The sequence below is a fragment of the Saccopteryx bilineata genome, chromosome 4, assembly GCF_036850765.1.
Source record: "Saccopteryx bilineata isolate mSacBil1 chromosome 4, mSacBil1_pri_phased_curated, whole genome shotgun sequence".
Classification (NCBI taxonomy): Eukaryota; Metazoa; Chordata; class Mammalia; order Chiroptera; family Emballonuridae; genus Saccopteryx; species Saccopteryx bilineata.
Window position 1 is genome coordinate 174573683 of NC_089493.1, and position 67306 is coordinate 174640988.

Genomic DNA, 67306 nt, shown 5'->3' on the forward strand with positions numbered 1-67306 from the left:
CCACGGCAATAACGCGAGTTCTGCAATAGTCAGCCATTGGCGGTGGGTTTTGCCTTCAATTTGTAAAAAATACACAAACCAATATCTGTGAAGTTCAATAAAGCCAAGTGCAATAAAACAATGTATTCTTGTATCTTGGAAAGAATTCAAAAAACTGAGTGACACAATGAGAAACGGACCTTCAAGCCCCACATAATTTTGGGAACAAGGCTTCTGGACTCACACATGGATTAAAATAGAAAAAAAAAATAGGGAAAATATTGATAGTGATTCCTGCATCAATCTAGGAATGACATTTATCAATGTATACATGAACATGCATTTTAAAAAATCCATCTCCATAAATAAAATTTAACTCTCTACATTTAAGTTGTTAACACAAAATTTGTAGTGCACTTATGTGGCTTTGCTCAATTAGGTCTAATAACTGCAACAGCAACACTAGCCAGAAGGAACACCACTTCAAGATTTACTGTCCCAAGGACTTAAAATTGGAATTGAAATGCCTATTTTTGTTTCAAAGAACCATATTAGCACAAAAATGAATGACATCTATGATGAATTCTTATGGGGGGCAGTGAACTGGAAACAGTTCATGGAGAAAAAGGAATGATGTAAAACTTCTGACCAGAATGTGTCTGTATGTTGTTTTCAAAGGGTGATGGTGAGCAGAGCGTTCCCCGAAGGGCATGGGCTCCAGTTTGTCATAAGTGCCAGCAGTCCAAGAAAATCACACCTGACCCTTTGGGATATAATTGAAGATAGAAATTTCAAAATTGAATTCCAGTGGTGCTCAGAAAAGAGGAGTCAGTGTACAGCACCCTGTAATGCCCCTAACACATCCTTTGCAACTGAAGCTGTGATTTTAAAAATCCAATGTCAACTGAAAAGTACGTAAGGGCATACAGCCTTTTTCAAAGGTCTTGTAGGGAACATGTGAGTGAAGACAAAATCTAAGCAGCAGAGGACAGTCAGGAGATGGACTTTTCAGGGAAGTCAAGGGTGGCTCCCAGGTGTCCAGCTTGCGAGTCCCCATTCATAGAGAGAGAATTATAGGAGGACGAGCAGGTCTAGGGAGGCAAAATTAGCAGGTTCATTTGTAGATGGGGTGAGTCAACCCTGATACTTAACTAGCTATTGCAATGCATGGATCTTGGCAATTAGGTTGCACGAAAGCCATAGGTAGGAGTTTATCACACAATATACGTGGCATATCACCAAGGCACAAATGGGACCAAAGTAACAGGCCATTTGAAGTATGAGGTCTGGAGCCTGCTATTAAATCCAAGTAAGTTTCTAAGACATCTTCCATGGTCTTTTGGAAAGCAGAAGGGATGGCAGGTTCTTAAGCAACAGACAAGCATAAGAAAGCACTAGTTCTTGGGTTTTTCTTAAAAAAAAAAAAAAAAGATTTTATTTATTCATTTTAGAGAGCAGAGAGAAGCAGATAGGAGCAGGAAGCACCAACTCCCTTATGTGCCTCAACCAGGAAAGCCCAGGGTTTCAAACCTGCAACCTCAACGTTCCAGGTTTGAACCTCAGCGATGTTTTATCTACTGCACCACCACGGGTCAGGCACACTTCAGTCTTATTATTTAACTTAAACAACATTTCCCTCCATTGATTTGAGAGAGAGACAGAGAGAGAGAGAAAGAGAGAGAGAGAGAGAGAGAGAGAGAGAGAGAGAGAGAGAGAGATGGAGAGGAAGGGTGGAAGGGAGAGAGAGAAAAGCATCAACTCATTGTTCCACATTCATTAGTTGCTTCTCATATGTGCCCTGACAGGTGATCAAGTCTGTGACCCTGGTGCGCAGGAAGGACACTCCATCCACTGAGACACCCAGGCAGGGCAGCACTTCAATTTTAAAGTCAGCTTGAAGGGTCAGCACAGTTTGGAAGAAGAGAAAGAATTAAAGATGTCAGATTAGACCTGCAACACAATGGCCTAACCTGCGGTGGCACAGCGGATCAAGTGTTGACCTGGAACGCTGAGGTCACAGGCTTGAAACCCTGAACTTGCCTGGTCAAGGCACATATGGGAGTTGGTGCTTCCTGCTCTTTCCCCCTTGTCTCTCCTCTAAGATGAATAAATTAAAAAATCTAAAGAAACCCCCAAAACACCTGTAACACACTGACCTTTTGAAAACATTCTTAAACATGACACATCCCCCCCACCCCACACACACACACACACGCCCAGGATCACATACTGATAAAACTCCTTTCACAGGTAGGGAGAGAATTACAATTCTATCTTCAAGAAGTTGAATCTGAAGAGCTTTTGCTGATCTCTTTTGGGAGTAGTATTGATTATTGGTGGAGCCACTTAAAAGCTTTGAATCTAAAATCAGCATGTAAGCAAAAAGAAATATATTTTTGCATAGGTCCAAGATAGATGTGGCCTGGCAACAGATCCTGAGAGAAAATGCAGGATTTTAATTGACCACAAACCCCATGACTCAATAGCATACTGGTGTGGAAAGAAAGCTAATACTCTAATAGTCTGTATTAATATTCACCAGTGGTTTTACTGGCCACCTTTTTGTACTAGACTCTATAAACGCAAGGGAAAAAGTTATGGCTTCTGCGCTAAAATAAGCCCCTCATCCAGCAGGGGAGATAGTCTTTTCTTCCTAATTCCTATGCCAAAATGGAGCTGTAGCCCCCCCACCATCAAACAGCTGTTGGTCTTTTATGGGAAAGTTGCAAGACTAAACCCTCATCAGATAGGCAGATTATTTCTTGCTGTGTTTATACATTTCCTAGCAACCAAAGGGAATGCACGGCTTGTTTTTCTGTGTGACAAGCCCTGACTGGAAGGAAGGCAAGGAGCCTGTGCCACCAGGGTTTAGCAACTCCAGGCTCTGCCTTCCTGCAAGATCTAGCCGGCATACCTGGGAGTTCCAACAGCAGGTGTCCGGTACACCCAGCTTTCTCTACAACAGCACTTGCAAACAATCTGTGACCACAAAAATCAGAGCTGCCTAAATACTTGTCCTTTCTCTTGCACTGGTAAGCCTTCCTTGCAGACAGCTTTTAGGTCTGACTAGGTCTGGCCAATGGTAAAAAAAAAAAAAAAAAAAAAAAAGAGGTACTCTGTCACCCCTGCTGAGGCTGTTCATTACTGGTGTGCCTCAACTATCTGTCTAGGGAGAAATAAAATTTCACCTATTCCAGAGTTCATCTATTTCAGCAATTAGCATGAAGAAGGTCGACTAATACAACTTCCTCCTTGACTTCTTCCTATGACGTTCCCGATGCCCTCCTCTGTGACTACTCCCTATTCTTCAGCAAGTCATCACTCTTGTCCTCGTATGGTCCTGTGTTCAACCCTCTTCATACCCAGATCTAAATCAAGTCTGGAAGAACTCAGTCCTAGAGTTTCAACTATCGCCCTTGTGGTGACAATTCCCCAAGCTATAAATCTCTTGCCTGGGGCACTTGACTCGTGCCTTAAAAGTTATTCAAAATGTGATGCTTCAGAGGATTCATGGATAACTGGTTTTTATAGAAATTGAAGTCTTAAGATATACAAATGACTTTTTTCCCCTAAATTAACATTTTTTTAAAGCTTGCAACTTAAAGGGATTCTAACAGTTAATCATTTAAGAAGTAATGTTAGCCTTGGCTAGATAGCTCGGTTGGTTAGCACCATCCCCAAGTATAGGTTGTGGGACTGATCCCTGGTCAGGGCACACATAGGAACAGTTCTACACGGCTCACAAAAATTAGGAGGTATTTCATAATGAATATGAAGCGATAAAATACCCTCTAATTTTTGTGAGCAGTGTATATTCATCTCTTCCTCACTCTTTAAAAAAAATAAACATTTTTTAAAAAAGCAATGTAATGCAAGTCCTGAGTTACAAATGGACAGAGAAACTCAATGGGCTTTGTAGCTGTCAGTGGTATCAAATTATGGTGGGCATTCCCACTTGCCACTGCAGCTCATTTCAAGCTAACACGTCACCAGATGTGCAGTTTTGCCTTCCATGGTCTGGGGCAAACCTTTCTACCTACATGGTGTTTCTATCCATTCCAGGCTCACAACCATGAGCAGGGTGACAACCTAGTGATTAGTTCAATTTTATAGAGGAAAACAGAAACCATAGGTCTTACACTTAGCTTCCTTCCCAATTCATTTTTGCATGTTTCTCACACTTCAGTGTGCATAAGATTTACTTGAGGGGTTTTTATTAAAAAATAAATTTGTATTGATTTTTAGAGAGAGGGAGAGAAACACTGACTTCTTCCACTTATTTATGCATTCATTGCTTGATTCTTGTACATGTCCTGACTGGAGGTTGAACCTGGAACCTTGGTGTCTGGGTGATGTTAACCAACTGAGCTATGTGGCCAGGGCCAGGCATCTTCTTAAAATAGGCTGGGGTCTCCATCTCGAGTTGATGCTGTAAGTCAAAGCAGGGCATGAGAATCTGCATTTCTACCAAGTCCCCAGCTGCTGCTGGTCCTGGAACTACACTCAGCAGAACCACCGCCCTATGCCTAGAGCAGGTTAGTGACAGAAGGGCGCCAGCTGGGTTGTCCCAGCCCTGCCACTATTCAGCTGTGACCTTGAACAGAGTATTTCAAAAGGCAGACCAAAGCTTCAAGATTCAATGATCTTTACTTTCCATGCATTGCTATTTTCTTACCTACCCATCCTAGCCTACCACTCCACACACAGTATTCGGGAACACGGAAGCGCAGGGTTGAGTACCTCCAGATTTTGCAAGCAGCAAAAGCCCCTTATCAAGGCTCTTCTCCTGGTGACAATGCACTCGAGTAAAATTAATGTCCGGGATTTTCCTTCCTGATGTCCAGTTATAAATATAGCACATTTTCCTCTAAAGATAGAAATCGAAGATAGACAAGTGGCATTTAAAAAGACCTTAGAGTATATTTAGCCCATAGGTGCTTTTTTTTTTTTTTAACAGGGACAGAGTGAGTGAGTCACAGAGAGGGATAGATAGGGACAGACAGGAATGGAGAGAGATAAGAAGCATCAATCATCAGTTTCTTGTAGTGACACCTTAGTTGTTCAATGATTGCTTTCTCCTATGTGCCTTGACCACGGGCCTTCAGCAGACCCGAGTGACCCCTTGCTCGAGCCAGTGACCTCAGGTCCAAGCTGGTGAGCTTTTTGCTCAAGCCAGATAAGCCCATGCTCAAGCTGGCAACCTCGGGGCCTTGAACCTGGGTCCTCCGCTCTATCCACTGCGCCATCGCCTGGTCAGGTCATAGGCGCATCTTATCATTCTTGAAATCCAACAAAGACTTGCTTTAATATGTAATTGAACCCAAGAAGTCCTCACCAACTTATGAGGTTTTTATTAAAGCAACTAGTAGTATCACGCACAGGACACTGTAGAGCTGGACTTCGTGCAGAGGAATGAGGAAGATCTGTTGTTGGGACAGCCGTCTGCTCCAATAACCATTCCCCTTCCCAGCACATTTCCCAAAAGCCGAGCTTATGCTTGTTTGGACTTTCTCACACCTCAGCATCCTCCTTGCCCCTACCATTTATCTCATCATTCTGACCTTCTGGCTTGTAGACCAGATAAACTGTCTTTGGACAGACAAGGTAGATGGGACTTTCCCCCTTATTCTGTATTTGTTTGACTCACATATTACTCAGAACAATCTCATCATCTGCTTGCCCTGAACCTCCAGCACTCACCATCTGTGTCACTCATCTTGGTTCTGTGCTACAGAAGGTATCTCAGCGGGGTTATTCCTGCGGGTGTGTTTTGCTACACCATTTCTCCAAGATTAGTTTCTTCAAGGCGAGACTTCTTTGCCTGGTAAAACCTTACTCATCCTTCAAGATGCAATGCCAAGATTAGTTTTTCTGGTCTCCATCTGCCTCACTAGTACTGCATCCATTCTGGTAATGTCCCATATTGCATCTAGTCTCCTAGGAATGGTTACTCCCAGGGAGTAGCACAGTTCTTGGCACTTGAGACCCAGTAAGTGCTCCTTAATTGCTGATCCATTTGTGAGTAAAATTAAACCCTATTACTGTTTGTGCAGAATTTGCACTTTGGTACTTGGGCTTTTTTTTTTTTTTTTTTTTTTTTAAGACTTGTATTTATTTATTTATTTTTTTTACTTTATTTATTCATTTTTAGAGAGGAGAGAGAGACAGAGAGGGAGAGAGAGACAGAGAGAGAGAGAAGGGGGGAGGAGTTGGAAGCATCAACTCTCATATGTGCCTTGACCTGGCAAGCCCAGGATTTCGAACCAGCAACCTCAGCATTTCCAGGTCGACGCTTTATCCACTGCGCCACCACAGGCCAGGCGGTACTTGGGCTTTAAAAAATGCGTTATCAGCCCTGGCAGGTTGGCTCAGTGGTAGAGCGTCGGCCTGGCGTGCAGAAGTCCCGGGTTCGATTCTCGGCCAGGGCACACAGGAGAAGCGCCCATCTGCTTATCCATCCCTCCCCCTCTCCTTCCTCTGTCTCTCTCTTCCCCTCCCGCAGCCAAAGCTCCATTGGAGCAAAGTTGGCCCGGGTGCTGAGGATGGCTCTATGGCCTCTGCCTCAGGCGCTAGAATGGCCCTGGTTGCAACAGAGCACCGCCCCAGATGGGCATGCCGGGTGGATCCCAGTCGGGGGCATGCGGGAATCTGACTGCCTTCCTGTTTCCAACGTCAAGGGAAAAAAAAATGCGTATCAGCCTGATCTGTGGTGGTGCAGTGGATCAAGCGTCAACCTAGAATGTTGAGGTCACAGATTCAAAACCCTGGGCTTGCCTGGTCAAGGCACATGAGGGAGCTGATGCTTCCTGCTCCTCCCCCTATTCTCTCTCTCTTCTCTAAAATGAATAAATAAAATGTTTTTAAAAATGCACAATTCAAGATAAAGCAGCAACTTATACATTCTTCACTGTTTGGCAAGGGAGTAAAGGATGTTAAAAACTATCCAAAGTATTTACTTTCACGTTTTTTGTGGACACAATTTAGAGACTAATTTGTATTTTCTAAATCTGGACGAAAACATTCCTCTTAATGGAGTTCCATTTTAGTATATGTGCTATGCAAACCAGTTTTGCAATTAAAAAATATTTACTTAGCAACTGTTCAGAGCAGTTTCTAAAATTACCCACCTCCCCTTTTTCCAATCGCAAATATCTAATGCAGCACATTATCACCAGAGTTGTGCCACGGCCCGCATCCCAGAAACCGTCTCCAGGGGTTATTCAAACTATTTCACTCTTCTGAATCAGTAACATTGTCGACTTAATATGGTAATGCTAAGGCAGGCTACATTTTCCTTACATGGTCTACTCCATAAATGACACTATCAGGCCAACAAATGACTTCAAGTCCTGGGGTGGAGAGAAACCCTTTTCTCAGTACATATACTAGTTTACTAGAAAAATCTATATAACACTAGTTACAAGAAAATGTCCCAAAAGTGGAAATAAAAATAACTTACTCAAATTTATCTAGTAGCATGCAAACGTTCTACTCCTGAATATTGTAATGTACCTTAATTTCATCCAATACTAACAACTTTCATCAAGTTTTAAGCTGATTTTTAAAAAACGTCTTATTTTTAATTTTTATTGATTTTAGTAGCAAAACTTTTTATTTTTTGCTATTAATACACAGATGAGGTAGTTGGTGATACCTAAGATTGGCTGACACATGCAATAGATAAAAGAATTGCTCAGACTTATGGGGCCACTACAAGTTTGGTTTTTTAAACTGTGAACAGTACTTTTTAGCCAGGGTTCAAGTCCTGGTTGTGTTTACACATCTGTACATCTTTATGGGCTAGCTTTCACCAAATGATCTCCAAAAGGCCCTCCAAAACAAGCTCTAGCATTTAGTCTTAAACATGGACCCTAACAGCCAATCAGCTGAGTGGGTGACACTCATAAAACCCTCCCATCACATCATCTTATTTGATACTCACCTAAAATACACACACAATATATTTTAAGAGGGCAAGTGTTCACATTTAAGAAACTGAGAAAACCTAAGTATCTCCTCCAAGCCGGCGCTCATTATCCTCGAATGTAAAGTGGAGTCAAGACTTCCCTTGTGGCAGCCGACGCATGTAAAGCACTCCAGGGCCTGGCAATATAGCACTCACTAGGAGATGAATACGATCAACCTTTGGATTTAAATGGTGACCAAATAAAAGGACATCACAGTTTAACTATGAAAACTGAAGGAAATAAGGTTCAAGTCCTGGCTCTAAAAATTTACCAACAGGTCTCACCTTAAGTAGACCCACACTTTTCTATTACTGAATGGGAATAAGCTAACCATTTCTAGTAATTATGAGGATTAGATGTCCTTAATTCTGTTAAGACAGTCTATAAAACTTAGTATTACAATCTTTAACATGGGGATGACCACACCAACTTTCCAACTATAAATGAGGATCAAAAAATATTTTCAGCCTGACCAGGCGGTGGCGCAGTGGATAGAGCATCGGACTGGGATGTGGAGGACCCAGGTTCGAGATCCCGAGGTCACCAGCTTGAGCACGGGCTTATCTGGTTTGAGCAAAAGCTCACTAGCTTGGACCCAAGGTCGCTGGCTCGTGCAAGGGGTTACTCAGTCTGCTGAAGACCTGTGGTCAAGGCACATATGAGAAAGCAATCAATGAACTAAGGTGTCACAATGTGCAACGAAAAAGTAATGATTGATGCTTCTCATCTCTGTTCCTGTCTGTCTGTCCCTGTCTATCTCTCTGTCTCTGAAAAAAAAAAAATTTCAGTGCTCAGGCTCAGTATTTTTAAGTCCCTCAGGAAGTCCTGGGTATACTTTTAAATCAATGTCTTAAAATGTCTTGCTCATCAACGTTGTACTTGCTTTTAGCAAAATAATTTTCTAAAGCATTATACTTACCTTTATTAGCTGACATTCCAAGAGCTTTCCCTTCTTCCCACTTTTTAGACCACTTATCAGCATTGTGGATTCATTCTCCTTCAGTGAGTTACATTGCTACCACTATTCTGAAAATGTATTTGAAACAGATCTGGCTAATAAGAACACTTTAAGAGGCTCCCGAGCCATTTTGACATGTACTCATCATTTTTTGAGATTTCCTTTCTTCCTGGCACAATAGTGTGTTTCCAGGTTCACCCTGTACTTTCTCTGTCCCGGCCTTAACATCAGACATTTCCCTAAGGAGCATGGTTCTTTTTGGTAATTAGAAATCAAGATCTGGGTACGAGGTGTACTCATTGTTGCTGCAGTTACTACAAGTTCTAGTAACCCAGTGAACATAGTTGGGAAATAAATAAAACATTACATGCACAATATTGAAGTCATGAAAGACAAAATACACTATAGACCCCAAAACTGAACACATACATGATCCTTGCTTTGGATCCTGGACAGTTTGGGGAAAAAATGTTATGAAAGACACTGGGCCAATCAATTAAACTGAAAAGACTGGACTACAAATCTGCACCAATGTTCTGATTTTGGTAACTGTACTTACTATCCACACTAAACATAAGGTGGAAAGGAGCAAGATCTGTCATCTATTCTCAAATGGTTAAAAAGTTATGTTTACAGAGCAAATGGGGCAAAATGTTAATCAACATAAAGGGGAATTGTACTATTCTTGTAATATTTGTTTTTATTATCAAAACAGTCACAAAAAGAAAAAGCTTAAAAGCAACTTGAAAACCAAAGGACAAGTTATTTCGAAGGGTCGACTCAGGTCACTGAGATGAATTCTTGCTTGTCTTGCTGAAGTCTGACCCATGATTATATTCATTCTTTAGTAGATAAATGAGCAATTTATTATTTTATCAAAGAGACTAAAGCTCTTAGCTTAACTGAGAATACAGTTAAAACAATCTATATTAATATTTAAAATGGCATCTAAAGAAATGTAGAAATATAGAATTTTGCTATTGGCAAAGAGTTTTTGAGGGTAAAAGTTGTTCCATACAGCTGCCCGATATCATCTAACAGGAAGTGATCTCTTAAAACTACCCCCTCCAATGAATACATGAAACCAGAGAACTGAGATTTGGAACTGAAACAAACACAAATCCCTTTCGAGTCCAACTGATTCTCTTCACCTTTAGCAAATAAGACGCTTCTGTATTTTTCATGGTTTTGACAGAGTAAGACATAATCTGCAGATTCCACCCTGTCCTCTTTCCACTACCAATGGACAAATTGGCCAGTCCTCTCCTCCAGCATTTGTCCGTATTCAAATGCACCATGTTTTCTTCTACAATGGCTTAAATGGGTTCCCTGCCTCTAACCTATTCCTTAATACATTATGACCCATCCAAAGGGCACTTCCAAATGGCTCTGCAGCTTTTAGTCTCTACCTGCCACTCTCAGTCCTGCCCTTACTTCAGATCTTTCATCTGTTGCACTCCATCTCTCTGCTCCCACATCAGTCTAGATTTCTAACCCATTCTTCCTAAAAGCTTTAAAACAACTTCAAGGCTGAGCTAGCTGTCCCTGCTAGCTGCTCCCGGAGATCCCAAATGATTCTTTAGCAATCAGTACACTGCGTATAAACCCGCTCTCTTTTGCCCGCTCTCTTTTGCACCATAGACTGCTAAGATGGGATGGTCTTGGTCACTTTGGAATTAACTCCCTGTAGCTGGCACAGCTCCTGACAGTCTAAAGTCAATCTGGAAGGTACACCGTGATGCCCAAGCAGCTCAGTTCATTTCTTCAAGCTCTTCTACATTATTTACCTATGGAAAATTTACCAGCTCGGAATGATAAATGGCTAGGCAAAACAGAAAATCCTCAATTTGCTACCATTACAGTCATCAATACTACAAACATTTCTTCGTAATCCTGATTGTACATACATAGTAGACAACAGGAGTGTCTCAAAAAGAATCTCTTTAAGGAATCTGGTTAGACAAAGGTAAAAGGTAGATAAAACTAATTCATCTCACCAGGCTGAAAAGGAGCAGAGAACAAAGAAAAGAATTGAAGTGCCAACTTGCTGAATGTGCAGTACCACAGAATCTGAGCCCCTGTGGTCCACAGCTTCAACCAAAACACAATCCATCTGACCAACACTTGAAACAAGTCTTAGGCAGTTAATTGCTCTGATACTGCTCAACAGCGTCATTACTTTCGCATATGTTCTCAAAATTGGTCTAACAAGACATTTCATTTTACTATAATTACATACGGGTTGTTGATTAAATATAGAATGCGGAGACTAACTAGATAAATGTATACTGGATTCACCATCATCTCAGGCCTTTTTGGATGAAACGTTGGCTAAAAAGGCTGCCACTAAGTTTGTCATTATTAAATATTCCAAGGAGAAAGTGGGGAAAAAATTTTTTTTGGAGGGAAAAATCCCCAAAATGTTGTAATAGTAGTAATTCCATTAAAGAAAGTAGTCACTCATTCTCACTTTAAAGGCGACAGGAGTTCAGAGATACATAAAGTTCTTTTATCCGTTTTAACAATTTACCTCACTAACATCCTGGATCCACGGTTATCACTGTTTAAAAAACAGATGGGGCCTGACCTGTGGTGGCACAGTGAATAAAGCGTTGACCTGGAACACTGAGGACGCCGGTTCGAAACCCTGGGCTTGCCTGGTCAAGGAACATATGGGAATTGATGATTCCTGCTCCTCCCTCCTCTCTCTCACTCTCTTCCTCTCTCCCCCCCGAAAAATTAATAAAGTACTTAAAAAAAGTTATATTTCATCTTTAAAAAAACACACAAAACAGATGGGAGGGTGAACATACAATACAATGTACAGATCATGTGTTGTAGAATTGTGCCCTTGAAACCTGCATAATTTTGTTAACCAGTATCACCCCCAATAAATTCAACAAAAAGGAAAAAACTAAAAATTAACAGAACATCTAAAATATTCCTGCATGTTGGCTCGAAGTTAACTCAGACTACTGCTGGATTTGCAGGACCTTCTTAGAATTCCCACTCAACTCAAGTTACAAGACCTTATTCTTGATAGATAGTTCAGCAAACATTAGGGAAAACTAGCTCCTTGGCTTTGGTTCTAAAATCCTTCTGTTTTCTTTTATTATAATATAATTAAGCTTATAACTATTTATACTCTGCTTAGAGCATTTAATAGTAGTACTGTAAGGACTGGTAGAAACAGAAAAACCTCTATTTGTTGATGAAAAATGATCAGAGCAACCCCCCACAATTCCATCTGTAGGCCTCAGGAGCATGAACACAACTGTATGGGAGGAGATAACCAGCCTCTCCCTTCATATATATTCTTTTTTATTTTCTTGTTATACCTTCCCAAAACAGAGACATTCAACAGCCATCTCCCAACATTAAAAAAACTGCACCCCCCCCCCCATGGGCGAACAAAGTAAATAGTAGTAACCTAGAGTTCAGCTCAGTCAGCCACTGTGGAGCCTTAAGTGGTGAGGTCTTCCAATTTCAGAGTGATGTCTTCAACTTGTATCATTTTAGTGAAAAAACATAACTTAATTTTGGTGAAATGAGATTCATCTCCCAACAGGATTAGTAAACAGCATTCACTGAATTTCACATTCTTCTTTTGTGAACTGTGAAGAAAATGAATGGTAGCTAGAAGAACAGTGGGATCCCAGCTCCAGCTGCAGGTGGAATGACGATACACCGGGGCAGAAACACCTATATTTTGATTTACAAAGCTAACAGCAGTTATAAATCTGCAACTTAATTACAGACCAACTACACCACAACCTTTTCAAATGGCAAAAATACAAAAAAGTTAAGTGTTACAAAAATATTTCAGAAAAAGTGCATAGTCTAAGTGCATAGTAAATAAAAGCACTGAAAAATATCTTGCTAAAGGGAGTTCAGCTTGGAAAAGTTCTTACCAAAGCTAAACATTTTTATTTTACACAAACTATACTCAAAAATAGCTTTATGAGACTGATTTCTGGCTAAAAGTATCAAAGGGTTTATTAGTCAAGAAACAGATACCTTAACTGACAGGTGGGTGGAAAGGAAACAAAGCTGCCTGCCTCAGAAGTCCACACTCATCAGTTTCTGCAGTATCACGGTGCTAATATATCCTTTATGGCAGAACGTAGAAACCACAATTAATTATTGCTAAAGTAGTTTCCAAATGAGAAAGAAAAAAAAAAGAAAAATTAAGCTTGACACAATCTGACCAAACTAGTGTCAATTTACAGTTTAAGATTATTTTACAAAATACCTACACTTTTACACAATAGGCTCCTGGCAGCATGTTTAGATGGAAGTTCTTTGAAATTTATCCTTACATGCTATCAGTAAATAAGTTACCCTATTTTAAAAATTATGGTCAGTAAATCTTTCTTTTTCTTGGGTCAGAAAAAGAAAACAGTGGTTAAGATTGAGAGAGGAAGAGCAGAAAACAACAGAAATGGGTGGGCTAGGGAGGGTCAGCAGTACATGAACTTCATGTGGTATGATGTTCTCCAAGGTTAAGAGTCAATTTGCTCAAAGCCAATTAATAGAAATAATTTAACGGAAAACCTCCTTCTGTGGTTAAACCCTTTAACACTTTCATTCTTACTCAAAATCAGTCTGGCTGTTATAGTCTGAGGCTGCAGGAGTTACAATACCAAGTCCTAGCCGCGGCAGTACTGAGTATTTGTGCCTGCAAGTTATTAAAAAAAGAAAAAAAAACAGAACAATGCCTTTCTCCTCCAGACCAAAAAAAAAAATCTTTTTAAATTAAAAAAAGTTTTGAGGAAAATTATAACACCAAACCTAAAATGATTTGCAAAGGAGTATTATGTAACAAATGGCTTGAAGTAGTCTATTAAAAAATTGGGGAGATTTTGATTCCATAGTGAGTCAGCAAGGCATTTTGTTGTTATTTCAAAAAAATCTCATTTCCTTACAGAAAGTTTTTAGTTTTTAATGAACTTGTAAACAAAAAAGCTCCCATTTCAAAATAAAAACAAAATCCCAGATCATATAGATGTTGACAGTGATTACATTTATCTAAGCAACATACATACATGTTCAGTTTTAAGATGTTAACTAAATTTCTGTGACAAATATTTTTTTTAATATCAAGAACATTATAGTTAATGCAGAGTCCTAAGGATAATCTAGTAGTCACTAAGTTTTTCTTAAACTCTTCACTTTAGATGCTGTTATTTCTAGCACAGGTAAGCAGGCAGTCTCTCATATGCTCAAACACTGGAATCTTTGGTTGCTACCATATCAGCTGGCTTGCAGACAAGAAGCCAACCATTTTAAGAATGTTTTAAGTGAACAACTTGCAAACCCCAGGGATGGATAAACCCTAAGAATGCACAATTGTGAGCATTGACAACTGTCACAACTGTGGCTGAAGACTGTTCATGCCGTTCTTCTGAAATGAGATCTCAAAGCAGTATAGTTCAAAGTAAAAGATTTTTTAACAAAAAATTGGCATATGCACAATTTCTCCACCAATTTGTGTGTCAACCATTCAGTGAACTTTTCCACTTGAAAAAATGCAATAGAAAACTGGACACCATGTTTCACTATCTCAGTTAATATTCACAATTACAGCGGCTACAACTCGGGACACGGCATCACCAACGCTGCCCAGAGCCAGTTTATACTGAAATTAAGTTCTTTACACCAAGTAAATGGTTGTCCACAACCACTGGCTAGTGTACATATGAACTAAAATTTTTAGATTTGGAGAGAAACAAATGCTGCTCCGGTCATCTGCACTGCTTCTTCTGTTCCTTGATTCATGCTTAGAAACCTGTCCAAAAAATAAAACAGAAAAGATGGTTAAAATTCCAAGTTAAGAAAAATTTTAAGCTATACCCAAAATAAGAAAATTGGGTAGAGTTGGGCCAATAACTACTTTAGATTGTGACTCGTGTGATTTTCATTTGTTTGAAAATCACTAGCTCAATTTTTTAAAACAGAAAAACAAGAAACTTTTCTGCTCGGAGTATTTCTAGGTAGGAGTGTGCACAGTGAACACAGGCCTCCCAGTCAGCACTCAATTCTCTATCTACAGAAATAGTGGTTAATTCCAATAAGCCTGTTTTGTTTACTTCAGTATTTCTAGTACCTAGAATATTGTATATTGTGTTCAACTATTTGTCAAATGGATGAAAAATAGATTGGTCTAACTATTACAAATAAGGAACTTAAATTTTTTTTTTTCTAAGCAAGAGAGAGATAGAGAAGCAGAGAGACAGGAAGGGAGATGAGAAGTATCAGCTTATAGTTGTGTCACTTTAGTTGTTCACTGATTGCTTCTCATACGTGCCTTGACAGGGGGACTCAAGCCAAGCCAGCGACCTTGGGGTTTCAAACCTGGGACCTCAGTATCCCAGGTTGATGTTCTATCCACTGTATCACCACTGTGGTCAGGCAGTTAAGTGTTTTAAAAAATGTATTCATGGCATACTTATCTGAGTTATGTCACTGAACAAAAAAACTGATTAAGTATAATTTTTATACAGAAACCTTTAAAAATTCTTTACCTCCACCAGTTACATTTAAAAGGTTAGGTGTTATCACTGATTTGAACATGTAAATGAGTTGCTTTTTTGGCTTTATTTACTTCTCAAGCTTTTCCACCCTGCAAACACTCCGCTCCCTCAGCCACAATTAGACTCAGCAAAGGTACGTTTGAATACAGGAATTCAGGTCAATGTACCTATGGCTGAGGTCAGAAAGGAAATATGCTCATCTCCCAGAAATAGCATGAAAGCTCCATCAATGCCTTTTTTCCTTTGAGGCATCCATGCCCCTTTCAAACTCTTACAGTCACCCTAGTGGTAGCGTATTCTATCCTACTCTGATCTCTCACTTTCTTAGCCCAAAGCATGTTTTTGTCAATCTGTTTCATGGTAAATCTTCTCTCACTTGTTAACTAGCCATTTTTCATCTGAGGGCAGAGGTCATCTTCATTCATTTAATAAACACATTGTGCTAAGGCTCAAGAACAAGATGTTAGTCCTGTATACTTCCTTGTCTCTCCTTAGTGCCCATCACAAGCCTAGGTACAGAAAAGGCCTTTGTTACCTGTCCCAAGCACTGCTCATGAAGCAAATTCCAAAAATAAAAGAATAAAACTTTCTGAAAATGTACTTCACTACAAGGCATACTATCTGTATGACAAATATCATTAAATAGAATAAGCAGTAAGCCTTAAAAGAACAGCTGTCAAATCAAACCTGAATTCGATTTTTAAAATCTGACCATATTCTATAATCTAATCCCAATTTTAAAAGTTATTTGCAAGCAAATTAAAACTATGGGTTACCTAAATAGGAATGACCTCTACCCTGATGAGCATCTGGTTGTAAGTACTGCAATTATTGTTAAATATGATTTTAAAAAAAGTTTTCACAACTACTAAAATTGTTAGGTTTTCTTTATCATAGCTTGTTTACAGAATTATATTAAATAATTACTATGATGAATATCCAAGCAGCTTTAAATGGAAACTTGGCACTAACAGTCTAAAAAGGAAATTTAAGTTACAATGAAGTCAAAATATTAAAAACTCTTGTGTCTTTTAAACAGGGATAAAAATTATATCTAGGTAAGGACTTCATCTATTCATCTTTTAATCTGATTTGAAGAATTGCTGGGTCAGTTAATGATCACAATTGTTTATGGTTTGGTCAAAGGCTAGCCTATCGATATTCCTTGTGGAATGCAGCAGTTGAATCCAGATTGAACTCTTCAGACCAGCCAGTGGCAGGTAGGTAGGTAGGTAGGACACGCTGATCAATGTTTCTCCAGTGAATTGTCCTAAGATATTACTGAAGATTTTCAGTAAAAAAATCTCTATAGGAGAATCCAGGAGTACTCAACATTCAGTCTTCCAGTACTAATAAGCATTCTTGTACATTAGTGCTCGGTTTTTACTTTGCAGTTCAGGTGGTGTCTCCTGGCTTTTAAAAGTCCAAAACCACAGTTTCATTGCAACAGCGAAAATAAAAAGTGGATCCCTTTGTTCCTGAAAAGAAGAGAAAAAAAAAAGTTAAAACAGGGTAAGGGGATTAATGTGACAGATTCAGAAGTTAATAGCTATATTTAAGTTTCTTTTCAAATCTGCAAAAGGAAAGAAATGTTTATTTTTATATAACTAACCAGGAGATTCTATCCCTTAATGTGAAAAGTATGGATCTGCTCCTATTTGTGAATTAAATTCAGAAGTCTGACTTTTTTTTTTTATAGAATCACAAACTAGTTCACAGGGGTATTTGTGTAATAATAGTTTATGATGGGCTTTTGAAATATAAAATCCTTTCACGGTATAAAACATTTTAAAAAGTAACTTTAAATAAATATTCATATTCATCACTAATGCAATGCTATTTATATTAGTTAATTTTTTCTATAACACGCTTGTGTAGTTTTTTGGTCACAGAATCAGAATCAAGATGACAGAATTTTGAAGCAGATCGGCAATACAAAAGTTGAAGTAAAAAACCTATAATAACTCTTCCTTCTCCACAGAAAGAATTAGAAAAAGAAATAGATTTTATTTTTACCACTACAAATAAGATAAATGGTAACTTAGGTATAGCAGGTACACATCATTCCTAACTGCATTAAGAAACAGACTGATGATCTGATCTCGTCTTCCCTATCATGGAATTAATTCTGCTACAGATTTCTGAGGTTGCTGAATTTTGAAATACCTGTTACAACTGATTTCTTCCCCAACCGGTAGATGGTCTGCATTATACAGCACTGAGTCACGGCGACACTGTACTCTTCTGGACTGTTGTACCATCCAGACAATCTGACAAGGTGCCAAGTCTGACAGGTCCCACAAGCCTTGAAGATGAGGGCTTAAAATCACAAATCAATTCCTGCACACACATCTTCATTTCCTCTTGGGTAATTTAGTTCTTTTCTCTCCAGCTTCATTGTCCAGTGAAAAAAGCTGACAAAAATTTCAGCAAGCAGATGCAGCTCCTTGGCCTTCTTTGAACTGAGAGCATTCAGAGCAGAGCAGTTGCTCCAGATATTTCAAGGTCTTCCCCTGTGATTTGGGTTACACGTTGCTAAGTGACCAGCCACGTTCCTAGCAGCAATTGATGAAGTCAGAAAATGTTAAGCTAGACATAACTGGTAGGTGAAGCCCAGTAAATACTGGAAGGTAATTCAAGGAAGACCATGGTAATGGCAGGATGTGATACAAAACTATTTCTAATCTCTTGAACACTAACAATGTAACATTCAGGTACTTATGACAATACTATGCTTAATATTGATGGCTGGAGTAGCGAACAGTTAAATGGGTTAAAATGATGAGAATAGCAGACTTATGTGAGGATCAACCTTTGGTTTTACAACCTTCCGAAATTCTCCCATCTCTGTCCTTAAGTAAAAAAATGATGAATTTAATTGGATTGTGAATGTTCTAAAACTATTTCCTTTTCCTTTACTTATTAAATGTCTTGAAAATTTCTTTTCTGATAATCACATATAGTTGAAAAGGAAGTGAAACAAATTTGGAAGTGTATCAATGTGACTTTATTTTTCTCTTTTAACACGCTTAAAAACAGTAATTACAACCATGTGGCACCTGAGCACTGAAAACTGGGACAGAGCACAGTGGGCATTAGGAGAAACACCTTGTTTCTTACTTTTATTCTCTTGATAGGCTTTGAAACAGAACACTTCAAAAGATCTTTCCTTTAGAAAAGTAATTTATATTACATATAAAAAGATGTCTTAGCTGAATTAAGTCAGACTTTAAAGAGTCTATGGACATTTTTAGTGAATTGCAAAAATAACTTATTATATAGCCTTCCATGAATAGAAACATTAGATACAGACTTTTCAAAAATAAAAATAATCACATATAATATACTAGTGAATGCCACTTAAGAAAAATTTCCAGGAACAAATAAAATAAATATTCCTGACATAGTTATCTAGTGGCTGAAGATTCATTTAAGAAACTGAATTCTTTGATGTAAAAAAACTCTGAAAATGTAACTCTGTGCATAACAAATGGCATGTTATTTAAAAAGCACCACCTAAAATTTTGATTAGAAAAGGTAATGTGTTTTTCAACACCACTGAAAGAATTCCTGGGAATCTATAAATCATTGAGCTGCACAAGCTATTTCTTCAATAAAAAACTGTATCTTTTAAACACCCTTATGAGAGATTGGAATCAGGACTAAGCAATCCAGATTGGCCTCCAGAGTTCACAGATTTCTTAATGGATGACTGAGAAAATGAGGTTGGAGTGAAGGTTAGGGGAATGGGTTTCCCATGCTCATTTCATGCCACCCTCAAACCCAGTAAAAGTTATCACTGCTTTATATGGAAGGGGTTTCGTGTAAAACTAAATTCTATATTCAAAATAAATGTTTTCGAGAAGTCAAAAATCAAAAAGAATTTTGTTGTCTGTATTCTGTGTGGAGTGGGATATTTTAGGAACAAGCAATACTTTGCATGGAGTCAAATTATACTGCCTGGATATATATGCGTCTCTGAAAGTAGTCAATAATATGTGATATATTTTAGAAAAAGTCCAAGTTTTCAAAAATTTATAAGTCTATTTTAATGTAATAATTAGTATAGCTTCTGTGTCAAATAATACTATTAGAGTTTCATAAGATTTTAAGTTGCTTTTATGAAAAATAGCTACAATACAAAGTAAGGATTTAATTTAAGTTTATTTCTTGTGTCCCGTCCCCCCCCCCAAGGAAACATACTAATTCAGTGGCTCCAACTTCTCATCTTTGAGACCTGGATAGGGCAGGGCAGGACAAAAATTCTTCTTGTTTATTGAGTAAGAAACATAGTAAACTACAACAAAACTAGCTCAAAATAAGGTAAAATTCTTTCTGAAGGCTGCTGAATGCCTGAAGTGAAATGTTCTAGGTCAGCTGAGACTTCTAATTTTAGTTCTAGAAACTGAAAAAAAAAAAAAAAAAGAATCATTCTGCAACTCATGACGATCCTATTATCCCAGCTAGCTTTAGGCAAAAACTGGTTTCATTTTGTGAGGAAAAGGAACTTTACTATAGGTGTCAGGTTTAACAACTCCTCAGTGTAGAGACTTTATGTTGTCTTACCTAAATGGCAGAGCCATTTCTTCTACTTTTTGGCATTATGATTAGTAATACAATGATTAAAACACTCAAAGGGGGCAGTTAAGTCCCAACTGAGAAGCACAGGCAGAGCAGTAGGCAAGCATTAGTGTTTGCTATCCTGAGCTGAAACCTGATCATCTAAGAACCCTCACTACATTAGACCTTCAAGTCTGAATCCTTCCCTAATACAGAAACATGGAAGCATCTCAACTTCACTCCTAATAGATGAGCTGCTGGGATGAGGATGACATCAGTTAATTATACTTCTTGTAAAGTATCCTCAAATTAGAGCCTATTTCAATATTACAAAGTAGTGTAAACACCACTAAAAATATGGATCAAAGAAGACCAAGTTCAGACTAGAGCAGTCATTCAGAAATTCAATCATTACAGACCAAACACCAAACTTTACTTGCCCACCACTTCTAGAAAGTAGGCAGGTATTAGGAGGTAAGCCCCAGAAAGGAGAAAAGAAAAACAAAAAACATGAAACACAAGAGTCGAACTGTATAGCAACAGCGCTGTGCCGGACAGGTCTCCTCCTGCAGCACCAAGAGCACCAGAGAAAGACAGAAGAAACAGACTAGCAGTTCAATGGCATTTGCCCCAGATTCTTTTCTATTGCAAGGCCTAACTCCAAAATTCAATTCCACACTGGACTCCTAGATGCTGCATATTAGCAAGATTTAAAAAAATAAAGCCAAAAAATATCATTCTGAAATTAAGAACACATGTTAAATATCAACTAAGAGATTTCTTTTTGACTAGGGAAGACGTGCCAAACTTTTCAGTTATTTGAGCATTAAGGACATGAACTAGATGCTCTACAACTGAGAAGATCGACACTTTGGGGGCAATGCCAGACTCACCTCTTGAAATCAGATCATGTTCACAATCTTTCATTTTAAATGCTAAAGCATTAACATGCAGAAAATATTCTCAACACTGTTAGTCTGAAAGTCAAGACATCATGGCTAACCAGTTTCATTATTAAAAATCAACAAGTGTTAGGTCTAGGATTTTGGATTGATTGATTATACCATATTCCCAACACCAAATGTTTATTTTGGAAAGAGTTAATGAATGAGTAAAAAAGATGCAGTTGTTAAAAATGACCCAAAATCCCAAGAGAAATGATATAATATACACACATATATGTATATACAAATACATATACATATATATATGAACAAGGACATTTGGGTTTAAAGTTAGTAGTCAAATTTTCCAAGGACGTCTTTTTTTTAAAACACAGAGCCAAATTTTTATGTATTTTAACACCACCTCCTCGATCTAACACTGTTAGAAATGAATGAATTACCCAATTTTGTGTTCAATTTTTTTCCCTGTAACGTCACTTGGTTCTTGGCTACTAACCTTTCATGTTACTCTTGGTTTTGTCAGTTTGCTTGCCTGTGGGGGTTTGGGCCTGCTGACCCTGCCCACTTGAAGAGGCTGCCTGTTGCGCTGCTTTCTGCTTTAACATTGTCCAATCAAACGTGTAGTCATATTGGTGGTTCAGAGTCCTGGAAAATACACAATTGTATGTTATTCCTTCAATTAGACTCTAGTTTAATACACTATCAAACTTACAAGACAATGAGGGTCCTTTTAAAGGAAATCAGTATTTTCTCTTAGCTGTGATAGCTTCTAAATGTTTTCTTTGCCTATTGATTTTTTAACTATTTGGTAAATTAACTCTCACTTTTTACATGTTATGATTGAAGAGAAAATGTCACCATTTTGGTCTGTAGTATTTGATAAGAATAAATCTCCCCCCATACAAAAGGTACCTTTAAACTTTTTTAAAAGGGGCAAGAGGGTGAGAATGAAAGGCAGTATGAACAAAAAATACTGTGATTTCTCTTGTGGGGATAATCATAATAAAAAATATTCCTAAAATAAATCAGAGTAGGAATGGGAATATAATTTTGTAAGGAAGACATCTAAGCTGGTGGCTTGGGAAGACTTTTCTGGAGCTAGAGGTTTGCCCCCCAATTCTTAATTCTTTCTCAACTAAGATTTTGAACCCCTGTACACTATCCTCCCACCCCCTCTTCAAGACAAATTCTGGGTCACACCTAGGGAACCCCCGAGTTTGGGCCTGCCTAAACACTATCAAAGACTACATGACTGATACTTTGCTTTTCATTTTGGTATTTAATAAGGTTCTGCACCACAGTTAGAGACTTAACAAGGGTCACTGATGTTACTTAGGTCTAATGTGAAATACAACCACTGTGAAAAAATTATTATTATTATTTTTTTTAATTTTATTTATTCATTTTTAGAGAGGAGAGAGAGAGAGACAAAGAGGGAGAGAGAGGAGAGAGAGACAGAGAAAGAGAAGGGGCAGGAGCTGGAAACATCAACTCCCATATGTGCCTTGACCAGGCAAGCCCAGGGTTTCGAACCGGCGACCTCAGCATTTCCAGGTCGACGCTTTATCCACTGCGCCACCACAGGTCAGGCCCACTGTGAAAAAATTAGATTCTTTGAGCTTGATTCAATGGTTTCTCCATCCCAAACTAAAATAATTCCAAGTACAGTTATACTACAAATGGAAAAAAGCCAAACAAAACTTTTATTCATATTGGATAGCCCACTTTAATCTGCCACTTGTCAGAACAGAAGTGTTTGGTGAATTTAACTAATGACCCCCACTGGAGTTTACAGTCTTTTTATTTCTTTATTTACTTATTTTAGAAAGAGAGAGGGAGGAAAGGAGACAGGGAGAGGGAGACAAGGGGGGAGAAGGGGAGAGAGGGAGAGAGGAAGAAGGAGGGAGGGGGAGAGAGAGAGAGAGAGAGAGAGAGAGAGAGAGAGAGAGAGAGCGCGCACGCGCTATAGATTTGTTGTTCCATTTAACTGTGTATTCACTGGTTGGTTCATGTATGTGCCCTGACTGGGGATCAAACCCACAACTTTTGCAAATCTGGATGATGCTCTAACCAACTGAGATTCCTGGCCAGGACTGCAGTTTATACCCTTAAAATACCTTAAAAACTGACCTGAAAAGAATGCGGAATAGCTGCCTCAGATACATGTAATCCGGGGCTTCCTCAAAGCGCAGCCCACGACAATAGTTTAAGTACATGGCAAATTCTGCAGGAAACCCCTAAGTTCAAGAGTTAAAACACAAAGTAAAAAACACAACAAAACAAAACCCGAAAGACTTATTTCAAGACAGAAAAACAAATGTATTTAAATACAAGAAAAATTTAAATACAACAGGGTGTTTACTACTCCATCAGGAGATCTGAAATAATTGACTTGGTATCTTCATAAAATTTAACAAAATTTCACCTTCTTGACTACCTTGTTATTACAGTATCATTCAATACTGGTAGAGAAAATATGTATTTTCTGCTACATTATGTTCTCAAATAATAATATATTCTGCTTTTTTCTCTTAACAATATATTGCAAAGACCATTCTATTACTTCCAGCCTCTTCATAAACTTCTGAGTGGCTGCATAATTGCTGACCTAATGAATACACAATAATTAACCTGTCCCTTATAACTAGACATTTAGGAGAGCATAAATACTAATAATCATATGTGTGGGCATAAACATTTACCAAGTTCAGTTTCTTAGGAAAGATTCTCAATAATGTTTACAAACATTTCTAAGGCTGCAGATATTAGTCATCAAAAGTATTTTGCCATCAGGAATGTAAATGTGCAGAGCATTAAGATAAAATCCCTACATCTCCACTCCGTTAGTAAATGTGAATGTGAAGGGAGGTGAGTTAAAGTCTCTTCATACAACCTTATGATTTTGATGAATTTGTCACATCCAGGAGATCAAGGTAGGATAGAATGGATTTATTTGCAACACTTATATTGACTGTACTGATGTAAACAGTTTTTAATTTTTACAAAGTACTCTTACGTGATTTTATTTTTCAGGTAAACATCTGAAACTGAAGCCATAAATATTTTGTACATCTTTTTTTAACTCTTAACCAAACTTAAAAATTTTTAATATGAATTCATGGTCTGTGTTAATGGCAAACAGCAATGACCGAATGAAATTGCTCTTACATGTATTACAAGTGGTGTTCAACAACCACAACTGAAAGTCAAGTAGAATATTTCATGTGTTGCCACCGTATGAAAACAGGCAAAACCTTAACCAGAGAACTACCAATATCATAAGCATTATAGATGTGAAATAAGAAGTTCAACTGGACCATGAGCTTAAAAACATTTTCATTATTTTTAGTAATAACTTAACACTGTGTTTACTGCACCCTGAATCAATTAGATATGACTAATCCGCCTGTCCAGGCGGTGGCACAGTGGATAGAGCATCAGACTGGGATGCAGAGGACCCAGGTTCGAGACTCCGAGGTCGCCAGCTTGAGCGTGGGCTTATCTGGTTTGAGCAGGGCTCACCAGCTTGGACCTAAGGTCGCTGGCTCGAGCAAGGAGTTACGCGGTCTGCTGCAGCCCCACGGTCAAGGCACATATGAGAAAGCAATCAATAAACAACTAAGGTGTCTCAACAAAAAACTAATGATTGATGCTTCTCGTCTCTCTCCATTCCTGTCTGTCTGTCCCTATCTATTCCTCTCTCCGACTCTGTCCCTGTAAAAAACAACAAAAAAACAAACAAAACACTAATCCAAAAAATAGAGGTATAGTTCACAATTTCTACATCAAAATTAAGACATAGTCCACAAGCAGAGACTGTACTAAATCCTTTCTCTTCCTGTAAAAATGGCTGACTTTTCCAATAACCCAAATGAATCTGTTGCATAGAAATGTAGTCTATAGAAAGTATGTTTTGCTTGTTGAGTATACAGACTTTAAAATTATTTAGGTGAATTATAAGAACGTTTTACTCATTAACATAAAATGTATTTCATAATTTGAAACAAATCCCAAGCAATCTCAGAAGAGATCAGACCCCACTCGATCTAGGAAAGCAGATTTGTGGGTGGGGAAACACAAAGATATCACCATTTACCTCCTTCCAGAATATTATTGCAATTCAGGCTGATTTCTACTCTCTATCACCCAACTATAATAATTACATACTATTTTCTTATTATTTCAGGTAGGTAATTCAGTTGTTCCAAAAACAACCAATGGTCTTTTTGTGAAAAACAATGGTTTTCCATCATGACACAAACTCATGAAGTGCTTCTCTGTGAAGTTTGAGATTTCAGAGAAATAAGCCTGATTCAAACTGTCATTTACAATATGATATATTGTCAGATGCCGGCTAGTTCATGGTATTTTAAATTGTTCTGATCTGCCTGCCTTTGTTTCCCTGCTCCTTGTGTAACAACAGCTGATAGCCTTTCTTTTCTGGCACCAATTTAAGAATGAAGAGAATATTCTTAAATCTAATTTTTCTCATAAATTACATGAATTTCTACTAGAAAGGTTTACCTGTTCTTTTATTTTTTATTTTATTATCATCATTTTTTTTTTTAAGAGACAGTCAGGCCCTGGGTTCAATTCCCAGCCAGGGCACACAGGATAAGCGCCTATCTGTTTCTCCACCCCTCCCCCTCTCCTTCCTCTCTGTCTCTCTCTTCCCCTCCCGCAGTGAGGCTCCATTGGAGCACAGATGGCCCGGGCACTGGGGATGGCTCCTTGGCCTCTGCCCCAGGCGCTAGAGTGGCTCAGGTTGCAACAGAGCGACGCCCAGAGGGGCAGAGCTTCGCCCCTGGTGGGCGTGCTGGGTGGATCCTGGTCGGGTGCATGCAGGAGTCTGTCTGACTGTCTCTCCCCGTTTCCAGCTTCAGAAAAATACAAAAGAGACAGAGTCAGAGAGAGGGATAAATAGGGACAGACAGGAACAGAGAGAGATGAGAAGCATCCATCATTACTTTTTCGTTGCGACACCTTAGTTGTTCACAGATTGCTTTCTCATATGTGCCTTGACCTACAGCAGACAGAGTCACCCCCTGCTCAAGCCAGTGACCTTGGATCCAAGCTGGTGAGCTTTGCTCAAACCAGATGAGCCTGTGCTCAAGCTGGTGACCTCGGGATCTTGAACCTGAGTCATCCGCATCCCAGTCCGACGCTCTATCCACTGTGCTACCAGCTAGTCAGGCCTGTTCTTTATTTTTCCTGTATTTTTTAACAGGTGACAGAGCGCAAACAAATCAGAAGCAATAAAACAAACACATAATGGCAAATGGCTAGCTCTTAAAAGGATGTTTAAGTTCCAGGCCAGCAAGTAAAATGTTTCTTTTTATACCTGAATATTGTATGTTTAAAAAAAAAATTTTCATCATGCATACCTACCTTACACAAAACTTCAACAGGAGTGGACATCTTCTTTTCACTAATCTTTTCATATTTTTGTTTCTTTGTTGCAGCCTATGGACAAAAGAAATCAAACCACATAGATATACTCAGTACTACTGAGAACGGTATTAGTTTAACATACTAGACGTAAATATAAATTTAAGATTCAAGAGATTATAATTTAGAATTAAAAACAAACAAAAAAACACAAAAAAGTACAATAGATCTAAATTTCCCTCCTTAAATTGTTCACTTTTTGTATGAATTTCTACTTTGAAAACATTTTAGCCATCAGGAAAGTAAGAGCCTAAAAAAAACCACGAAAGAAGTTATGTGATTTAAGTAAAACACGAATAGAGTAAAATTTGAAATCTTTCTTTTTAAAATTATTTTTAAATCTTTTTATTTTTATTGAGTTTACAGAGGGAGAAGAGGATAGAGAGAGAAACATCAATCTGTTGTTCCACTTATTTATGCATTCACTGGTTGATTCTTGTACATGCCCTGATGGGGGCTCAAACCTGCAGCCTTGGTGTATGGGACAATGCTCAAGACCAACTGAGCTAACTGGCCAGGACTGAAATTTTTCCTGACCCATAGTCAACACAAAGGCAAAGGTATAAGCAGATCAATTTAAAAAAAAATGCCCATCATTTAGTGACATTAATAACTGTTGTTAAGTCAAAATATTCTTACAATGAAAAATATACATCATGAATAAAGCTACCCACACACCACACACAAACATGTAACAATTTCTTAGATCATAGATGCTCAAAAAACCCAGGTAACATTTTCCTTTAAAGGACAAATAAAATGAACAAAATTGTTATTTAATTCTAGGGCATTAGAGATTTATCATTAACACACAAACACTCATAAAAGAAATGTAAGGATAATTACAAAATAAAGAATATGTACTTCAACATAATGACTACACATCAAACTTCTATCCAGACAAAGCTGCTGGTTACCAATGAGTACCTGCTTACTCTCTTCCAAAATATTGTTCTGCAGGTATGACTGTAATTCCACTAGTTGATTTTTACTGAAATGGATTAGATTTTGTTTTCCCAATAAAAAGTAAAATTAAAGTTAATTCACTTTAACTTTAGAACACCTCATATTTGAAAGGGAGCTTAAAGATCATCTCCATCATGTATTCTTAAATAAATTCTTTTATTCTTAAAATGAAACAAAAAACTGGTAATTTGAGTCTGGTTTACCTTTAGTCCTTGCCATGGCAGACTGGTTCTATTAAAATACATCAAAACATATCCTAATGATTCCATGTCATCTCGGCGACTAGAAAAGAAAATATAAATTTATGAGCTGAAATTACTATGAAAAACATGTGAAAGAAAGCCAGATACATAAAATTTTCTCAAGTGAAGAGAGAGCAACTTGGTGTCTTGTGCAAGAAGTTACCTAATTAGTTAAGGAAATAAAGTTCATAATGGGTTACCTCTAAATAAAACCCTATCAGATTTAAAATTATAAAACCTAACACTGTCTTGCAACTTAAGTTTAAAGAGCAAAAAGGGCTAAACACAACTTTCCAAATAAAGTTAATAAAGACTGAAGAACCAAAGAGTAGGACCTGTAACTTATGTAGAAGCTCATAAAAAATAACTTCAGGGATGCTAAAATAAATTAACATTTTAAACCTAATTAAACATGTATATATGTACACACACACTTACCGCTGACCCTTGAATGACACAGGTTTAAAATGCAGGGCTTCACTTATAAGTGGACTTTTCTCAACTGTGTCAGAGCAATTCCAACCTGAGTCATTCAAGGGTCAACTGTACACATACATATACAGCCATATATTTAAGTACTGGTAATATTTATACCTTGACCTACAAAGTGTGAAATTATAGTTTAACCCAGGGTATTCAGATATATGCGGATATGTTCTAAGCTTAAAATCTTTTATGAGGTTCTTTTAACCTAGAAACATATTCTCTGTTACTTCTATGCTTGTCTTAAAGAGCAAATTATGATTTATACAGGATGAAGGGAACATGAAAACCTGGAACTCAAGCCAAGAAACAGAGCACAGAGATTACAAAGGTTTACTTCAAACCAGATGTTATTAATTTACAGAGGAGGGGAAGTATTTAACAGGAGATGATCCACCAACTCCTCCGGTTCATTAGTACTCAGATAACATTTTCCTTGTAACAATAACCAACATATTCTTCCCTAAAACTCAATTTGCATCACTAAAATATAAAAAGCCCAAGATCAGCATTAAGAAAATAAGTACTGTCTTCAGCTGCAAAAATAAACATCATAATAAAATTGCATTTATGCATCTAACTTTTCATCATGCAATATTTTACTCCCCAAGAGAGGTCCTTCAACAAAGAAAACAAAAGGCATCTTTAATTGGGTTCTCTGCAGCAAGTAAAAGGATTAATAAGCATTCTTCAAATCCTCAGCCAAGAGACAAATTTAGATATTATATAAAACTAATTGAAACATTTAAAAAAAACTCACTAATAGCTTTCGCTATGGATCCGATGAACAAATTCAATTGTTTAACTCACCTCTGTTCAATACCAAGATGTGCATTGATGCTGGCGTATCGAGCGGTGCCAGTGAGATTTTTATCTTCTCTGTATGGTATGTGTTGCCTTGTCCTGTTGTCTCTGTACTTTTTGGCCAAACCAAAATCAATAAGGAATAACTTTAAAAGAAAATAAGAAGACATTAGGTTTCCAACCTTGTTCAATTAAATTCCTTCTTAGTCATTAAATGGCATCTATTTTCTTTGTTCAAATATATCAAAAGAAAGTTTCATAAGTAAAACAGATAATGAACAAATATTACACTCCAATAAGCTTTTACTAGTCCTCATCAATAAGTTAAAAACAAAACAAAACAAAATAAAACACAGGTCAAGTGGTTGATCCTGTCAATTGAACAATTTCACAGGGCAAGTTCACTACACATCCAGGAGCCTGTCTTTACAGGAGTACAGAAATGTACAGAGACATGCTTGATAGCAGAGTTGACAAGCGTGCTGTGTGCCATAAGGAAACTCGATATCCTGTTACTACTGGTAAACAAGACAACCCTCCAAGTTTGATACTGACAACAAAACCAAGGTTTTTATTTAAAAAAAAAAAAAAGCATTTTTTAAACAGGCAAAAAGTACTCAATATAATGATGGCTTACAATTAGCAGTTTAAATAACTGAAAACCAAACTAACATTTTAGAATAAAATGTGTAGTGCTTTCTCATATATGATACACAAAGAATAAGGTATTTATAATGCAGTTAATTTTTAAAAGTATTCAGGTTTACTCCTCACGATTAAAACCTTTAAAGAAAAAAACAAACTATCTTTACCAAAATAAATCCAAAATATGTTCATTTACATACCTTGTAAATCAAAATAAACAATATTTACTTAAAGTTTAGTCCTTATCATAAAATCACATTAAGATTATTCAGCAAAGCAAGTCTGTGTGCTCCTACACTAACATAGCCCTAGACTGACTATTCTATTGTTCTTTTCTAGTGGGTCTCTCCTGCCAGTTTATAATCTGTGATGTGCTGGAAAACCTGATCACCTAGTCTGTCAAGGTTTGTGCCAAAAAATAAAACAAGTTATTGATTTAGGTGAAAAAGATATAACCAAATGTCTCTCTTAGGAGGATGAAGAATACCTATTTTTGGCAGGCACCATCAACCTAGTTTTAGTTATAAGCTGGACAGGAAAGGCACTGAGGTTTAGGCTTTTGTGAGCATGTTAACAATGTGGCATTTATTTACTTGGTCTACTACTATAAAACAATGAAGATTACATTTTTCCAGTAAAATGTAACTGAATAAAGGAAGCTCTCTTATAAAATGAAACTCACTTCCTAAACAACTGAGTTACAGGAATATGAGAAAAGTGTTATAAAACACTAAATAAGGTACATACAGTTTCTCTTGATATGAGTTATCAGCTTAGTACACAAATATTAAAATGAGAAAAATCGATTTGTTAAGCAAAATGAAAATTATGACAAACTGCAGATTCATTCTGAAAATCAGTCAAGGAAAAAATAAACACAAAAGGACACCCAGGTTCAAGGTATTTAAAAAACATCCCAAAGAATTATGTGGATTTTGAATGAAAAGTAATTAGGACATAGAATCTCCTCTGAGGGTTATTTTCTGAGATTCTTTCCTTTAGTACTTCAAAATAGAGGAGAAAATAGAAACATCTCTGAATCTCTGACATGATTATGTCTGACAGCTTCATTCATGTCTAAATCTACAAGCAGTAGCTCCATTCGCAATTCAATAACCAGACACTTTCTCACAACTAAAAGACTCCTTTATAAACTGTTCACTAGAGTTGTTTCCTTCCACAACTCTAAGGGGATGAAATCTAATGAAGAAAATAAAGAAACATACAAACACAATCTTCTTAAACATTTCAATCTTTGGTATCACAACAAAATACTACAAAGCAAATAAATTAATTTAAAATTTTCTCTTCTTGTAAAAATTGAGTCAGGAGAAGTCAAGTCACTGCCAAACAAAGATATCCTATTTTAAGAGCAAACAATCAAAAGAAAAATTACTTAAAAAAAAAAAAAAAAAACTTAACTCTTGGAAATTCATTATTTTCTGGTACCTATTAAGCTTCGTTAGTAGCTCTCTATGCTTTGAAGTTAAAAATGATGTAAACATACAAGGGAAGCATATACATGAAACCGCATACCAAGCATATGAACAGCCGCAAATATGTAAACGTAAGAAAAAACGAGGAAACCAGTATTTAGTAAGTCAAAAGATGATGTATGTACTTTTACAGGTTTGTATATGCAAAGAGAGGTCTCCCTCAGGTGGGTCAGACTGCTTTTCTGTGGGTTTTCAAAAATTGTTCTAAGTGGCCCTGGCCGGTTGGCTCAGCGGTAGAGCGTCGGCCTGGCGTGCGGGGGACCTGGGTTTGATTCCCGGCCAGGGCACATAGGAGAGGCGCCCATTTGCTTCTCCACCCCCACCCCCTCCTTCCTCTCTGTCTCTCTCTTCCCCTCCTGCAGCCAAGGCTCCACTGGAGCAAAGATGGCCCGGGCGCTGGGGATGGCTCCTTGGCCTCTGCCCCAGGCGCTAGAGTGGCTCTGGTCGCAGCAGAGAGACACCCCGGAGGGGCAGAGCATCGCCCCCTGGTGGGCAGAGCGTTGCCCCTGGTGGGCGTGCCGGGTGGATCCCGGTCGGGCGCATGCGGGAGTCTGTCTGACTGTCTCTCCCCGTTTCCAGCTTCAGAAAAAGAAAAAGAAAAAAAAAATTGTTCTAAGTAAAATTTGTGCATGTCTTAAAGAATACAGCCTATTCAGCAAAGGCAAGTGGAAATGAGTTCATGTTAGATATACTGGGATAACTTCAGTCAGTAGAGGTGCATTTTCTTCAAAAACACTATTGCCAATTTTAGTTTTTCCTATCTGCAGCAATCCTCTCCTAACCAGGAACCACATTCCTCTGCTCTCTAAAAAATTCACAAGATCCCTTTTCCTCAGAACCCAGCTAACCTGTAGGGAATAAAAACAATTCAATGCAATTTAATGGAAATTATCAAATGTTTATGGTGCAAGATATAAGTAAAATGTGTGAATGAATGGATAAGTAAAAAAGGGGCACTAGAACTGCCTTACAATGTGTGCCTCTTTACTCATCACCCTACCCTCCCACGTTCCCCAACCGAAACCGAGTCACCATAGTTGGTACTTCTTTGTCCATGAAAAAAAAAAAAGTAAATTTATGAAACCTTTGTAACAGCAGGAGAAGGTGGTCTCTAGAATGATGCCTGGCAGTATGGAAAAAAATTAAATGGTCACCCAGATGATGCCTATGTTAATTAAGGAACTACAACATATGTTCACATATCAAACACATTTTTTTTCTTTTTTAAAATCACTCACAACAATACTTCCCTTCTCATGTACACTAAATTGATAAAGATTCATTTGCTCTGGAGCTTCAAAATTTATCTAAATTTTGTGATGAAAAAACTATAGCCCCTTGTTTGAAAATGCATAAAGAAAGAAAGTAATCTAATGTCTATAAATGTTCTGCTTACATTTTAAAAAATACTTAGTAAATTACTGGAGTGTGTATCTAGCCTGCCAAACACTAAATCCTCAGTTTATACTTTCATGTAATTTGTGTGTTACTAAAGGCAGTTGTTTGGAGATGTTATTGTTCTATTGTTAGAATGCAATGTCTTCTTTAAAGAGCATATAATATTCTTACTAAGGTAAATCAATTCTAGAAACACTAGATCTGAAATCTGAACTACACTTACCTGAAGTTCATTAGGGAAGGGGAAGAGAGTAGAGGCAGAATATAGTCACCACACGGCACTGATGCAACTGAATTCAGATGTATTTCATGCATTAAGTTCTGCAACTCCAAATACATTTTAAAATAACAGTCTATCTCAAGTTTACCATCAGGTAAATATTTTCCATACTAGACTAACATTTTCTCATATGAATGTTAGATATCTAAACATAATCCTGTTTTCAATTAAGTTTTCTCTAAACTTTAGAAGTTTAAGTGAGAGCCACAAAAAAACAGTAATGTTATGTTTGCCAAGTATGTCTGAATAATGCCAACGTAAGAGGTGCTTGAGCAAGATCTACATTCTCCAGAATTAAAACAAAATAAAAATAATCAAAATAAAACAATAAAAAAGAAAAGTACATGAATTTGGGATTGAGGTTGGAATAGGAGACAGTTTCAGACCTGGTTTAATCCTGAGAAAGATGGGTCCTGAGAAGTACTAACAGTCATGCTTCTTTTCCTCTTCCCCACTGGAGATTCTAAACACTAAACAGACAATAGAGGGTGGCAGTGCATCAAACAGTATTGCTTACATTGCAACAATGGCCGGCGCAGACAGGCAACACCGAGGCATTAGAGAAAGAACAGGGTAGCCAAATGCCATCCTTCTTCCACCAAGCACTGAGCTTCTGTTTTTCAAATAAGAATCACATGCTCAAGGAACATTTGAATTCTATAAAATACTCAGGTTTTTAATGCTGCTATAATGTGTCACTGCCTGAAACAAGGAGAGCAATGGTGACATTTGGCTCTTTTTAACTTTTTAATCAAAAATGGGGAATTTGGATCTGCAATCTTTAGTACCATAATCTGCCCTTCCCCCCCAAAAAAGATTGTACAGTGGGGGAAAATCTTCAGTAAGGAAGAGGTAGAAGGCATTTAGTCACCTTAAAATTTATTTTCATAAGCATGCAGGGCTGATTACCAGAAGAGATGAGCAAATTCACTAAGATTGGAGTGGCCACTCCTAAATGTCAAATTCAGAACAATTTTCAAAAGAAGAAATTTGACTTAAAAAAAAAAAATCAACCTCAAAAGCCCCCCAAAACTCAGTTTTCCAACGAAGAGAAAACTATTGGAACAAGCTGACCAAAGAATCCAGTCTTATACAACTGGCATTTTTTTCAAATTACAATACAGAAAACACTAAAAACCAATTACATAAACAAAACACTAATCTAAAATGTTTAAGAACATTTAGAAATTGAGTTTAAGTTCAAACACTTAAATGTAAGTTAAAATACTGGGCTTCTAACCTAGGGTCTCTTTGAGTTTGTAACAGCAAACAGCTCCACAGTACTCTATTTAATCTCTAGAGGACACAATAGCCTAAAAAAGATTTTCATCACTGGGCAATTTGGACTTCCTAACACAAATATGTGATTAACAAGCTATTTTTAAAAGGGAAAGGGGGAAGCAAAGAAGTATTACCTAGGCCATCATTTAATTTTAAGGCAAAAATTATGTTCTGTAATGTCAACATGCAGAATACAAATCACGTGATGATACTATATCTTAGGTAGGGAAAAAATGGGAAGAAGAAGGCTGGGAAATGGCCAAAAGATTAGGGCCAAACTGACAAAATTGCCCCCAGAATGAAGACCAGTAATATTTTTCAATTAAATCACCAGGTTTTGCAACAACAATAAATAACCTGGATGTTTCAAAGAGTGAAGCTACATAATACTAAAAAAAGAAGATGCAATCTGGGAATGGCAAGACAAGTTATATGTAGATTTAAAACATCTTTATTTTTCAATATTTAGATCAGCTTTCAACAACAAAAAAATTCATTTCCTAAAACTTGGTCAGACCAACATTAATGTCTCACACATTAACAAATAACATCAGTTCTAATGGTAATAGCTCCAAGTTGGCATTCATACAGGCAAACAGAGGTAAACATTTATAGCTAGACCTAAAAACACCAAACACTTCCTAATGGATTAATAAAACAAATGGGAATCTTCCTTTCAAAAACATAACAAAAAAAACATAAAAACAAAAAAGCCCCCAAGTTGTCCTGAAGTTGAGAATTTCTATCAGATCATTAGATCATAACATGCTTAGTGCATTGCCAATGCTGCCTGTCTGCCCGAGCTCAACATTGAATCAATCAATAAATAAAGCAATTCACTCAATACACTAATTATTGCAGGAAAAATTTCAACACAATTAGTTTCTAACTGCAATCATGCGCCACTGGCTAAAACCCACTCATCCCATAAAGCTCAGCCATTCTGAGACCCCAATGAACACTAATTTTGTTGTATGAAATGTTCGTTTCACTTAATATTTTCCTTTGAAAGGGGTAAGAAGGATGGAGAACCCACCCAACTTGGCACCCCAGAAACTGTCAACTATTTTTGAAGCAGGCCCAAAAGTTATCCTTTTGAATACACAAATCCAAGGACTGAAGAATTCTCATTATCAACCATGCTCAGTCAGAGAAAATATTAACACCATGGTGACACATAGGTCAGTGGTTCCCACGCTGGCACAAGCACATATGAATAAAAAAATAGCTAAAACTGTTCAATAGTTAAGTAACAGATGATCATATTTCGTTATAAAGCCCTTGGGAATTTTATATTTCCATACAGATAACTAGCCTTGGTTGGGTAAGTTGGAGAAAATTTATTTCAAGTTACTAAGTTAATAGAGTTAGCTGATTATCCTTCTAGTACAATCTTTTAAAGCAGTATCAACAGCAAATTAAATTTACTACGACTTTTTAAAGATTGAAAGTTTACCAAAGCAATTCTTGGAGTTTTTACTCTTTGTTCTTTCATGCAAAGAACATTTGACTAACCTTATTACAGTGACGCCCAATACCCATTAGGAAGTTATCTGGTTTAATGTCTCTGTGTATAAAATTCTTTGTATGCACATATTCAATTCTACTGATCATCTGGGGAAAGAAAAAGAAGGGGAGAGATAATTAAGTTAGGCAATTAGAACTAAGTGATAAAAAAACAAGACATTATTTGTTATTTCAGTATCTCAATTATTTTTTAAAATCACAGATTTATTTTAATAACTTTAGAGCTCACAAAAGCAGTGTAGAATAAAATAAAATTAAATTGGCAATCGGCTCTCCATTTATCTCTAGAGTAGTGGATATCCAAAGCATGGGCCCATGTCCTTTGGTTTGTTCTTCCAATACTAATGATTATGAACAAGAAAGCATCCTAACCTGACAGGAAGAATTAGTGTTTACAGTTTTTAAACTGCAAAGGTAATAATTTAAACATACATACACACATGTGGGTATAAGGTGTATTGATCAATTGACATATAGTTAAAAGTTGTTATTGTTTTCAACTGAAATAGAAGCATTTTATTCACTTTATTCCTGTTTGCTAATGTTTTTAATTACATATATCCTAAACATTCCTGGAAGTTGGCAGTATACAAAACAAGCATATAACTTTTTTATGTAAATGAGGACATATACATGCTGGGTTTCCTTTTTTTTGCATGTTTTTTGGACTATCCCAGTTTCCCCCCCACACACACATTCATATAATCATATTCAAAAACTGAATAGGAAACATGTCATTCTGACGATTTTTTTCAAAAAATCTTCCAAGTCAAATGGTTTAGGTCTCAGCATATTTTTAAAAAATGATTTTATTTATTTTAGTGGTGGTGGGGAGGAGCAGGAAGCATCAACTCCCATATATGCCTTGTTCAGGCAAGCCCAGTGTTTTGAACTGGCGACCTTAGCATTCCAGGTCGACTTTATCCACTCTGCCACCATGAGACAGGCTAGGTCTTAGCATTCTTTTTAATGGCTACAAATATTCTATGATACAGATACAATCATCCCCAACCCAGGGTATTCCCATTGTTTCCAGTATTTCCCACTGTAGGCAGTAATGCTAAAATAGTCTAAAATAAACTTAAATATACCCTATCTACTAGTGCTTTTATTTCTATGGGCAATAAGTCCCACATTATTACAGGGAAAGTTGCTAGGCTGCAGGGTATGTACATTTTCAGTTTGATAGGTGCTTTTCAAAACAGGCATTAACAATTCATTTTTCCACCAGGACTACTCGAGAGCATTCTTTTCCCCACTACTCCCTTTGTACTGACCATTTCAATGTACTATTCTATAAACTGTCAATATATGATTTTCCCACTATTTTGATATGTTCCTGTCAATTTTTCAAAAAATTTTGTATACAACCTTTTATCTGGCATTTGGTATGGAAATAGATTTATTTTTTAAAAAACTTGGCCCTGGCCGGTTGACTAAGTGGTAGAGCGTCGGCCTGGCCTGTAGAAATCCCGGGTTCGATTCCCGGCCAGGGCACACAGGAGAAGCGCCCATCTGCTTCTCCACCCCTCCCTCTCTCCTTCCTCTCTGTCTCTCTCTTCCCCTCCTGCAGCGGAGGCTCCATTGGAGCAAAGATGGCCCGGGCACCGGGGATGGCTCCTTGGCCTCTGCCCCAGGCGCTAGAGTGGCTCTGGTCGCGGGCAGAGCGTCGCCCCCTGGTGGGCGTGCCGGGTGGATCCCGGTCGGGTGCATGCGGGAGTCTGTCTCTCCCCGTTTCTAGCTTCAGAAAAATACAAAAAAATAAAATAAAATAAAAAAATAAAATAAAAAACTTCTTTTAACTATATATTTAGAGTATCTCTTCCAAAATAGTTTTAATTTTTAAATTATCAAAAACACTCACCTTGGCTGTAAAATACTTAAAAATTATATTTTAGAATGTTTTCCATATCCAAGGACTGGCAACATCATTTTTCTACCCATAAGTTCTTGTTCTTCTCAGCAGTATGTATCAAAGATTCTACTTTCTCTGTCTCAATTTTCCCAGAATTTGTATTACCATGGATAACAAGATTCTAAATCACACTTGTTTACCTTGACAAATGTCTCTGAAGCCAATTCTGTCATCCCTGCTTAAACTATTTATACTCTCAAAGAAGTAGATGTACACCATTTCCAAATACCACTTTAGACACACCAGCAGCTCATGCATTAAGAAAATAAAACACATTTGGCTCACCTAATGTATACATTTGTCCTAGCTAAGTAATACCCATCATTAAACTGTAACTATTCACTCACTGGGAAAACACTGGGCGAAAGACAGCACAAACCACAGACTACTTCAAGTGTTGCCTATCATCAACAGAGCAGGACTTATCTGTTACCTCCTAAAACAAACGCTTTCCTGCAACCCTGAGTTACATTCTTTCTCCTTTGTGACTAGTGTACCCAGAACAAGATTTTTATCGCAGAACCTAGAACACATTGTATTCTTCCATTTTCCTCTACCGAACTCCATGCTCCTGGAAGGAGGGGACTATACTGGGTTTTTTTGTGTGTATGTGTGATAAGAGACAGAAAGAGGGACAGACAGGAAGGAAGACAGATGAGAAGCATCAATTCTTCACTGCAGCACCTTAGTTGTTCATTGATTGCTTTCTCATATGTGCCTGGGGAGGGGGGGCTGCAGCAGAGCGAGTGACCCCTTGCTCAAGCCAGTGACCATGGGTTCATGTCTGTGATCCCACACTTAAGCCAGAGACCCCGCATTCAAGCTGGTGAGCCCATGCTCAACCCGGACGAGCCCGTGCTGAAGCCAGCGACCTTTCGAACCTGGGTCCTCCATATCGAATCCCAGTCCAATGCTCTATCCACTACCCTACTACCTGGTCAGGCTATGTTGTTTCTTTATACCACCTCTACCCCCAAGGTGCTAACTAATTACAATAGCAGGCCCTAAATAAATGTTTCACTGTATAAATGCCTATGTGTTATTGAGCCTACAGAATAATACTTTTATTAGGATTCATTCACATATTAGATAAAACATATTAAAAGATCTTTAATATTTTAATGTTTGAGTCCATAATGTGCCACAAATAGAACACTATAATTTGCTATTATGTTAAGCTAAGGGAATAATACCAGGTGCTGATTATAAAAACACATGAGCACTGCACTACTTTCTAATCCTTTGAATGTACACTTTCTAAAATTCTACCTCAAACACTAGTTCTGTTTATCACTTCATTTTACTTTATGGTATCTAAATTTTTTTTAAAGGTTTTATTTATTGATTTTATAGAGAGGAGAGAGAGAGAGAAAAGGGCTAGGTAGGGAGAAGCAGGAAGCATCAACTCAAAAATATGGAATGCTTCATGAATTTGTGTGTCATCCTTGTGCAGGGGCTGTACTAATCTTCTCTGTATCATCCCAATTTTAGTATATGTACTGCTGAAGCGAGCACATGTCTAAAATTTTTTAAATGTTTTTCTTTTCCATAGCATTTTTATAAACACACTGAGTTAACCTGTAGTTCGAACACTTTCCTGCCCTTAAAGATATCTTAACCAAAATTTACAATTAAAAATTCCTTGACATTTGCCTATTATCTTTTACTGTTTTATGTTTCCTCAGGGCTTGTTCCTGACCCCATTCCTGAATCTTAAAATTCTTTACAAGAAATTTCTTTCCTATTCTCTGGCCTTAAAGCAATTTAATCTAATCTCTAGCCAATGCATCGATCAAATTCATGACATTTCCAAAAATTCCAATTTTGCTTAAATTCTAACAATGGTCAAGTTTCCATCACTTCAAAGAACACCTATTTAGTCATTTAGTGTAAAAAAACAAAAAAACTTCCCTGATTAAATTATTTCAGTGCTTTATTTTCCTCAAAAGATACAGCTTTCATAATGTTCCACATATAATACATAGCATTCAACTTATTTAATTTAAATATATATTTATTTTTACCTATATATATAACCTCTGAACCCTTTCCTCAAACAAAATCATATAAGGAAACTTGATATACTTAACACTAAAACAAATATACTCCATCTGATGGAGCAGCTTGAAAACTACTAGTCTACAGGTGAGAATAAACTAGTATTATCCATCTGCCCCGTACCCATATGAAAACATCTATAAGTCACATCAGAGTAGGACACTTGAATGTGTACACGCTACTATTTATCTTTTTTTGCTGATCCTACAGTTAAACAGTAACACATAGGTTTATGAACATTTAAATTACAGTTAAGTAGTGGCAGACAGTCATATTCTCAATTTTTGTTCTAGTCAAAATTTCACATACCTGGTCAGCTAACATAAGTACAGTTTTCATTGTGAACCTTCTTGAACAGAAATTGAAGAGGTCCTCAAGGCTGGGTCCAAGAAGATCCATGACTAGCACATTGTAGTCTTTTTCTTGACCATACCACCTAACAAAAGGGGAAAAGGAAAAGCAAAGGCATATGAAAAGCTGATTATCACTTAATATCAAACCATTTTAAAAATTCATAAATCTTAAAAATAAATTCTCCCTCTCTGGTTCAGATGAACCCACTGATTGACTAACACAAAATAAAATAAGGGCAAGGAGATTTTTCTTCTGTCAAGTGACCCCACTGTCCTATTAAGATAGGACTTGCCTGGCAGCCTTAACATTCCTCTTACCAGGGCAGCTGAAATCCATACCCATCTGCCACTGATTCTTGAGACCTTGACCAAGTTCCTTAATCATACCTGGTCTTACTTCCTAATTGAAGAAATGAAGAAGCCCACACATATCAGTCATTTCAAAACACTGAGAATGCAAAGATCCCTAGTATTATATCTCCTGTCTCATTCCCCACCAAGCTGTATTTAATGACTTGTCTCTTAAAAAAAAAATGAGGGGAGGGGTGCACACTTGCACATTTTTTGCTTAGTTTCAGATTACAGAAAATAATCAGTAGTACCACAAAGATGACAGTGGTTTTCCATAGGAACCATGTTTTCCTTATCCCATTCTGTATTACTGTGGATAAATATACACTCTGTCCTCAATACCTACTGTTAATTTCAGAGACTCCAAGGACTGTAAATCACTGCAATAAATAATTTCAAATTTCTATATGACTTTAATTCTGGTAAGAGCAATTTCCTAAAAAATCAATGCTACTATTTTTATTTCAAACTATCTACATTACAAATTCTGCTTGGAAAAAAAAAGATGGCAAATATTTAAAATGTTTTTAAAAAGCAACTTATTTTGACCATCTGCTCTTGTCCCTCTTCCTCTCCCCCTTCTCTCCCCCTCTCTCCTCTTCCCCTCCTGCAGCCAGTGGCTCGACTGGTATGAGCATCGGCCTCAGGAGCTGAGGATAGCTTGGTTGATTTGAGCATTGGCCCAAGACATGGGGCTTGCTGAGTGGATCCCAGTCAGGGTTGGGGTGCATGCAGGAGTCTGTCTCTCTTTTTCTTTTTCCCTTTCAAAGATTTCATTTATTCATGGGGGGGGAGGGGCAGGAAGCCACAACTTGCCACTGCTTCCCATATATGCCTTGCCCAGGCAAGCCCAGGTTTCAAACCAGGGACCTCAGTGTTCCTGGTCAACGCTTTATCCACTGCGCCACCACAGGCCACAGGTCCGGCGGGAATCTGTCTATCTCCCCATCTCTCACTTAAAAAAAATAATCATGTTCCTTTCTACATGTTAGCTTCAATTGTTCTTAAAAACTACTGCACAAATATTATATAGATATGAATAGCTGTCATCAAACACACAAAAGAAATTAATTTCACACCTTCTTTGCAGAAAAGAGGCATCCTGGTAGGGAAAGAGTTTCTGCTTAACCTTCTAGAAATCTTGCCTAATAGCCTAAGAAAAGTAACAGATGTAACAATGGCAGAGTTGGTCTGTCCCTCCTGTACCCAAAACTGTGTACAGTAAGACCTCATTTAACATTGTTAATAGGTTATGTGACTTTTTAGCAAATTAAGCAAAATAAAATATAACACAAATTTTACCACAGGATAACTGATATAAACAAGTTAGGTTCCTACGGCACCTCATCAACGTTTTAACAAAATGACATTGAGTTTGAAACCCTGGGCTTGCCTGGTCAAGGCACATATGGGAGTTGATGCTTCCAGCTCCTCCCCTCCCTTCTCTCTCTCTGTCTCTCCTCTCTCTCTCTGTCTCTCCCTCTCCTCTCTAAAATGAATAAATTAAAAAAAATGACATTGAACAAAATGTTATTCAAAAACCTGCTGTACAAGGATACTCTGTAATTTTCCCTCTTCCATCCTTATTTTCCATATGAGAATTCAATACTTCTCATTTACTCAAACATTTACTTGAAAGAAAACCTTGCAGTGATGAAATGAGAAAAGGTGGATAAAACATAACAAGTGATGAACAAAGTGAATAGGTTATGTTCTCTTTCCCTTCTCCCCACTCTTTTCCCTCTTCCATTACTTAATTGCAGAGGCCAATCTGTGCTAGAGAGCTAAACCCATATCCAAACTAAATCTAGTTTAAAAATTAGGACACACTAAAAGCACAAATATAAGATAATACATTCACCAGTCACTGGGGCCAACAAAAATGTTAACAGAATTCAGAAAACCACAAGATTATCAGAACTAAATTTGTCCAAAAAAGCCTCATGACAATGACCTGTTGCAAGTCAGATCCTGAAGAAGGGACAATATTGTATTTGAAAAGGAAAGGCAGGGGCAAGAACAGACTTATAGCCTGACCTGTGGTGGCGCAGTGGATAAAGCGTTGACCTGGAAATGCTGAGGTCGCCGGTTCGAAACCCTGGGCTTGCCTGGTCAAGGCACATATGGGAGCTGATGCTTCCAGCTCCTCCCCACCTTCTCTGTCTCTCTCTCCTCTCTCTCTCCCTCTGTGTGTCTCTCTCTCCCTTTCTCTCTCCTCTCTAAAATGAATAAATTAAAAATTAAAAAAAAAAAAAAAAAAGAACAGGCTTATAGGAAGGAGAGTCAAAGTGGCTGATACTTTCGGGCTACATTAGAGGCTCTTGAAAGCCAGGTTAAAGAGCTTTTAAATTCTATAAATAACTGGGGGAATTATCTATAGGGTGTGGCTGAGACATAATTATATCAATACTTTAGGGTTAGCCTTGGCACCAGTACACAGTATGAAAATCAGAAGTAGGGGAAGGACTGACAGTGACATGGAGACCAATTATGACAGTTAAAGATTTGAAACTAGCGACTTTTATACTGAGAAATCTTTTTATAAAAATATCTTACTAAAGAAATTACTGAAATATTTTTACTGCTATCAGACCTAATGACTTCTAAGAACAACAAATCAGCATAATTATAAGTATGCAGTTCAGATTAAAGGATCGAATTATGCTCCATTCCTAAAAATATATTTGTTTAATGTATGTCCTCCCTTTCAAACTATCAACTTGGTATATGAGATGGTTCATTTTATGCCTCAATCTGACAAGGCTAAGTGATGCTGAGTAAAAAATTATATTGGGGTGTCAGTGACTGTGTCTTTGGAGGCTACCATTTGAATCAAGATTAGCATTTGAATGATAGAATAAGGAAAGAAGATCACCTTGGTTTGCAGGCCTTGAGGCTTGGACTAGAACTACACTGGTTTTCCTAGACTTCCAGCTTGCAGACCACAGATCATAGGACTTCTTAAATTCTGTAACTGTGAGCCAATCCCTCATAATCTCTTTCAGTTTATCTAGGTATAATCCATTGGTTGTTTCTGCAGAAAATCCCAACATAATAGAGGCAGCCACTGTATCTGTCTTATTTGCAACTCTGTACTCCCAGCATCCAGCACAATGCAGAAAATGCTCAGTCATATTTGCTGAATTAAAGAAATAAAAGCCAAATAAGAGGCTGTAAAATGCTAAAAAGCTTGATTTGACAGATAAAGAAAACAAAAAGAAATGTAAAACACTACCTGCACTGAAAGTTTAAAGTCAACACTACTTATCTTTGACTCAAATATGACAATAACTATAAAAGTTTAAAAGTGACAGTTTTAATAGGCAAAAGTCTTTCCCTATGCCAATTTCTCTTCCCATCTTTAGGTTAATTTGACAGGTAAGTAATGTCAGTCCTTACCGAACAACTAAAAAGTGTAAGCGCTAAACCAGTGCTATAAAACCCATTTTCATAGCACCTACATTGTCAAGACATAGTCTCTTTTTTATATATATAAAAAATGTATTGATTTGAGAGAGAGAGAGAGAGAGAGAGAGAGAGAGAGAGAGAGAGAAGGAATGAGAAAGACAGAGACATGAGTCTGTATCTATATGTGCCCTGATTGGGGATAGATTGGGGATACTCTAACCAGCTATCCGGCCAGGGCTTCAAGACACAAACTTGTCTCTTAAACTTACTCTTGACAAAACATCAGCATCCAACCTTTATGTTCCTTTTTATGAGGGTAGAAAGTAAGGATCTGGTCTAGTACACTCCTGTTGAACTCTTTAAGAAGTAGCTCAAATTCCCCCTTTTAGGTTGCTATTGCTAATATAGATCAGCCACCTTGCTGTCTATACTCCTTTAATACTTATGTATGCCATTCTTAACAGTATAATTTCACCATTAATAACAGAAATGGTCTTAAAAATTACCTACAGGCAATTCTTGTTTGTCTTTTCCTATCCCACTCTTTCTTCCTGTTTCTTAGTGTAATGATGCCATATTGGCTTCTCTCTTTTTTTTTTTTTGATGTGTGTTTGTATGTTGTGGTTAACAATTAATTTACAGCAATTAAAGGCAGTTCCTTAAGACCCTCCCCTCTCTAAATTACCAGGTTCCAAAAGTTAAAAAACAAAAAAATTTAATTACCAGGTTCCAACAGTAAGGCACCCTCACCCACAATACAGAGCCATCCTCTCAATTCTTCTGGTACTGCAGTCATTTGTTGATTACTTTGGAAACTGCAGGCATCTACCAACTAACCTTTAGCCTAAAACTGTAAGTACTTATTAAGCTCCATCTTATTAATGAGCATTCATCATGAAAACAAAACCAATAATACAAGACAGGTTCAGTTTGACTCCATTTTGATTCGTGGTAACTTTCAGCCTTTCTGAAAGAGAACTAGACACCAGACTAAATGTGAGCCACCTCCTGGTTTTCCACTAATTCTTGGTAAACAAAATTGTTATGTAACTCATTTTCTGTAAGCTTCCCTGCCCATATTTGCTCCTCAGATTTATTGCCTTCATTTTACTTTGAATATAAGAAATTCAGAATTTAATGATCTAAACCTGATTTCTCCTGCCATAAAAAATTTAGGAGCATCAATTTCCTTCTCTAGCAAGTTTATACTTAAAATACAATAAGGAAAACAGCTGAGACAGAAGAAAATGGCCATCGAACTAGAGGAATAACAGGTGTGAAGATAGAAAAGGTGTCAGATTGTAAGGAGTCTTGAAAATCAAGCAGCGAATTTTAGAGTAGGCCAAGAACAGAGATTCCACGAGCCCTGTAACTCTGGGGAAACTATCCCACTTTAATGCACCATATTTCTGTGATAAAGTCAGAGGCTGAGTTGTTATTAGGACTTTGCTCCACATATTAAAATATAGAATATTAATTTAAAGAGTAAACAATTAAAAAACTCACTGCATTTACATCATGGTAGTGCAGTAAAAGCAACTGAATCTAGCAAGTGTGATTTGTTTAAACCTATAGCTAGGCATTAGATGCAATGTTTTCCTGTGGACTCAACAAGAAAGTTGATTTAAAGTGTAACATTGACATTAGTTAATAAATACAAGAAATTGAAAAAAAAAAGATAGACTATCAGCAACTAAAACCAACAATACAAATACAAATCAGACTGATTCCTCCAGTGACCAAACTGATTTAGACATGAACTGTGAAAAAAGCCAGTTTTACCTGTGGGTACATTGATCAGAGTAGTAATTCTGTACAACGTGGTAACTTCAAGACATTTTAGATATTAATTCAATCTTTACTTCAGGGGTCCCCAAACTTTTTACACAGGAGGCCAATTCACTGTCCCTCAGACCACTGGAAGGCTGGACTATAAAAAAAACTATGAACAAATCCCTATGCACACTGCACATATCTTAAAGTAACAAAACAAAACGGAACAAATACAATATTTAAAATAAAGAACAAGTAAATTTAAATCAACAAACTGACCAGTATTTCAATGGGAACTATGGGCCTGCTTTTGGCTAATGAGATGGTCAATGTCCGGTTCCATATTTGTCACTGCTAGCTGTAACAAGTGATATGACACGCTTCCGGAGCCGTGACGCGTGCGTCCCCACATCACCGGAATATAGTACTGTATGTGAGCGATGCCGCCATATACAGTACTCCAGGAGCACAGGATGTGGATGCCATATCTGTGCTGGCCGGATAAATGGCCTCAGGGGGCCGCAGTTTGGGGACCCCTGTTTTACTTCATCGAAGCTTTCCCAGAACTGTTCAATCTTTCTTAACTGGCTGTTTCCCACCTTTATAATCTTATACCCCTGGTAAAGACATTAACAAGCACGGAAGTAACTTAAAATTGAACAAGCCTAGGAAGGGAAAGAAAAGAACTATTGGAAATCTACCAACTAAGAAACCAACCCTGCATCAAATGTATTTAGCCACAATTACTAAGAACTTGAGTTGTGGGGGTTTGCAGTAACTAATTCATTCTAACACTAAGAGTTCTAAATCTTTTAGCGCCATGACCCCTCCCCCATCTTCTGTAGTTTGATGAAGCCTATAGATCCTTTTTTCAGAATATTTTAAATGCACAAAGTAAATAAAATACATAGAATTATAAAGGAAACCAATTATATGGAAATCCAGCTACCATAAAATTACTTTTAAAAAATTAATTTTCGCATAGTAATAGACATGCAGTTTATTAATGCATTAAATAAGATGCAGGGGCAGGTCTAAGTATAATTTTAAAGCAGTGATGTGTAAACAATATTTTGAAATACTACCTGATAATAATGTGATATGAAAATACCTATGATTTCTATTAGTGACACAAAGCCACAGGTACTGCTTAGTGGGGGGTTTATTGCATACATTTATAACAGAAATAAAGATTCAGCTACAGGGTCATAAAAATAAAGATTTTCATGGATAGGGAAAAAAGATTATCCTATCCAAAGTCATCAAACTCTTGGATGATGGGGGTGGGGGAACTCTCTGAACCATGTTAAGGGCTCATGCTCTAAACCAGGGGTCTCAAACTCGCGGCCCGCTGAACAATTTTGTGTGGATTAGTCTGCGGGCCGCACAAAATTGTTCGGCGGGCCGCGAGTTTGAGACCCCTGATCTAAACTGATTTTTAAGGTAAACTGACTGTCTTAAAACTTGGGCATCACATGTATTCCACAAAATGCTGTCAACTAGGATAATTCATTTTCCTTCTTCATCCTACTTTATATCTACCATCTTACTCTAATTTTTTTCTGGGTTCCCAGTAATATGGCTATCATGCTCACTATACTACCTAAAATTATATTTCAAAGATCACAAATGATTCAATTTTTGTCCGTCTTTGTTGTCATTGCTCTAAAATTGGTGGCGGAAGTAATGAAGACAGTTATGTAGAGAATTAGACACTTCAGAGGGATACAAGTATTAAAATATAGTTTTCCACAATACCAATTATAAAGTTTTTAAAAATATGTGTATTTTTAATTTTTTCATTGATGAGAAAGAGAGAGAGAGAGAGGGAGAGAAGCATCAACTTGTTCCACTTAGCTATGAACTCCTTGATTGCTTCTGGTATGTCTTCTGACCAGGGATTGAACCCACGACCTGGTGCACTGGGATGATGCTCTATCTGCTGCACCATGTGGCCAGGGCCACAATACCAGTTATAAAAGCTTGATCAAATCCTTTCTAATAGGCTAATATTACTGCTTACAAAAATTAGCAGATATTCATTCTGAAATATCCCCTAATTTTTGTGAGCAATATATATAGAGACAGAATAAAGTAGATGAATGGTTGTATAGGGTTGGCAGAATATGGCGGTTTGCACAACTCTACCAATTTTATAAACCAATAAATTTAACACTTTAATTTTTTTAATTATCAATTGATTTTAGAGATAGAGGAGGGAGTGAAGGGGGAGGGAGGGAGGGAGGGAAGAAGAGAGAGAGAGAAACTGATTTGTTGTTACACTTCTTACTGCATTGATTGACTGATTCTTGTATGTGCCCTGACTGGAGATTAAACCTGCAACCTTAGAGTATCGTGATTCTCACCAACTTGAAGCTTTAACCCAGCTAGGGCTAAATTACACATTTTGAGTAAGTGAAGCTTTATGTTATAAATTAACTCAAAAAAGCTGTAAAATTTTTTTCTAAAATTTGCTCCTCCAGTCTCTGAATACATATTAAGCACCTATTATGCCTGATATTGCAGGTGTTATAGGCATCTTAAGGTCTAGAAGAACAGATAAATGACAAAAGCAACATAAAAGTAGTAACAAGGTAAATGCAAAATATAGAAGAGAGAGCAATTTATCCAGAGAAGATAAAAGGGAAGGTTTCCTAGAAAATTCAGCACTTGAGCTAAATTTTGAAAGATGCCTGGTTTATTGTGTTAGCTTCCTAAATACCAGTTCCAGCCTGACCGGGCGGTGGCGCAGTGGATAGAGCGTCGGACTGGGATGCAGAAGACCCAGGTTCGAGACCCCGAGGTCGCCAGCTTGAGCGAGGGCTCATCTGCTTTGAGCAAAAGCTCACCAGCTTGAGCCCAAGGTCACTGGCTCAAGCAAGGGGTTACTCAGTCTGCTGAAGGCCCGCGGTCAAGGCACGTATGAGAAAGCAATCAATGAACAATTAAGGTGTTGCAACGTGCAACAAAAAACTAATGATTGATGCTTCTCATCTCTCCATTCCTGTCTGTCAGTCCCTGTCTATTCTTCTCTCTGACTCTGTCTCTGTAAAAAAGAAAAAAAAAAAAAAACCAGTTCCAGTAATTCCTCTGGGGTTTCATGGAGCCATTTCTCTGCTACTAAAACCAATAGCCCTAGCCCTGGCCAGTTGGCTCAGTGGTAGAGCGTCAGCCTGGCGTGCAGGAGTCCCAGGTTCGATTCCCGGCCAGGGCACACAGGAGAAGTGCCCATCTGCTTCTCCATCCCTCCCCCTCTCCTTCCTCTGTCTCTCTCTTCTTCTCCTGCAGTCAAGGCTCCATTGGAGCAAAGTTGGCCCAGGCGCTGAGGATGGCTCCATGGCCTCTGCCTCAGGCGCTAGAATGGCCCTGGTTGCAACAGAGCAACGCCCCAGATGGGCAGAGCATCGCCCCTGGTGGGCATGCGGGGGGGGGGGGGGGAGATCCGGGTCGGGTCATGCAGGAGTCTGACTGCCTCCCTGTTTCCAACTTCAGAAAAATACAAAACAAACAAAAACCAATGCCCCTACCACATCATCTAACCCAAAAAGTGTACACGTACATACACACACACACACACACACACACACACACACACACACACACGAGGAGCTCTAAAATTTGGCTTCTGTCAGATTATTCTTTGATTTTATATACTTAACCCCTCACCAGACTACCCTCAGACCATACCCTTGAGTCAACAGTTATTTACTAAGCATCACTACATCTTGGGCTTCATTCCAGCCCAAGTCCTTTAAAAATCTTATTTGCTGTCTCTTAGATGCATATTGCCTCTTCTTAAAAACTGACTTCTTAAAAAAATAAAATAAAATAAAAATCCTGACTTCTTTTGACTTCAACAGCCCTTTATCCCAGCTCTTCTCTTGCTTGATTACCTTTGAATTTTCATCAAAGGGTTCAGTCCTCATTCTCAATTTACCTTCTCCACTATCATTTCTATGCCTGGTCTTAATTCCCTGGCCCCAGTGTAGTTCTGTCTTTTCAGCTACTAACAAAAAATGTAAGAGATAAAGGTAAGATACCCTGTCAATTTAAACTCAACATGTCCTTTTCCTAAAAGTCACCTTAAGGACAGAATAGTCTGTGAGGGGAACCAAAGTTTTGCTACCCTAAAATAAGTCTTTTGGGATATTTATTTTAAGCTAGTTATTAAGAGACAAGACTCAGAATGAACCTTTCACCCACCCTCTTACCTGCCTAAAGAAAGGCAGGCAGAAAAAACTGCTTAAAGGGGCCATCACCTTAGCATCATACTATGTATCATTTCTCTGAAAATAAGACCTAGTGCAATTTTTTTCAAGCTTAGAAATATAAGGTCTCCCTGAAAATAAGACCTAGCACATCTTTAGGAGCAAAAATTAATATAAGACACTGTCTTATTTTCGGGAAACATGGTAATATGGCAGAGGGTGAGAAATCTATAGCAAAGCCCATCTGAACTTTCTTCTGTGTACCATTGTTTCTGGGTGGCCAGAAAGAATTTACCACCTTTGCTCTTTCTCATCTACCTGCAAATCGTGGGCTCTACACTCCCAGGCCCCTGCCCCCTTTTCTCTTTGTCCAAAATGGCATATGAAAACCTCAACTGCCCAATGCATCTCTGGGTCTTATCTTTTTATGGCATCCCCACACATACATCCATAATAGATTTTGGCCATTTTTTCCCCTAAACCTGTCTCGTGTTAACTTGATTATTTAGCTCAGCAAGAAGAACTTAGAAGGTGGGAAGCAAGTTATGTTTTTGACACCACCCCATCTGGCAGTGCAGAGAAATGAATTTTCTGATGTCATGAACTAGAACCAAAATAATTCCAAAAGGCCAACAACATTGACATTATTGGCCGCTCATGAGTAAACTCGTGTTTGTACTTGCATTAGCTTAGCTATTTTAATTTTTGAAACTCAGGCTAATATAGGATTATTGTATTTGTGACTCTTCGCTCTGAAGGTAAAGTTTGAAAAACAACACACTCTTCTATATTCTCATGTGGACTTCTTTTCTTCCCACTCCTCCAAGCGTGAGAGCACAAAATCGAAGGTACGGTAAACAAAAACAATCAGGGTGGATCCATCTACACTTGGACTATCTTCCAACAGCTCACAGTTTGAAACTACATATCAAGGATATTGTAAAATCTTTCTTCGTCGTGTTTAATCCACTAGAACGTGTAAAGCAGGGGTCTCAAACTTGCGGCCCGCCGAACAATTTTGTGTGGCCAGCAGACTAATCCACAAAGTTCAAAATATTTTGGATAAAATTAAGTAAGCCTAGGGGCCTACTTGTATTTTTCATTTCTCTAGCATCCTAGTTAGATATTAGCTTAGTTAACAGCAGTTGTGATGCAAACTACAGTTTCTGGTCGTTTTGTGACACTGAGTAAACTGCATGTACGATTGTGCTTGTTGTACTGATTTTTTTTTGTTTTCAACTGCAGCGAGAAAAGTGTTGCGTAACAGTTGCCTTTTGTAGACCTAGTGCGGCCCGCCCAACGGCTGTGATCTTGCTCTGCGGCCCACATGCTGAGTTGAGTTTGAGACCCCTGGTGTAAAGTGTGTGTTTCAAAAGGAAAGAGCAGCAAAACCAGATATATTTGCAAAACATGTGTATCATTACATATAGGTGATTGTTATACAGTATATACCACACCAAAAAAACTACTAAAACATATAATATTTAGCAGATATGGACAAAGTTTCATTTAAATTCATTATGTATCAATAAAGTATAGGCCCTGGCCGGTTGGCTCAGCGGTAGAGCGTCGGCCTGGCGTGCGGAAGTCCCGGGTTCGATTCCCGGCCAGGGCACACAGGAGAGGCGCCCATCTGCTTCTCCACCCCTTCCCCTCTCCTTCCTCTCTCTCTCTTCCCCTCCCGCAGCCGAGGCTCCATTGGAGCAAAAGATGGCCCAGGCGCTGGGGATGGCTCCTTGGCCTCTGCCCCAGACGCTAGAATGGCTCTGGTCGCCACAGAGCGATGCCCGGATGGGCAGAGCATCGCCCCCTGGTGGGCGTGCCGGGTGGATCCCAGTCGGGCGCATGCGGGAGTCTGCCGCCCGTTTCCAGCTTCAGAAAAAAATACAAAGAAAATTAAAAAAAAATAAAAATAAAAAAATAAAGTATACTAAAGATTATTTAGATTGTTTCAATTTCATACTCAATTACAAAAAAATAGCTGGTGATATGAGATAACTTCTGCTTAAAACTGTCGATCAACAATGTGTTAATAGATACCAAATCTGATGAATGTACACAATAGCAAGACTTTACTGTGAAATAAATGGACATTATCATTTAATGACATGGTAGGGCTTTCACATCAGAATTCAAAGCTCAATAAATTACTCCAGCCATATTTCCACTTTGTAAATTGGCTGAAAGTGAGTTAAGCTAATATTTTAAAAAGTCAATGCAAAAAAAAAAAGAAAAAAGAAGTAAATACTACAGTGATGACTATTCCCAAGAGGAACTGAGCAACTATGTTTGCATTAGGTACTCAAAATTCTATAAATGTGTATGAGCAATAACTTTCTACAGGACTCCATTAAAAAAGTAAATGCATGTAAAGTAAAAGCAGAATTTCTTTATTATGAATCACACCTTCTTTTACCCAGCACTATACGAAGAAACATAAAAGATGCTTCCACCAGCAAGACATGTTTCTTTCCCTGAGGAGTTTGCTAGAATGCTTTCTTGTAGGAATGCATCTGAGAAATGAATAGGAAAATGATTTCACATATTGGTTTTCAGAAATCAAAGCATTTGATTGTATGAGATTACAGGGTACTTTCTAGTACCATGTTTCCTAGTATAGGGTTTCCTGAATTAACCTAATTCATAGGAGGAGGTAAATAAGAATCCAGCCATATCAAGTTGTAGTTCTAGGAAAAGATGGGGGCCCATGGGTGTAGACAGAGAAGCATTATTATTAATCTCTGAAATATGGAATAGTACAGTGGTTACTAAAATTGCTGCACATCAGAAACAACCCATCCTAGCCAGTTAGCTCAGTTTGAGCACTATCCTGAAACACCAAGACTGCAGATTTGATTCCCGGTCAATGCACATATGGGAAGTAACCAATGAATACACAACTAAGTAGAACAACAAATGAATGCTTCTTTCTCTCTCTCTCCCCATTTTGTCCCTCTAAAATCAATCAATTAAAAATAAAATAAATACCCTTAATTAAAAAAAAAGAAACCACCCAACAACCCAGAGCTTTTATAACTTGTGATGAATAAGTCATAGTCCAAACCAACTAAATCAAAATAAGTAGCTCAGGTTAGTTAGAAGCGAGGCATCAGAGTGAAGCACTGTATAGCTGAAAGAGGCAGTAAGAAATAACACATTAGCTATGTGACTTTAGTTAAATTAACCATTCCAACTCACAATTTACATAAAACCCCAACTTAGAGGACTGTTTTAATGATTAAATGAATAATGGTCAACTGTTTTTTTCTTGCATGTACATAAAAATATTTAGCCACACTGAATTCAACCAACTACCCACTTATTTCAATAGTATATATCAATGTTATGAATAATGGACATCTATACATTTAAGTCAAAACAAAGCATTACTAAAACAGAGAATTAAAGAGGAATCTTTTATCCGAAGACCTAGTTGGTTTTACGAATGTTTTTATAAATGAAAGCTGGCATTACAAATTATAGATTCCATTCCAGGTTCAAATCTACAGGACATCACAGACAGAATCCTAACTTTAATTGTTAACATTTCCAATTTCCCTTTATATTGAGGATCACAATGTTCTATCCAGCGAAACCATTTTGTACAGTACTTCCAAAGTCCCCATTAAAACAACACACCCACTGATAACTAATCGTGTCCTTCACGGTGATAAACAGATTACTAACCTATAGTCAAGCATGGACTAATGACATCAAATCCAGAAAAAACATGTAACTGTAATCCAAATGACCAACTTAAAAATTAAGAACCTATGCTGGCAGAGAATGTAGCTTGCCAAAGATTAGCAGTGTTTTTGAAAAATCAAATATTCTTTATACCAGAAGGGAGTGAGGCTTACCCCAGTGCATGTATTTGTTAAAAATGATTCAATAGCACATTAAAATCTGTACATTTCACTCTGTAAATTACATCTTATTTTTTTAAAATCCCATTAAAACACAATTAGTCTATGTGATATTACTGGTCATTCAAAATTTCAAGAATAGCCCTGTCTAGATAGATTGGTTGGTTGAGAATCACCTCAATATGCCAAGGTTGCGGGTTTGATCCCTGGTCATACAAGAATCAACCAGTGAGTTGCAAGGATGGGCAGAAAAACAACAGATGTTTTTCTTTCTCAAAAAACAATAAAAATAGGCCCTGGCCGGTTGGCTCAGCGGTAGAGCGTCGGCCTGGCGTGCGGGGGACCCGGGTTCAATTCCCAGCCAGGGCACACAGGAGAAGCGCCCATTTGCTTCTCCCCTCCACCGCGCTTTCCTCTCTGTCTCTCTCTTCCCCTCCCGCAGCCAAGGCTCCATTGGAGCAAAGATGGCCCGGGCGCTGGGGATGGCTCCTTGACCTCTGCCCCAGGAGTTAGTGGCTCTGGTCGTGGCAGAGCATCACCCCCTGGTGGGCGTGCCGCCCCCCCCCCCCAGGGGCAGAGCATCACCCCCTGGTGGGTGTGCCGGCTGAATCCCGGTCCGGCGCATGCGGGAGTCTGTCTGTCTATCCCCGTTTCCAGCTTCAGAAAAATACAAAAAAATAAATAAATAAATAAATAAAAATAAAAAACCTTACTAAATGCTACTTTGGGTTCAGCTTAAATATACTCGGAAACAAAATGATCTAGCTCTAAAAATAGATATATCCTTATAGATACACTGTATTTATATGCAATAGTAAAATCTACAAAAAAAGGTACTAAAATATACTACATATGGATTAACAAGTATTTACCCCAATTTAAAATATAAATAATGTCCAAGAAAATTCTCATCTGGCAATCCATGAATTGAAAAGGGAGAATAAAAATTATAAGCATCTAGTTAATACAAGCAATAGATTACTTTCATTTATAGAAGAGCTATTCAGTTTCTCTGTATGAGAAATGCCATCATGAAGCAAAGTGTGGCTCTGCAGCTTTGAATGAAAAGGTGTGGGGCATGTGAGCGGGCATGATTTGACCTTGATGTAAAGGTGACAATAGTTCGCAGGAAAATTCAGTTAGGAGACTAGTACCTCCTCTGAAAGTCAAGTCTAATTTGTATTATGAGGTGTTAAGCTATTATCTCCCAGGTTTCATCAAGTTCAAAAATGCTACCTAAGCATCATTACATCATTCTATAACTAAGAACCCATGATTAAAAGCCAACATAAGCATCTTTAGTATATTGTGGATTCAGTTACCCTATGAGTTAAAATCACATTTCTCATGCATCCAGAGATCTCTAATAAAGACATACTCAGTACAGATGTCATCTTTGTTCTCTGGTAACAGCATTAGTACTTATTTACAAAATATATCCTCCATGGCAAAAAGCTAAGATTAAAATTTAAACTGCTTTTAACACTGAAGAGTAAGGATTAACTAGTACTTTTAAAAAATACCTTCTAGAATACTTGACATTCAGACGGCAAAAAAGGTTAAAACAACAAGAATTCTCCTATGCCCCTCCCATCTTCTTTATTTATGATTTTCTTATAAAAGTAATTTCACTAATTTACCTCCTTCTAAATGATAACCTATGGTTTATCTAGTGGAGATGTCATTTTTAAGAATCTTGAGCGGTGTCTCATTACTAAATAACATTCAAAGGTAAGATTTAGACGTGACATCAAACTGTGATGAAATGTGTTCTAGCTACTACCTGAAAACAAGTCTGAAATTTCAGAGCTGAAATTTCTGAGATCAACTAGACCAAACAAATCCCTACCCAAAGCTCAAATGCAAAAACCATTTTTTCAGAAGAGCGGGAAACCCTAAACTTTTCTGTCCAGCATTCTCTTTTCCCACTCTAACAAAATTTAAAAACTAAGTTGGTAAAACCCTATTTTTTTCATAGATGAGGTAAATGACAGGGCCAAGGAAGCTGAAGAACTGACAGACCCCAGATCACTCAGTCAACACCACAAGGCAGATCTAGAGCTTGGTGATACTATAATTGCTTCTTTAAAGAACACATTAATTGAGAGTGTCACAAAGAGGGTTTTTTTTTTTTAACAGAAATACAGTACTTTTAATTGAGCTCCCAGAGGCCTATTCACAAAGTCATAGGATTTTAGTTTCTTAAAAATACCAAGAGATCGCCTGACCAGGTGGTGGCGCAGTGAATAGAGCATCGGAACTGGGATGCAGAGGACCCAGGTTCGAGACCCCAAGGTCGCCAGCTTGAGCGCGGGCGGGCTCATCTGGTTTGAGCAAAGGCCTACCAGCTTGAGCCCAAGGTCGCTGGCTCCAGCAAGGGGTTACTCAGTCTGCTGAAGGCCCATGCTCAAGGCACATATGAGAAAGCAATCAATGAACAACTAAGGTGTTGCAACATGCAATGAAAAACTAATGATTGATGCTTCTCATCTCTCTCCGTTCCTGTCTGTCTGTCCCTGTCTATCCCTCTCTCTGACTCACTGTCTCTGTAAAAAATAAATAAATAAAAAATTTTAAAAAATCAAGAGATTGAATGTCATCCTCTCATTTTTGCTCATCACATGGGATGCTATGTCTCTAGGAAATGATACCATAATCCAGAGCAGGTCTGCTCTGTAGGTCAGTGTATTTATAAGGATATATCAAAGTATAAGTATATTAAAGACAATGGGGGGACTCGAATGAGTGAGGTGTAAATGCATCAAAACCTCAACTTTAAAAATTAAGTGTCAATACTTCTAAAACAATAATATATAGATTACCTTATTTAATCTAAACTGAAGTAAATTTAATTCATTATTTACCAAATAAACATTTATTGAGCACATATGATATATAGGAGATGTGGAAATAATGAACAAACTGAGGGGATGGGAAGATGTTGCCACCCAAATAAAGATTTATGTAAGTCTTCCTTATCTTTTCTGCTTCTGTGGAAAAGAGTTCTCACACTTAAAACCAATGAACCACATTTGTGTCTATGTACTGACTCTACCACTCCTAAAACAAATTGACTCAATCCCCACCCTTACCCAATTACTACACTCTGCCTGAGACAACTCCCAGAAGCCACACTCTATATTCTTGGATGCCTGCCCCAACCAGTTCACCAAGCTCTCTTCCTGAAATCCCATCTCTCTCCCAGAAAGCTGTAACTTGAAGGCCTGGTTAATCTCTGTAGCTCCACCCACATTTTATAACTACCACAACTCTCTGCACACATAATAGATGCCTAGTATTTTATTCACATGTTAATTTCCTTTATTCATTGCTTATTCAGTATATTAACTATTGCCCTTGTTGGTCTGTATCCATGTTGTTCTTAAGTAAAAGCTACTGGATAAAAGGTCATGTATTTAATTTGGATTTAACTTAAAAGAGCAGATGCTTAATGCTTTTTGAAAATGCTTTCAGATGTATTAAACTCAACCTGATTTGTGAAATTTATAAAATCTCCCAACATGGATGAATCTAAAAAGCATTATGAGAAGCCAGACACAACATATGATTGCATTTATATAAAATTCTAGGAAAAACTAGCAATGAAAAGCAAACCAGTGGGGGCTAGGGATGCAGAAATTACTTATGCAAAGGAAATTGACATTTTCTTTGAGAAGAAAAAAGTTTTGTATTTTAATCAAAATTTCCATTCTTCCACATCAAATTTCTTTTCCTACAAAAAAGGGGGAGATAATTTAAAATCTCAAATCTAGATCTCAGATTTCACATTAATCTTTTTTTGATACAGCTTTTTTTTTTTTTTTGATTGATTTCAGAGGGGAGAGGAAGAGAGGGAGATCCGGGAGGAGGGGGGAGAAGAGATATTCATTTGCTGTTCCACTTAGATGTGCATTCACACTGGTAGCTTCCTGTATGTACCGTGACCAGGCATCCAACCGCAATCTTGGTGTTTTTAGGGGGACGCTCTAAACGGATTGAGCTAACCCATCAGTGCCACATTAATATTTCTCTCAAAAGATAAACCTAGAATTTTCTTCCAAATAATTTACTTTATCACTTATAACCAATAGAACATCTTATCATTCAATTTCTCCATTTATAATGTCTATCAGCATTGGAAAGGATAGTTACTTTGGTTGTTTCCATATCAGAATAAATGTATGTAATCTAGTAATTGATTCAAGATTTGAGGAATAGAAATTGGAATAGAAGAGGCTACAGTAAATACCAATTCCTCTTAATTCTCAATTATCTCTTGATCTTTGTTATTTTTGAGTTAATTATTGGAAAATCCCTGGGTTTTAAGCTACATTTTAGTCTCAATTCTAGGAAAAGACTCAACCTCAAAAGTCAAACTATTAGAAAACCTTTTAAACACTTAAGAGAACCCAGCCTCTTTTATCTGGTAATGTTTTATTGTGACTACCATTTCTACTTGCCTTCACCCTCCCACCCCCACACCGCCACAATTTCCAATATGACCGACGAGTTAGTGACCAAGTAACTCAACAGGTTGAAGTTACTTATCCAAGTGTGATTTTGTGATTAAGTTTTCTTTTAATACAACTGAGATCTGAGTAAATTTCAACATAGCACTGCACTCAAAACTGCCTTTGCTACTACCCATAAAAATTTAGTATACAGACTGAAATGCAGCCACACTGCCATTCTTGAAAGAGTAATTAACACTTTTAAAAGGACTCTCAAGGATTCTGCACAGTATAATTTTATAATTTCACGTCGCATCTGCTGCAGAGATCAGAGACTGTCATTATGCCCACTCCTTCCTTGAACCCCACCACCGCCTGCAGCTTTATTCTTAGCTTTTCAAAGGTTTAATCCACTCAGGGCTGCTAAAGAGGGAATGAAGGAAGCTTCACTTGTGAACTCAAGCAGAGAAAGGGGCAGGAAAATACGGTTGAGTCACGTCGTTCCGCCATTTTCTAAGCGGAGGAGGAAGACATGTTGGAACAAAAACACAACAAAAGAGCAGCCATTTCCCAAGCCAGCTCCAATAGCAACCCGAACTGACTGAGCCGGGTCACTCTGGCACCTTCAAATCCACTTCCCTGGACAAACCTAAGAACATCAGAGACGCCCTACGTAAAGAAAGCAGCCTGCAACCCTTCCGGGTAGGGATCAAAGATGACCTGCAGACTTCCTTAACTGCAAAGGCAAGCCTCTGGAAAAAGGTCGGAAACTACACTGAGCGCAGTGTAATAAACTGAAATTCGAACCCAAGTTGTCAAACTGAAATTTACTCAGAGATTGTGCTGACTGACGGCCCAAAGGAAACCACTGGCCAAAAGGCAGCCCAGGTAACTCAAATACCAAGACCCGGATGCAGCAGGTCCCGTTCCCTGCCTCGGCCCATTCCCCCGACTCCGTGCTTCCCTCGGAGGGTCGCTCGCCTGTGTGCTCAAGGGCTCTTACCGTATGTGGGGGATGCCAACCCCACCCTGAAGAATCTTATAGAGTTTGCTCTCGTACAGCAACTGGGGATGCCTGGCCTTCTGAGATTCTAGCTTCACTGCCACTTCCTGCAGGGGAGAGAAGGGATAATGGCATCAACATCCCCGCGGACTCAATGTCACTTGAGCAAGGAGGGAAGACCTTAGCAAAGCCCCAGCTCGCGGCTGGAAGGTGAAAAGTGAGAGGCTGGAAAGAGAAAGCTCTCTTTGTAATTAGAAAAAGAGGCTCCAGCCTCAAAGGGCCTCTTCAAGGGGTAGTGACGAAGTCGGCACGTCCTCTAAAGTGCAGGGAAATGATTCATCCAGAAAACGTAATGAGAGGCTATGAAGAAGCCAGGCGATCGGAAGCCGTCGTAACTGGAAGAAGCCCAGTAGAATTAAATATAGATGTAGATACATACAGAAAAACAGGGGGACTCCAGAATATAGGATGTTGCCGTTTTCACCTTAGACGACGATTTTAAAGTTAGATTACGGTACATTTTTAACGAGCCGGCACACTTCCTAGTTCACCCAAGCTCTCTACCGTGTTCTTTCCCTTTTAGGGAAAGAGCGTGGGAGAGGTTCCTAAGCCGGGGAAACTAGCTCCCTCTGGACCCCCCAGTGCGTGCGTGCGGTGGGAAAGGGCCCGAGCAACTGGGGGGAGGGGGAACAGGCGCAGCGTTGTCGAGAACCCCACCCCAGGTGATTACCTCTCCATTGGTGATGTTGATCGCCAGATAAATGTCCCCGAAGGAGCCAGAACCGATCTTCCGTACCAGTTTATATTTCCCTCCAACAATGAATTCGGCCTTGGAGCCGCTGCTGCTCGCCATCCTGAGAGACGGAGACGGTGGCTGGGGCCAAGCCCCGACACCTCTGAGCGCAGGACAGAGGCCTCTGGGCTCGTCCCCTGAGCAAGTCTGCGGAGGAGGGCGGCAGGAAACGGAAAACGGTGGCTTTTGGCGTCACAGGGCCCAGAATCCGCCAAGGAGAACCTGATCACAGCCGCTCAGTCAGGTTTCTTTTTGCCAGGCCGCAGTCTGTGAGGTTTTCTCGCGGTTCCCAAGCTGGGTCACTTGTTTCTGGGCGGCCACCGCTGCCTCGCTCCCGCGGCGACGTCGCGGGCTGGAAATGGGGCGCGGTGAGTTAGGGCGGTGATACCGCTGCCACCACTGCCGCCGGCTCCCGCCCGGAGGGACCCCTGTCACTCCGCCGATGCCGCCATCTTGTTGCTCCGGCTCCAGCCAACGCAAAATGCCCCCAGTCCCCGGGAGCCGCTTCTTCACGGCGCAGAGCACTCTGGGAAAGGGATTTCAGGCGCTAGCCCCGGAGGGTCGGCAGCGAGGAGGGCGGAACCGGACCCGCAAAAGCCGCGGCTCACGCTCCGAGCGTCACCCTGTCACCGCCCAACTGCTCATGCGTACTGCAGCCCTGCTGACTGGGCAGGCGCGTTGCGGCCTCTTCTCATCCCCCGCCCCGGGCTCATTTCTACTTCCGTTCGCCGGCTGTTCCGCTCTTGCTACCTGTTTGTTAGTCACCTCGGTAACGCCCGGTCTTCGAAGGGCGTGCGGCCCCAGTCCTCCAGAGCAGTTAAAGAGGCGTCACCTTAATTTTTCTTGAAAGATGGAAGCTTCAGGTCTTGGAGTTGGATATTGATCTTTGCTCTTTGTTCTGGGCGGTTTTAAACCTTTGGTCTTTCTGCCACGCCCCCCCGACCGGTCTACTCCAGCCCAATTTCTATTTTGAAAGAAGCTATCGCCTCTGGTGGAGAGGAAGAGAAACGCAGCCCTGGGCTGGCTGGGTCTGTTCAGAGCTCCCAATTTTTGCAAAATCTAGTTGATTAGTCTTAATAATTGGAATTCTGTCCTTAACAGAGTGTTGGAGACCCTCTTACAGGAGGGGGAAGAGGGAGAACGGGAATTACCTTGCCGTCTATTTCTGTATTGTTGCCCCACTGACAATTGGATCCCTAAGGAAGAACTTAATATTCGATTCATAGTTTTACTGGCAGATAAAGGCAACAGAAAAAAAAAATTTACAACCTTGAAAAAAATGACATAAAGGTTGTTACATCTTCCCACCCCCCCCAAAAAAAAACCTCTTAAGAATCAATCATCTGATAGTGTTGAAAATTGAAACATTGACCCAAAAAATAGAACAGAAATAACTATCGCAAAATAAAATTGGCAACGTTTATAACTTTACACAATAAAAAAAATTACTAGATATTTATTATACAATCATCTTGACCACATTTTTGTTTACAAAATTTGACCTGAAAGAATCGGTTTTGGTAGTAATGATGATCACCAAAGAAAACTCCGTGGTTGATTTTATCATCCGTAATATCAGTCAAACCCTAAGAAATGAATTCAACCCTGAATGAATCAAACCTCAGTTGTAAAAATTGAAACAAAAATCTACCCCAAATAAAGCAATTTCATTAAAATGAAAATGGAAAAAATGTAGACTTGAACTGCAACTTGGGAAATCTGATTGAGTTATTAGTAATGGAGTTTATCCTAGAAGATGACCAAACAAAAATTTCTCCATGTTACTCTAATTCTGATTTAAATGTTTGTAATAGAGCTCTAGTTTAAATGTCTTGAATTTGAAAATAGAGAAAAAGAGACTCCCCTAATGTTGAATCTGAAATTTTGAGGCACTACCAAAACCCAGGCTGCCTGCCTCCCAAATCAGCACTATTAGACATTTCCCCTTTGGTGACTCAAAAGCATATTTGGCCTTCTTGACAATTTCATCTGTCAGAGTCTGGTTTAAAAAAAAAAAAAAGCCAAGTGTATACCATCTTCATTGATTTCTCAGCTTTTGGAGTTCCCCATAGTGGGGTAAAGTATACATTTTCAAAAGGGAGTTTGGGGTAAGGGTACAAATGCTGAATTCGAGATGAAAGGAAGAGGTGTGTGCATGAAGTGGACTAGGTTAGGGATTCCAAAGCTCTGTGTATGAACAGGGGCAAGTCTAACAAAGGTTTCCATAGAGATAATAGAACAATAAGAGCAGTATAATGCATCCTTTTCTTTCACTTATCTAAAATTATACTTTATTCTGAGGTTTTATCTTCCTATATATGTGCCATTAAAGTGCTCTTTTATAAAATGGTGCTAATAGTAGGTAGATGTTTTGTTGTTTTGTTAATATCCTTATTTGGCAAAATTAAAGTTGATATTTTATCTGCCCTGTCTGTGTGTGTGTGTGTGTGTATGTGTGTGTGTCTTTTAACTTTTATAAGCTTTTGAAATTGTACACTCCACTAGTTTAAATGACTTTTAGAAGCCCTTGCAACTGAGACTCTATGATTTTGTGTATTTATATTTGTATCCTCTTTTGTTTCCAGCCTGCTATAGTCACTATTCCAACACTGACAATACCCAGCAAAATGTACTGAAATGCTATTTGAGTGCTCATAGCCTTTTCAAATCTGATTTCAGCTGATTCCATCTTATGATTTAAATTTTACAGATTTAAGAAGGACAAAAGTTGGGGTTTTTTAACATAGAAAATGAAGTTTTTAGGTGTCAGCTATAACTCAGCCTTTTCCTGAAGATCATATATCATTTGTGGTAACTTTCAACCTCAGCAATTGAATTACATGTTTTAGGTGCTGCTATTTTAAAGTTACAAGTCATTCTGTACTTATTGAATCAGCAGCACCTTTGTTGTAATAGTAAGTTTTCTAACACATGTGAAAATGAAATTCCTAACTCCAGGATCAAATGAGTTCACTAAAAATATAATCAAAAGTATGGGATAAAAGTTTTAGACTTTGAGGGAGATATCTCATCTAGTTCCATAAATTTAAATGCTTTACAATCTCTGGAGTGGATTCACACATATCAGTTGTGTTCTAAGCTCTGGCCAGATAACTCGGTTGGTTAGAGCATTGTCCCAAAGTGCAGAGGTTGCTGTTTTGATCCCTGGTCAGGGCACAGACAGGAATAGATCACTGTTCCTATCTCTTTGTCTCTCTCCCTTCCTTTGTCACTAAAATCAATCAATAAAAATTGTGTCCTACTAGAACCATGTGGCTTGCCCAAAATCATACAGACATTAGATAATGGCAAAGAAAGGAACCTAACCTCAAAATAAAGAGAAAAAGGAAAGGGTAGGATGCAAATTGGGACAATCATGCCACAGTGATTACTTCTATGTTCATAAAGAGGTCAAGATGAATTGAAAAAAAAAATTTTTTTTTTCAGAGACAGAGCGAGAGTCAGAGAGAGGGATAGATAGGGACAGAAAGGAACCGAGAGAGATGAGAAGCATCAAATATCAGTTTTTCGTTGCAACACCTTAGTTGTTCATTGATTGCTTTCTCATATGTGCCTTGACCATGGGCCTTCAGCAGACCGAGTAACCCCTTGCTCAAGCCAGCGACCTTGGATCCAAGCTGGTGAGCTTTTTGTTCACACCAGATGAGCCCGCGCTCAAGCTGGTGACTTCGAGGTCTCAACCTGGGTCTTCCTCATCCCAGTCCGACGCTCTATCCACTGCGCCACCTCCTGGTCAGGCTGAAAAAATTTTTTAAGTCATGGTGTTTACCCAAGAAAAGGTCACTGGTAACCAGAGTATGTTTTGAGTAAAATGATAAGGACAAGCACAAGAAGTATAGATGGATGCTGTAAGGAAGAAAATTAAACACAAGGGTGGCTTGCCCATCTCTAAAGTTGTTTAGTGCAAACCAGTAGAAAAAATGGAATGCCTAAGAATGTGTCACTGTTTTAGGTGTTAACTGTTACACACACTTGCGTGTAATCAGGTATTAGATACGTGAGTTAGTGGAGTGGTTGAAACCACGAGACCATCAGAGATGTCCTTTTGGGTCAGAGTGCTAATGTACCCAATCTGTTTTCCAGTCATTGACCATGACAACAATTTCTGTGTCCCTTTCTTGTCTTAGTTCCTGTTCTCTTTGCTGATGTTCAGGAGGGTTTGTGAAAGTGGACTGCTGTGTCTATGATAGCAACTTCAAACACATTTGAGATGTTCTATAATCATTTCTTACTTTTTCTGTAGTCATTCACTATAAATTTATTTCAATTGCCCGGTCTGTGGTTGCCCAGTGAATAGAGCTTTGACCTAGAACACGGAGGTCAGTGGTTTGAAAACCCGGACTTGCCTGGTCGAGGCGCATAAGAGAAGCAATCAATGAACAACTGAAGTGAAGTGACTATGAGTTGATGCTTCCCCCTGCCCCCTTACTCTCTAAAATCAATAAATAAAATCTTTAAAAAAAATAACAAAAAAATTTTTTTCAATTAACTTTATTCTTTGAACTTATACTATTGACCCATAAAGCTTCAAGACTCTGACTAGTTCTATGTGTATGCTATCCAATGGTCTCTTAATAATCACATATACATATAAAATGTTTACTGTTCTTTTCCTTATAAAAATGACAAATATTCACTTGAAAATTTTAGCTAAGTCAGAAAAAAGAAAACAAAGATCTCTTAGAGATAATCAACAAATGTTAACATTTTGCAGTATATAAATGTCCAGTCTTTTTTTTTTTAATTAATTTACTTATTTTTACATGGACAGAGAGAGAGAGTCAGAGAGAGATAGGCACAGATAGAACGGAGAGAGATGAGAAGCATCAATCATCAGTTTCTCGTTGGGACACCTTAGTTGTTCATTGATTGCTTTCTCATATATGCCTTGACCGCAGGCCTTCAGCAGACCGAGTAACCCTTGCTCGAGCCAGCAACCTTGGGTCCAACCTGGTGAGCTTTTTGCTCAAGCCAGATGAACCTGCGCTCAAGCTGGTGACCTCGGGGTCTCGAACCTGGGTCCTTCCACATCCCAGTCTGATGCTTTATCCACTGCGCCACTGCCTGGTCAGGCAATATCCAGTCTTTTTTTCTGTTCATAGTGTGTGTGTGTGTCTGTGTATGTATATCTATCAGTATGTATATGTATATATATATTTAATTTATTTCTTAAAACTTGTCACAAGTAGTCATAGCAGCTACTCAGTTTTGAGATTTGTTTCTTTCATTTAATGATTTTTTGGAGACTTTTTTTCATGAGTAAATAATCTTCCAAAATATCATTATTAATGTTTATATATTAAATATGTGTCATATGGATGGGACAATATTTAACCAATTCTAATTGAGTAGTCCAGTTATTTTCAAACTTTTGCTAGTATAAACAATGCTTTAATGAATATTACTGTAGCTAAATCTTTGCTCGCATCCAAAATTAATTGCTTAGGGTAAATTTCCAGAAATGCTACTGGTCTGAAAGCCCCTTGTATGATGAATAACAGTTTCTGATTCTGTTTTGGGACAGTTTGTGATGATTAAACCCATATTCATGTGCTATCCTCCCTCTCCTTTCTTAAATTTATCTTCAAATTTAAATCCTAATCTTTCACTTTATTAAAAGTGGTTGTTAAATTTTTCTTTTCTGACCAGCCATTATTGTAAAACCTAATAAACTTAGAAGAGTTCTTTGCAACTCCCCTATTCCCTTCCCCACACATTTCAAAATCTTAAGAATTTTGCAAGTCTGTATTTTGCAAAGTGCTGATACAATTGTAAATGTCCCTTTTATGGACACAGCTAACAAGACATTTTTGTTGGCCATTAATGAAACAATTGTGTCCTACAGTTTTTTAGATTTAGTTGAAGGGGAGGGAGGGATTAGTTTCCTGAAAGATGTCAAAGGGCCCTAAAAAGCAAGAATATATTATAGTTAATCAGTTTGAAAAACAGAATAATCTCATATGTTTAAATTTCCCATATTTTGTATGAGTTTAAGTATTCCCACAGAAGTAAATGTGCAAAGTCTTAAAGATGGGGGAAGAATTCAATTTGTCACTGTTCCAAACTGAGATGAACACAGACCTGACTACAGAAATCTTTTAAATTTTTGAGTTAGGCATTTCAGTGTACTTTCTTTTTCATTATTTTTTAATTTGAAAACATTGATTGACTGATTTTAGAGAGAGAGAGAGAGAGAGAGAGAGAGAGAATCATTGATTTGCTGTTCCACCCATCTATGCATTCATTGGTTGATTCTTGTATGTGCCCTGACTAGGGATGGAACCTTGTTGTATTTGGACAATGCTCTAACCAACTGAGCTATCCTGCCAGGGTTTGAAATTTATTTTACTTTTAAAAAGTAGTTTGGGGTGAGAGAGGAGAAACCAAATTCTCTTTTTAGTTGGTATTTAAGGTCTAGGAAATGTATCCTGACCTAAGTAGTCAAGAAATATGAATTTTAGTTGTGGTTCTACCTTAAATATTTTCCTAGGCTTCAATGTTGTAACCTTTTAAAAGAGAAGTCAGTTTTTTGTTTGTTTGTTTGTTTGTTTTTTTAAGATTTTATTCATTTTAGAGAGGAGAAAGAGACAGACAAAGTGGAGGAAGAACAAGAAGCATCAACTCCCATATGTGCCTTGACCAGGAAAGTCTAGAGTTTTGAACCAGTGACCTCAAAGTTCCAGGTCAATGCTTTATCCACTGTGCCACTACAGGTCAGGCAAGAGAAGTCAGTTTTTAAGCTTCTTTCTAGCTTTAAAAATATTGTGCTATTTACTGAAGATGACTCCTATATTTTGAAGTAGAAGGAGGAAATTAACATACTCTTTTCTTTTTATGGCTTCTTAAAATTTAAATAATACATAAAACTCAATGGGCAGGTCCTTAACAGTGCTCCTTAATAGTTGCCAGGAAAATCAGATTTTCTAACAGCAAAATGTAAGAATAGATAGATAGTAGAAATTAGAAGAGACTCCCAAGTTAGAAAACATTGGGATATATCTTCTTTTAAAACATTTAAGAAAGGCAATACCGCTGTCCCTTGGTATCCACGAGGAAGGGGTGTTGGTTCTGTAGTAGACAGCTCAACAGACATGAGCAGAGCAGGAATGATAAGCCAGGATTGGAAAGTCACGAAGGTGGAAAGCCCCAGGATGATCTTTCCTCCTCTAGCATAATCCTGGTCATGCGGTTTAGACCCCTGACTTTTCATGTTGCAAGTCATGTGGCAGACCCCCTTAGAGGAGGAATAAGGGGGCCAGTGAATAGCCTCATATGAGTCTCATACAACCCCTGCACAACCACTCCCTTAAGCATCTAGGCCTCAGTTGAATTTCAGTTCCAGGCCCAGAAAAGCAGCAAAGCCAGCCAGGGTGATGCTACAGCTGACATCAGGACTAGCTCCAATGTCTAATGACTTTGGAACCAACCAATCATTGGAGAGACCACAACTCTGAAAAGATACACCTGGAAAGCTGATGAATATTCTATTGAGATCCTCCCAGAGACCTCAAGATTAAAACCCTCAAAACAAAGGTCTTCCTCTCCCTCTTCCTCCCCTCCCCCCCTTTTCCTTTCTCCATCTCTCCTGTCTCCCCATGCACTCTCTCTCTCACATGCCTTTCCCCACTCTCTTC

General features: G+C 38.3%; 1 protein-coding gene and 1 non-coding gene across 8 annotated transcripts; both read right to left on the minus strand.

Moving 5' to 3' along the window:
* Positions 1–12204: 12204 nt before the first annotated feature.
* CSNK1A1 (casein kinase 1 alpha 1) lies at positions 12205–60503 on the minus strand. 7 transcript variants are annotated; one of them, XM_066272961.1, is made up of 11 exons: positions 59589–60501; positions 58859–58965; positions 39755–39881; positions 35461–35559; positions 33051–33134; positions 28852–28991; positions 27520–27598; positions 26291–26365; positions 23033–23139; positions 21399–21547; positions 12205–14692 (listed from the first exon to the last, which is right to left on the minus strand). In XM_066272961.1, exons 1-11 carry the CDS (start codon positions 59709–59711, stop codon positions 14685–14687), a joined length of 1098 nt encoding a protein of 365 aa, XP_066129058.1. In that variant the 5' UTR covers positions 59712–60501; the 3' UTR covers positions 12205–14684. The 7 variants fall into 7 exon arrangements, with proteins under 7 accessions (XP_066129058.1, XP_066129061.1, XP_066129060.1 ...); XM_066272964.1 differs by having other exon boundaries at positions 21435–21547; positions 59589–60500; XM_066272963.1 differs by lacking the exon at positions 12205–14692 and adding an exon at positions 19625–19674 and having other exon boundaries at positions 21435–21547; positions 59589–60503.
* Positions 38796–38902, minus strand: LOC136336939 (U6 spliceosomal RNA). Its single transcript, XR_010731673.1, has one exon. It is a non-coding gene; the product is annotated as a U6 spliceosomal RNA (small nuclear RNA).
* Positions 60504–67306: the final 6803 nt, after the last annotated feature.

What these genes read in the sequence shown, in the direction of transcription:
- CSNK1A1 (XM_066272960.1), bottom strand. Translation starts at nt 59,711, where the DNA reads ATGGCGAGCAGCAGCGGCTCCAAGGCCGAATTCATTGTTGGAGGGAAA. An exon ending in TTGGGCGTCACTGTAATAAG is followed by an intron (nt 33,135 to 35,460) that starts GTTAGTCAAATG and finishes TTGTCTGTTTAG; the next exon opens with TGTTTAGAATCTCCAGTGGG. An exon ending in AACCAAGAGTAACATGAAAG is followed by an intron (nt 19,675 to 21,398) that starts GTTAGTAGCCAA and finishes TGCCCTATCCAG; the next exon opens with GTCTCAAAGATGAGAAGTTG.